Below are 72,089 nucleotides of genomic sequence, written 5' to 3' on the forward strand. Positions count from 1 at the left end.
AGCAGTTTGATAAAGCATGGTTTTATGTAATTGATTGATTTGTGGCAGGTATTGATTCACGATTAATATTTTTATGGGGGGTGAAAATTGAGCAAATGACCAGCATTGTGAGTTGCTGATGTATGATTGATTAGAACATTTAAGAACATAAGAATTAGGAACAGGAGTAGGCCATCTAGCCCCTCGAGCCTGCTCCACCATTCAATACGATCATGGCTGATCTGGTCGTGGACTCAGCTCCACTTACCCGCCCTCTCCCCGTAACCCTTAATTCCCTTATTGGTTAAAAATCTATCTATCTTTGACTTGAAAACATTCAATGAGCTAGCCTCAATTGCTTCCTTGGGCAGAGAATTCCACAGATTCACAACCCTCTGGGAGAAGAAATTCTTTCTCAACTCGGTTTTAAATTGGCTCCCCCGTATTTTGAGGCTGTGCCCCCTAGTTCTAGTCTCCCTTACCAGTGGAAACAACCTCTCTGCCTCTATCTTGTCTATCCCTTTCATGATTTAAAATGTTTCTATAAGATCACCCCTCATCCTTCTGAACTCCAAGGAGTAAAGACCCAGTCTACTCAATCTATCATCATAAGGTAACCCCCTCATTTCTGGAATCAGCCTAGTGAATCGTCTCTGTACCCCTTCCAAAGCTAGTATATCCTTCCTTAAGTAAGGTGACCAAAACTGCACGCAGTACTCCAGGTGCGGCCTTACCAATACCTTATACAGTTGCAGCAAGACCTCCCTGCTTTTGTACTCCATCCCTTTCGCAATGAAGGCAAATATTCCATTTGCCTTCCTGATTACCTGCTGCACCTGCAAACTAACCTTTTGGGATTTCATGCACAAGGACCCCCAGGTCCCTCTGCACCACAGCATGTTGTAATTTCTCCCCATTCAAATAATATTCCCTTTTACTGTTTTTTTTCTCCAAGGTGGATGACCTCACATTTTCCGACATTGTATTCCATCTGCCAAACCTTAGCCCATTCGCTTAACCTATCCAAATCTCTTTGCAGCCTCTGAGTCCTCTACCCAACCTGCTTTCCCACTAATCTTAGTGTCATCTGCAAATTTTGTTGCACTACACTCTGTCCCCTCTTCAAGGTCATCTCTGTATATTGTAAACAGTTGTGGTCCCAGCACTGATCCCTGTGGCACACCACTAACCACTGATTTCCAACCGGAAAAGGACCCATTTATCCCGACTCTCTGCTTTCTGTTCGCCAGCCAATTCTCTATCCAGTCTAATACATTTCCTCTGACTCCGCGTACCTTTATCTTCTGCAGTAATCTGGTGTGGCACCTTATCGAATGCCTTTTGGAAATCTAAATACACCACATCCATCGGTACACCTCTATCCACCATGCTCGTTATATCCTCAAAGAATTCCAGTAAGTAAGTTAGTTAAACATGATTTCCCTTTCATGAATCCATGCTGCGTCTGCTTGATTGCACGATTCCTATCTAGGTGTCCCGCTATTTCTTCCTTAATAGTTTCAAGCATTTTCCCCACTACAGATGTTAAACTAACCGGCCTTTTGCCTGCCCCCTTTTTAAAACAGAGACGTTACATTAGCTGCTTTCCAATCCGCTGGTACCTCCCCAGAGTCCAGAGAATTTTGGTAGATTATAACGAATGCATCTGCTATAACTTCCACCATCTCTTTTAATACCCTGGGATGCATTTCATCAGGACCAGGGGACTTGTCTACCTTCAGTCCCATTAGCCTGTCCAGCACTACCCCCTTAGTGATAGTGATTATCTCAAAGTCCTCCCTTCCCACATTCCTGTGGCCTGCAAATTTTGGCATGGTTTTTGTGTCTTCCACTGTGAAGACGGAAGCAAAATAATTGTTTAAGGTCTCAGCCATTTCCACATTTCCCATTATTAAATCCCCCTTCTCATCTTCTAAGGGACCAACATTTACTTTAGTCACTCTTTTCCATTTTATATATCTGTAAAAGCTTTTACTATCTGTTTTTATGTTTTGCGCAAGTTTACCTTCGTAATCTATCTTCCTTTTCTTTATTGCTTTTTTAGTCATTCTTTGCTGTTGCTTAAAATTTTCCCAATCCTCTAGTTGCCCACTAACCTTGGCCACCTTATACGAATTGGTCTTTGATTTGATACTTTCCTTTATTTCATTGGTTATCCACGGCTGGTTATCTCTTCTTTTTCACTGGAATATATTTTTGTTGCACTCAAAGAGCTCGTTAAAAGTCCTCCACTGTTCCTCAATTGTGCCACCGTTTAGTCCTTGTTTCCAGTCTACTTTAGCCAACTCTGCCCTCATCCCACTATAGTCCCCTTTGTTTAAGCATTGTACGCTCGTTTCTGACACAACTTCCTCATCCTCAATCTGTATTACAAATTCAACCATATTGTGATCACTCATTCCGAGAGGATCTTTTACGAGATCGTTTATTTTTCCTGTCTCATTACACAGGACCAGATCCAAGATGGCTTGCTCCCTTGTAGGTTCTGTTACATACTGTTCTAAGAAACAATCCCGTATGCATTCTATGAATTCCTCCTCCAGTCGATATTCAAGAGAACTAGCAGTTATTCAAATAAGTGACAGACACTTTGAAATGTGATGTACACTTTCCCCAGACTACTGATGCACACCCGAAGCAAGACTTTTGATTATATAATTTGGTATGCTAATGAAAAGTTACTTCAAATGCCATGTAATTCACTTCTTTGATCAAAAAAAGGTAAGAAGCCACTAGCAAAGGAGGACATTATTTTTTATTTAAAGGAAAAAAATACGTGCATTTCATATACAATGATGCTCACAAGGGCTGTGTATACATTGTATACATTTTAATTAGTACAGCAAAATTTTATTCCACCTTTACACATTTTACAAAATACACAATAGTTATCAAAACATTATGTTCTTGCAAGAACTGGCTGGTGAGAGTACGCACACAGAACATCACAGCTATCAAAAATATTTAATACAAACAATAAGTTATGGGATCCACGATGTTTAGCAAAGTTGAATGCAGCAGTGTGCAGAATTTAATTCTTGCGTGCTGCAAAAAGAGCTAGCCAATAACAAATACTACAGAGCAAATGTTCAAGTAAATCCTGGTGTTAATAACGTAAAGTAAAAGTCTAATAGGTCTATCGGAGAGTTTAATAGTTCAAAATCTATTCTACTGGATGTGGCGTTGAAAAAACAATGGTGTCAATAAGAAAGTCCATTGAAAGAGGGAGAACAATTCAAGATGAAGCTGAAGGTAGTCAACATTTTAAATCTCTGAACACAAGTTTAAGAAGAAATCCATCACTTGCTGTTTAAAATTTTTCTTCAGGATTCACTTTTCTTTAAATATTCCTGTCCTTGGCCACCCTTGGTTCAATTTTAAAGCTTTCGTGAATGAAAATATTAGTACAATACTTCCTTATCCAGAGTTTAGTTTGGTTTGAATTTAAGTAATCCTTCACCCAAAACATTAGATTCATTGTGTAGCTTTCATCAATTTGAAAAATGAACACTCAATTTGAAATATGTAAATTATAAGCAACATTTAACATCAAGAATATTTCATACAAGTCCAACCTTATGTCACGGCATCAGTTAACTGGTCTGAATAAACATTATGGAGAGGGGAAGGGTACTTTTGTAAAGCAAGAAAATCAAATTTGTACAACGATGTACAGTTACAGTAGAAATATAACTTTTGAAATAAAAGATTCCTGACAATGTATTTTTTTCTATATTATGAAGCAATGATTATAATTAGTTATAAAATTCAACCTATCTGGGTAACAGAAGAAGCATGGACTCCAAACATATCAATTCATTTGAAAAGGCCCACAAGTCATTATTTGAGGATTTCAATGCTTGTCTCACTGCATGCCAAACCACTGTTCTTGGTCTGCCCACTGTGCAGTCTCGCTGTCACTCCCCTCCAGGTCCCCCTCTTCTCCACTACCTTCCATGTCATCCACATCCTCCTCTTGTGCTGCCTCAGTCTGACTTTCCTCCTTCTCCATCTTCTGCATTCCTTCTAAAGACTTCTGATCATTAGGATCCATGCTGTAAAATGGAAAATAATTTACTAACTAATTGTGTCTAGAATTACTACTTTCTGGAAAAGAGCATGCTCCAATCCTACTGGTATTACCATCAGATACAGATCTCAACACAGATGTTTGGAGGAAGAGAGAAAACTAAGATATGTTGATTAACGTTGAAGGCTTCAAATGTCTGTCAGGGATAGCTTCAGAAACTACAATAAAAATAATGACCAAAAGCAACAAATTCAGCATTATTTCAAATAAAGTGTGCAGTTACCCTGTTGTAAAGGATCAAGCACACAGTAAAAGGCATGTGCTGGCTCATGAGCCAGTTGCAAAATTTGTAGTCCTGGTTTCTGAATACAAATAGCACTGATCAGAACAATGCAAACTCCTGAGATAAATATTGGTAAACCCCAATAGAACATTAATACAGGAATGAAGGTGGTAAATATAATTAATTCCTTTTCTGCCCTAAAAGGGAATCCCGCCCGCCCCCCCTCATTTGATTTTTTTTTTCTTTACCTTTCTTCTCAAGCTGGCAACTTATGCTGAGATATGGCTCTATGGGTGGCAATAACTCTCTGCTCTCTTAGATTAAGATTCACATTAGAGCCAAGGAAATGAATGCCAGTAGGCTATTAAGCTGTGGGAGTCATTATAGCCACGCCTGACATTGTCCTCATGACATAAAAAGACTTGCATTTATATAGTGCCTTTCACAACCACCGGATGATCCAAAGTGCTTTACAGACAATGAAGTACTTTTTTCAAAATGCAGTCACTGTTGCAATGTAGGATTTAACACAAACGCATTGCAACAGGGACCACTAGACAGTGATCAAGACGATAATATTCCCTACTTTAGTTTGTGGGCACTAAAGCCAGATGTGGCACTCACAGCTACCTTAGCTGACATCAACAAACTAAGAACTTCCAGAAAGGTTCAGATTAATTCTGGTTACATATGGCTCAGCACCCTCACACAGTGTATTTAGAACAAACAGAAAAATATAAATTTTCTGAAGAACAGGAAAAGAAATTACAAAATTTTAAAAGATCCAGATTCCTGAGATCTTGACGACTGAATAGAAATATTTAAAAAAAACTGTTGTTGTGGTACATCCCAGTGGACTGTGCCCCTCAGTGGTTAAGAACATAAGAAATAAGAGCAGGAGTAGGCCATCTGGCCCCTCGAGCCTGCTCTGCCATTTAATAAGATCATGGCTGATCAGATCCTGGGCTCAGCTCCGCTTCCCTGCCCTCTCCCCATAACCCTTCACACCCTTAAAATCGCTCAAAAATCTGTCTATCTCCACCTTAAATATATTCAATGACCCAGCCTCCACAGCTCTCTGGGGCAGAGAATTCCACAGATTTACAACCCTCAGAAGAAATTCCTCCTCATCTCAGTTCTAAATGGGCAACCCCTTATTCTGCAACTTATGCCCCCAAGTTCTAGATTCCCCCACGAGAGCATACATCCTCTCTGCATCTACCTTGTCGAGGCCCCCCCTCAGTAAGATCACCTTTCATTCTTCTAAATTCCAATTAGTATAGGCTCAACCTGTTCAACCTTCCTTCATAAGTCAACCCCTTTATCTCAGGAATCAACCTAATGAACCTTCTTTGAACTGCCTCCAAAGCAAGTATATCCCTCCTTAAAAGGTGACCAAAACTGGACACAATACTCCAGGTGTGGCCTCACCAATACCCTGTACAGTTGTAGCAGGACTTCCCCGCTTTTATACGCCATCCCCTTTGCAATAAAGACCAACATTCCATTTGCCTTCCCAATTACTTGCTGTACCTGCATACTAACTTTTTGTGTTTCATGCACACGGACCCCAAAGTCCCTCTATACTACAGCATTTTGTAACTTCTCTCCATTTAAATAATGTGCTTTTTTATTTTTCCTGCCAAAGTGGATAGATAACCTCACACTTTCCCGCATTATTTCAAAGTCTCTGCCATTTCCCTGTTCCTAATTATTAATTCCCCAGTCTCTTCTTTTAAGGGGCCAACATTTACTTTAGCTGCTCTTTTCTTTTTTTATATACCTGTAGAAGCTCTTACTATCCGTTTTTATATTTCTTACTAGCTTGCTCAATCTCTTATTTTTTAAAGTCATCCTCTGCTGGTTTAAAAAAAAATTCCCAATCCTCTGGCCTCCCACTAATCTTGGCCAGTTTGTATGCCATTGTTTTCAATTTGATATCATCCTTTACTTCCTTAGTTAACCACGGATGGTTCTCTCTTCTCAAAGTCTTTCCTTCTCATTGGAATATATTTTTGTTGAGAGTTATGAAATATTTCCTTAAATGTCTGCCTCTGCTTATCAACCATCTTACACTTTAATCTATTTTTCCAAAAAGCTTTCATACCTTTGTAATTGCCTTTATTTGAGATCTGACTTTCTCACCCTCCAACTGAATTTGAAATTCAACCATGCTATGATCACTCTTTCCTAGAGGATCCTTTACTATGAGATCATTTATTAATCCTCTCTCATTACACAGGACCAGATCTAAGATAGCCTACTTCCTGGTTGTTTCCGCAACATACTGTTCAAAGAAACCACCCCAGATACACTCTATGAACTCTTCCTCAAGGCTACCTTGGCCAATTTGATTTGTCCAATCAATATGAAGATTAAAATCGCTCATGATTATTGCCGTTGCGTTCTTACAAGCCTCCATTATTTCTGGATTTATACTCCGTGCAACTGTGTAGCTACTGTTAGGGGGCCTATAGATTATGCCCACCAGTGACTTCTTCCCCTTATTATTTCTTATCTCCACCCAAACTGATTCTACATCTTGATCTTCTGATATCATTTCTCACTACTGCACTGATCACATCCTTTATTAAGAGCTACCCCACCTCCTTTTCCTTTCTGTCTATCCTTCCGAATTAATACCCCTGAATATTCAGTTCCAAGCATTGGTCACCTTGCAATCTGTAATGGCTATCCGATCACACCCATTTGTATCTATTTGTGCCGTCAACTCATCTATTTTGTTACAAATGCTGCGTGCATTCAGATAAAGAGCTTTTAATTTTGTCTTTTTACCATTTTTCCCTGTTCTGACCCCATTTTCTGATACACTCTTATTTTTATACGTTCTGTCCCTTCCTGTCACACTCTGGTTATCATTTCCCCCACCGCTACTCTGCTCAATTGCCTTCTCCTTGCTCTTTGACTTTTAAAATTTACACTCGCCTGAACCCCATCCCCCCCCCCCCACAGCCCCACTATTTAGTTTAAAGCCCTATCTACAGACCTAGTTATTCAATTCGCCAGGACACTAGCACCAGACTGGTTCAAGTGAAGCCTGTCCCAAAGGATAGCTCCCTATTGCCCCAGTACTGGTGCTAGTGCCCCATGAATCGAAATGTTAAGACATAGGTTATGCCTTTCTCATACTGAGTTCCCTACTTACACCACTGCAGGGAGGTATATAGCACAGGCCACAGTCTCACTAGGAGATGGGATCATTCCAGGCAGTCCAAAATAGCAGAGCAGACACCCTCAAGAATATCATGAGCATCTAGCTCTTAGTAAGAACCTAATCAATTTGAGGTTATAGAGTTACTGAACAAATTGATTTGTTCCAAGAAATCCTACTTTACTCATACAACTGGGAACATAAAAGCTTCTATAAATATGTGAAGAGAAAAAGATTAGTGAAGACAATCTCTTGCAGTCAGATTCAGGTGAATTTATAATAGGCAACAAAGAAATGGCAGACCAACTGAGCAAATACTTTGGTTCTGTCTTCACGAAGGAAGACACATATAACCTTCCGGAAATACTAGGGAACCGAGGGTCTAGCGAGAAGGAGGAACTGAAGGAAATCCTTATTAGTCAGGAAATTGTGTTAGGGAAATTGATGGGATTGAAGGTCGATAAATCCTCTGGGCCTGATAGTCTGCACCCCAGAGTACTTAAGGAAGTGGCCCTAGAAATAGTGGATGCATTGGTGATCATTTTCCAACAGTCTATCGACTCTGGATCAGTTCCTATGGACTGGAGGGTAGCTAATGTAACATCACTTTTTAAAAAAGGAGGGAAAGAGAAAACGGGGAATTATAGACCGGTTAGCCTGACATCAGTAGTGGGAAAAATGTTGGAATCAATTATTAAAGATGAAATAGCAGCGCATTTGGAAAGGATCGGTCCAAGTCAGCATGGATTTATGAAAGGGAAATCATGCTTGACAAATCTGAGTTTTTTTGAGGATGTAACTAGTAGAGTGGACAAGGGAGAACCAGTGGATGTGGTGTATTTGGACTTTCAAAAGGCTTTTGACAAGGTCCCACACAAGAGATTGGTGTGCAAAATTAAAGCACATGTTATTAGGGGTAATGTATTGACGTGGATAGAGAACTGGTTGGCAGACAGGAAGCAGAGAGCAGGGATAAACAGGTCCTTCTCAGAATGGCAGGCAGTGACTAGTGGGATGCCGCAGGGTTCAGTGCTGGGACCTCAGTTATTTACAATATACATCAATAATTTAGATGAAGGAATTGAGTGTAATGCCTCCAAGTTGGCAGATGACACTAAGCTGGGTGGCGGTGTGAGCTGTGAGGAGGATGCTAAGAGGCTGCAGGGTGATTTGGACAGGTTAGGTGAGTGGGCAAATACATGGCAGATGCAGTACAATGTGAATAAATGTGAGGTTATTTACTTTGGTGGCAAAAACATGAAGGCAGATTATGTGAATGGCAGCAGATTAGGAAAAGAGGATGTGCAACAAGACCTGGGTATCATGGTACATCAGTCATTGAAAGTTGGCATGCAGGTACAGCAGGTGGTGAAGGCAGCAAATGGCATGTTGGCCTTCATTACGAGGGGATTTGAGTATAGGAGCAGGGAGGTCTTAATGTAGTTGTGAGGCCTCACCTGGAATATTGTGTTCAGTTTTGGTCTCCTAAATCGGAGGAAGGACATTCTTGCTATTGAGGGAGTGCAGCGAAGGTTCACCAGACTGATTCCTGGGATGGCAGGACTGACATATGAGGAGAGACTGGATCGACTGGGCCTGTATTCACTGGAGTTTAGAAGAATGAGAGGGGATCTCATAGAAACATATAAAATTCTGTCGGGACTAGACAGGGTCGATGCAGGAAGAATGTTCCCGATGTTGGGGAAGTCCAGAACCAGGGGTCACAGCCTAAGGATAAGGGGTAAGCCATTTAGGACCGAGATGAGGAGAAACTTCTTCACTCAGAGAGTTGTTAACCTGTGGAATTCTCTACCGCAGAGAGTTGTTGATACCAGTTCATTAGATATAGTCAAGAGGGAGTTAGATACGGCCCTGACTGCTAAAGGGATCAAAGAGTATGGAGAGAAAGCAGGAAAGGGGTCCTGAGGTGAATGATCAGCCATGATCTTATTGAATGGTGGTGCAGGCTCGAAGGGCCGAATGGCCTACGCCTGCACCTATTTTCTATGTTTTTATGTTTCTAAATATGAGCATTCACTACTCCATTTTTATAAACTGACATTTGATTGCAATCATTTCTGTCCAAAAACAGCAATTTTATTACCTTGCATAATATTAAAGGATTGTGAATGAGCTGGGAGGATGGGAACCCGGGTCCTCTGCAGCTTGTCCAGTTTCCCCTTACAATTGATTGACAAGTGCTATATTCCTATAGTCTTCCCAGAATTTCTCCCCCCGCAACATTTTGCTGCTCAATGACCAAGAACTGTCAAACCTCAACAATGGCAGATGAGCACAAATAACAATTAAAACAGATTTAAACTCATTGGATTGTGATTTTAGTTGATGAGGACACACAAGCTTGAGCTATACTTGTTTCAGAACCTGGTCAGTTGATTTGTGCTCAACTTCTCATGCAGTTTCTAAAAACCAATCAATAAGACAACCATTAAAAAGAAAAACAAGTATTATTCAATCACAGACAATAACAAACGTATCTGCTGTATGTACAACAACAACAACTTGTATTTATATAGCACCTTTAATGTATCAAAAAGTCCCAAGGTGCTTCACAGGAGTATTAGAAGACAAAAAATGTGTACCTTAATGCAATGCTGTACTGGTCCATTGCTTCCTGGTAATCACTTACAGCTACGAGAAAATCGCCAAGCATCCGATGTAGAACACAAACACTCTGATTTGCCAGTGCATTTCTCAGAAGAGCTATACCTTCTTCATACTTCTGTTCTCGACCTACAGTGAGGTAATGAGATTTTGGAAACCATAGCAGTAGACTTTAAATATTCAAAATGCAGAATATAAAGTTATTTTAATTATAGTAGGATCTTCATACCATCCCTTCAATTTCCCCAGGCACTAGGCGAGTCACTAATTTTCAGGCTTGCAGTTTTCAAACTGACCACTAGGAGGCATAATGGCTCATTTGCTCTAATTTTCCTTTCCCATCTTTGGAGAAGCATTTTGCTTTTGCTCCAGCCTCACCTAGATGGATTGACTGATATTAAGAATCAACCACTTTGTGAATTTAGTCATCTTGTACTATGAATTAGTACCTCAATATTTTATTATTTGAAAAACAGAGCACTAAACTCCCATCTAATTTTAAAAATACACTAACATTTAGACTATAAAATGCAGATTTTCTATTAACACAGTGGTAAATATTACCAGAATTGGGCAATTAAATCAGGCAATATTTCTAAATATATTTAGATATTCCAGAGGAGTTCAAGCACAAAAGAAAAAAATAATCAAGGTTCCATTTTGGTAAATACTTGTTTTAAATCTTATTGATTGAATATTTTGTGTGTCTTTACTGGCCATGTACCTTATCACAAAACTTTAGGAGTATACATTACATTTGATAATTTAAAAAAAAAATTGATATAAAGCAACACAAAGCTGGTTTGGAAATGTTTCTAAAAACACTTGTAAACCAACTTCCCAGAATACATTGTAAACACCTTTCTATTAGATGGTAGCACCAAACTGCCGTGGGATTAAAGTGGTCACAAAATAGTTTAAAAGAAAAATGGAAACAAGTTCTGGGCAGCTATTTCAAGCAAAATGAAAGTTGCATGCAAGGTTTCCTTTGTATATTCTCCACAATCTCTAGAGAAAAGAAAAACACAAAATTTAAATGGGGAGTACAGCATGTGGATTTGACAAAACTTATTTTAAATCAATTCGCCACACTCTTCCCCCATGTCTGTCAAAATGTATTGTTAGACAAGCTATGGAAATTTATGAATAGCAGGCAGAATGTTCAGGGTTTTTTTTTTTAAAAGTGTTCAGAAATGCAAGTTGCATTCTAAATGGACAAATTATATTAGATCTCGCATGCACTACCAGTCAACTTTTTCTACTATAATTCCTATTCCTACATTTATAATGGAAACTACCCAGGCTGTAATTACACCCCCGCACCCGGATGAGGTGCTGCAGCACATCCACTGCAGGAGAGTGTAATTACATCATGACAAGCTTTGCTAAGGCAGTTTCCATTATAAACAGAAACATAGGAATTTATAATGGAATTTAAAAATTATGACTTTAAAATGGGAACTGAATTACAGCTGTAATCCCTGATCCAATTACCCCCCCATCCATAACTCCACTTCACCTAAAGACCACATTTGCTCTCGACTCCCCACGTGCAACATCATGAGCGATTGATTAGTATATATAAAACGTTACAAAGTATTTACAGCACAGAAACCGGCCATTCAGCCCAACAGGTCCATGCCGGTGTTAATGCTCCACACGAACCTCCTCCCACCCAAACATATCCTATTTTTTTCTCCCTCATGTGCCTATCTAGCTTCCCCTTGAATGCATCTATGCTATTCACCTCAACTACTCCCTATGGTAGCGAGTTCCACATTCTCACCACTCTGTGGGTAGAGGTTTCTCCTGAATTCCCTACTGGATTTATTAGTGACTATCTTATATTTACCGCCCCTAGTTCTGGTCTCGCCCACAAGTCAAAATATAATCTCCACGTCTACCCTATGAAACCCTTTCATAATCTTGAAGACCTTCTTGTTATTTCTTTCGTTCTTGGGTCAGCTTTGGCTTAGTGGTAGCATTCCTTCCTGTGAGTCAGAAGCTCACCACAGGACTTGAGCACATAATCTAGGCCAACACTTCAGTGCAGTACTGAGTAAGTGCTGCATTATTGGAGGTACCATCTTTCCTATAAGGTGTTAAAATCGAGGGCATGTGCCATGCTCAGGTGGATGAAAAAGATCTCATGACACTATTCAAAGAAGAGTGGGGGAGTTTTCCCAGTTTCCTGGCCAATATTTATCCCTCAATCAACACCGGCAAAAACAGGTTAACTAGTCATTCATCTCGCCACTGAATGAGGGTGTTTATTGTGTGAAAATTGGCTGCTCCATTTGCCTACAAAGAAAAATCACCACACTTCAAAGGTAATTTATTAGCTGTAAAGCGCACTTTGGTACATCTAGAGGACGTGAAAAGGGCTATATAAACACAACTTCTTTCTTTCTATTAATCTCAATCTATGCTTGCTGGTTACTAATTTGCCAACTAACAGAAACTATCTTTCAAAAAGCTTTCATAATTTTGAAAACCTCTGATTCTCTCTTAACCTGTGTGTATAATAAAAGCCTCAGTTTCAAACTTTTCTTAACTATAAATCTCATTCTTGGTACCTTTGTGTTGAATCTTTGCAGTGCTTTTTCCATGGTTCTAATATCCTTCCTATAATGGGGTGCCCAGAAATATATTCTGACTGTGACCTAACTAATGTCTTGTACATATTCAAGATCACTTCATTATGGTTATAATGAATGCCGCAATGAAAAAAATAATTGCGATCGAGGGCAAAAAACTGATGTCCATAGATGGAGCACAAAATAAATGTATTTTCCCTTCTTCCCTAATTTCTATGACAACAGGGGATTAAAGCTATACTTGAAATATCAAACAAAAGTCGAAAAATGCCCCAGAAAATTAAGTTTTAGTATATTATCATTGTTTAAATCATTAACAGAATTTAATAATCAATGTTTCTAACACACATGTAACAATATAAATTATAGACAAATATAACTTACTCAAAAGCTCTGCTTTTTTGACCACTGCTTTCAAGTAATCAGATTTCTGTGCTAGAGCTTTATCCAACAGTGTTCTTGCTTTCTCTTGTGTCATTGGGTCTTCCAAGCAAACAGTGGCAAAAAGCGTCAAGGTCTGGGCATTTGGACCCAGTGTTTTGAAGACATTATTCGCCATCACCATTGCTTCACGTATGCTGTTTGAAGCTAAATAGCATTCAACTAGACCTGCAGATACAAAGTGAAACGATGATGTAGCTAAGACCTTGGGGAAAATAGTTAAAAGTTAAACTGGCAAGCAGCACAAGAAAGTGTTAAAGAAAATGTTTACCTTTGTAAAACTATGTTTTGAAGATACAACAGGTTATATATTTAAACTGGAACAAAAAGGCTCCCTGATGAGACATTTAAAAAAACGAGGGCAGTATTCACTGGGACAGAGAAGGTTAACAGAAGGGGAAGATCTACCAGGTATTCAAAATTATGAAAGGGTTTGAGAAGGTAAATACTGATCAGTGAAACCAGAAATAAGTCATTTCAACTTTGGATTAGTACTAGAAGCATAAAGGGAAGGTTAGAATTTATTTCCATGCGGAAGGTTATTAAGAATATGCAATACATATGGCTATTGCAGTCAAGTGAAGAGGGAATTAGTTAAACATTGGAAGAAAAATATTAAAGTTGCAGCGAAAGAGCAGGATTTAGGATTAGGGCAGGTAGCTCTAATGTGGAGATAGCACAACCAAAATGGGCTAAACAACCTCTCTTCTGTGCTGATATTCCTGAGTTTGTTTCTAATAGCAACACGTCCATTATTGTCACAACAACAATTTTTCCTGAAGCCTACAAAACAATGTCAATTTATTTTTTCCCCCATGTCTGCTTATTAAAAGAACTTTATTATATACTAGTCGATCTCATGCATCGTTGAACATCAGAAGCGGCGACTAAGTGAAATCGTCAAGTAAGGCAGGGTAAGAAGGTTGGGCTTAACAAGTCCAAGCTATCTCTGATCACTTCCTCGTATCCTTCGCCACTGTAATGGATGGGGAAAGTGGTTGCATTGCTTTAAGCAGTGAAAGCATTAAGGGGTGGGGTGGGGTGTGTGGAGGATGAGGAGAAAGCTGGGGGGGGGGGGGGGTGTTGGAGACCATGGGATGGGGGGGGGGGGGAAGAAAGAGGATTGAGAATCCTGAACACCATTTATTGAGGGGGGGAAAAGTATTCCAGGAAAAAGGTGTTTTAAAATAAATAATTTTAAAAGTCCTTTACTGATGGGGAAAAATATATATGAAAGGAAAACTGAACAGGGCCAAGTCCAGAGTGAGCAGGTATCGGGAGGGAACACACAGTGCAGAAGGTGTGGGAAGACCATCGCATTGGAGGGTGCTACCAAAGCAGCATCCAGCATGTATCGCCTGGGATAGAATGGAGTAGGTTGTCAACCCTGCAGGCAGCATCGGCAGCCAGCAGCTGAAATGGTTTTAAATTAGCTTCGGGGCACAGCCTGTGGCTGAGATGCTACACCAACTAGTGTGAAACTGGGACCAATGGATGGGAAAAACTGGTGGACGACTGTGGAAGAAACGGGTATAGGGAGGAGCGAGCAGATCGCCATGGGGGGGCTGTAGTAAAAGAATGAGAGGGCTGTGGGGGTGAGCTAAGCAGGTCAGAGACCAGCTCCTAGCTGGACGAGATAAGAGGGAGAGGCAGAGCGAGAAGCACAATATTCTACTAAAAACAATGGGGTGGGGTGGGGAAGAGGAGAAAAATCTGAAGAGAAAGAGCATTAATATTTAAATAAAATCCACAAACTCTAAAATGTAAACGTTTCAAATCCAGTTTATAATGAACTTAACTTGAGGGAGGGGGGGCGGAAAACACAACCTTGTGGAGGGAGATAAAGATGTATCAAAGCTGAGAAATGTTCTGAACATTTTGCTCTGTTGCCACCCAAAGGTCAGAGTCTGAAATTGCATGCAGGCGCAAAGCAATTCTTTACAAATATTTCAGTATCACTGGCACATTAATTGAAAAATTGTATTTAAAAAGCTACAGGCATCATGGGAAAGAGGTTACATACAAATGTTAACAGGTGTTTGTGGACAAATTTAAAAATGGGAACTCCCCAATAAGGAATGCTTACATAGGAGTTCTCATTAGAAGATCCAACTATATATATTTATTATTATAATATATAAAGGATCGAATAAATAGTGCCATTGTTTCTATCTGCCCAGGGCCACTGAATTTCTGATATCATTGTGCAACAGATCAAAACGGCTATTCATATGTGGATTTTATACAACTCCATTATCCTTAGTATAAAACTGCTACAGGATCTAGGAAATGCATTATGCTGCCGCAAGGCTTATGTTAATAAGTAACTTGCCTTCATAGCAATCCATTCTGCAAGGGGCGAGACGCATTGCTTCTCTGAAGTGTATGATAGCTTCCTGGATTCTGCCCAGGGCTCGCAAAGCAGCACCTTTTAATAGTAAGGCTTGCACGCTGTTGCTATTCAACTGAATTGCTTTTGCTCCCAGATACAGCGCACGTGAATATCGTTTGCTGTACAAACATTGATACCTACAGAGACAACAAGGCAAAGAAATGAATGAGATATAATGCTTCTAATATACTAAAATCCATCCAATTGTGAACTAGTAAATTCTTACTATTTTTTAATGCTTACTACAGGAAGTCCACAGCATGGGCTTATGATATTTCCTGTCAGTTATAGTCTGGGTGTTTGGTTAGGTCACATCAGTTTCACAGTACAATTGCATTCCAATGTGCGCTCACTACAACGTGGGCTGGGCTGCACACGAGAATTGCAGTGCCATAGTTTGGCGAAAATTGTACTTAGCAGAGTGGACTGGGCTATGAAGTTTTAGAGATCAGGAATGCTCACGAGGTCCTGCGGATGCATGAGCTCCACATACTGGCAGTGCGGGACAAAGGGAAGTTATTGGAACGATTGAATGATGGAGTGGGTATATTTATAGGCAAGTTTACAATTTTTTTCTTAATATTGTATCTTGTGTTTATTCGGTTATGTAAATTTTCTGCCCCTGCATTGTTACTTCTGGAGTCTTTCAAGGATCTATCCCATCTCTTCCTCATCTACATGCCATGTCTTGGCGACGTCATCTGCAGACATAGGATCAGCGTCCACATGCAAGCTGGCAAAACCCATCTTTACCTTTTCATTACTTCTTTTGACCCCTCCATTGTCTGTGTTGTCAGACTGCTTGTCTGACATCCAGTCTTGTCTGAGCAGCAACTGCCTCCATTGTAGGACTGAAGCTATCATCTGTGGCCCCCACAATGCTTCAATTCCCCTCCAGGGCCTCCACCTCCGGCTCAGGAACCCATATCTGCTTTACAAAAAGACCGACTACTTCCACCTCCATAACATTGCCGGTCTCCACCCCCTACCATCTATTGCTGAAACCCTCATCGATGCCTTGATCATCTCCAGACGCAACTATTCCAATGCTTTCCTAGCTGGCCAACATGCTCATCCAAACCATGTCCTATCCTGCACCGTCCTGCTCACCATCACCCTTATCCTCACTGACCTACATTGGCTCCTAGTCCCTCCAATTCTCATCCTTGTGTTTTAATCCCTTAGTTTCCTTGCTCCTCCCCATCTCTAACCTCCTCCAACCCTTCACTTCCACCCCATTCATCTGACTCTGGCCTCTTTCTCTTCACCCCACCATTTACAGCCATGTTGTCAGCCGCCTAGGCCCCATGCTTTGAAATTCCCTCAAGACTACTCTGCCTCTCCACCTCCCACTTTGCCTTTAAGAGCCTTCTTAAAAACCACTTCTTCCGCCAACCCTATGGTAACTTCTAATATCACGTTCTTTGCCTCAGAATTCATTTTTCTTTTAAGCATCTGAAGTGCCTTAGGCATTATTTCGATGTTAAAAGGTGCTATATAAATGCAAGTTGCTGTCATCAAATCACTGTTATTTTCAGCTACAATCACAAGGCACCATTTGTTCATTTATGATTTGCCATTTGTATTGTCAAGCCACAGTCCCTTTATCTGGAATATTTTCTGATTTTGCTTATTTTTCCCCCCAACTTCAATTGTTTTTTTAAATAAATTTTAAATTTGCGATCAAGAATAAAAGGGAACACAAATATGAACTAATTAAACTAGCCCAGTGCTCAGAATTGAAACACTGAGCACTATAATTAAAGTGCTTTGTCACACCACTGATTATAGACTTTATCCCATTGGATAGTAGGACTCAAGAAATATTGGGTCCCAAGTAGGTCCCTTAATGAGGTGACCCAATTTATAATCTCGAGCCATCTCTATGAGCAAAGCAATAAAATAGAATTGGTAAAGTCTAAATAATCATTCACCTGATCAAAGCACCAATATCTATACAGCATTCACATTCACTGTACCTTGCTACTTGTAGCACTGTAGAACTTGTATCTATTGTGCTGTGAACCATTTTCTTTCACATACACGTACCACTATAGCAGAGAAGCCAGTATGAGTAGACAGTTGATATTCAGCTATATAACATCTCATTTTGGTAAGGCACCAGTGAACAAGTAGCATAGGCCTCCTGTATAAATGTTTGACATCCTCCTTTGAATACATGCACCAACCTGCTGTACAAATAGTGTACATCTTCTGCATGATGCACAGCAAAATATGTTGTTCAAGTCTTGATAAAAATAGAATCTTGATAAAATTGCATGGCAAAAACAATTCAGTTATCAGTGTTTTACTGCTCAATTATGCTTTGTGAACACCACCAATTTCACATGGTCTCCAAATGAGTGGCTGTGTTGCTCCAGATAATACCAAACAGGTCAGTTCCTCCCTCCTCCCTTTCAGAAATCCTCACACAGTAAAAAAAAAAAAAATCGTGTTATGGTTTTAAGGAGTAAAAAGAACAAACTTGCATTTATATAGTGCATTTCACAATTTCAGTGATAAATGAAATGTTTTGGCCATGCAATTTATCAAGATTCTATTTTTAATCAAGACTTGAACACACTGTGCTGTGCATCATGTACAGCAGGTTGGTCTCAAAGTGCATTATAGCCAATGAAGTATTTTAGAAGTCACCATTATTGTAATGTAGGAAATGTGGCAGTCAATTTGCACACAGCAAGGCTCCCACAAATAGCAATGTGATAATAGCCAGATAATCTGTTTTACTGATGGTGATTGAGGGATAAATATTGGCCAGGACACCGGGGAGAATATCCCTGCTCTTCTTCAAATAGTGCCATGGAATCTTTTACGTTCACCCAAGTGGGCAGATAGGACCTCAGTTTAACGTCTCATCCAAAAGATGGATCCTCTGACAATGCAGCACTCCATTCATTACTGCACTGAAGTGTCAGCCTAGATTATGTGCTCAAGTCTCTGGCGTGTAACTTGAATCCACAACCTTCTGATTCAGAGGCAAGAGTGCTACCGCTGATCCAAGGCAGAAAGGTTCATTTTTGCAAGTAGGAAAAGGCCCTTCTCCCCAGTTGGCAACATCTATCCAGCACCAAAAGGTTTTGATAAAACTGATGTGTATGCATTAATATACTACACTCAGGATACTATGGATTTTAGTCTGTGCTGCAATTCCAAGTTCCTGATCTGGGTCAAGCAGCGAAGGGGGAGGGGGGGAGAAGGAAGGCATAAAAGCAAATAATTGTCAATACCTTATCTGGGGGTGGGAGAGGGCAAAAGATCATCTTGCATAGCTCTTGTACACCTCCCAGCATCTGGGTCAAAATCAGCACAGACTACACCTAGGAGTAGCTGGAAAATGCTCCCGATATCAGGTACCTACATGTCACCTATCAAGAAACCTGCGCAGCAATGTTGGCACCAACACTGCAGTCACAATTACCTGAATAGAAATCACCCATTGTACTATTAATCATGGTATGGTCATGAAAAAGGACTGTTGTTTCTTCCGGCAATAGTAAATTAAAAAATCCAATACCTACCCAGAGACAACCCATGGTTCTGCATGCTGATCAGAGATGTTGAATAAGCGCCCACCTAAATTTTCGACATCCTCTAGTCGACCCTCACCTGCCAAAAGGTACCCATAAACGTCCATTCCTAAAGAAGGAGAAAAGTTTGAAAGCAGAATTTACAAATGTTGTACTGAAACTTATACACATTGTGAACATTAACAGTCAATATTTTTATTTCTGCTTAAACAATGTTTATGTTTAGGACAAAACTGCTGCCGACGAACCAGAAGCATTCTGCACGTGTGCTCCCGGTTTGTCACATGAGCAGCCTCGTTAAAAAATTTTTTTTTAAAGCCTGGAAGGAAGCAGGCTGGTTAAAAAGCACAGAAGGGAATGGACTCGTGAGAAAAAGCCGGGACAGGAATGGGCTCGTTAACATATTAGTTTTTTAAAAAACAGGAACATCATGCTTCCGGTTGTTGGAATGCGCGGTATGCTTCTGAGCAGCTTTCAGTTAGTTGGCAACAGTCACTCATTATAGTTAAGAAATGTACTCAGTTGAAGAAGTCAATTTTACTCTCATCATGGCTTCAAACACTTTGAACAGCCCAAACCTTCAGGAGTCCTCTTTAAAGGAAAATTAGAATTAGAATTAGAATTATTGAGTGAATGGATAAGCATGCAGTATCTCAAACAACTGGAAATTACAAGTGTATTGGCATCTATTTGTATGTTACTTACCCTTAATTATATATGGATCCAGCATCTGAGCCTGCTCAAACTTTAAAATGGCATTTTTGTTGTCACCCACTCTAAAATACAAGTCTGCGAGGCTTCCCATTAAATCCACATTATCCCGCAATAATGACTTCTTCTCGAGGGAGCTGTGGACATAAAACAGGTGTAAATGTACTGACTATTAATTAATAGTGCAGGGATTGGAAAGCTACCACTTTAAAAAAAATTCTTGCCAACTTTCCTCCCCTGGTGTTGACTCCTTACTGAGATATGGTTCAATGGGTGCATTGCTCATGTGGCCACACACACACACACACAAAATCTGTTACGCCCTCCAAAAAAACTTGAACGATATACATGATTAAAAATAATAAAGCACAATTAAGCTTTATAGGAGAATATGGCTCATGGATTACAACTGTACTTGGGCTTAGGCACACTCAAGAGCACAAAATTAAATGGAATAAATTGGGACATTTCTCCAAAAGCTTATACCTTCATAATGAAACTTTTGTCCTTTTTCATCCAGTCCAGGACCTAATCTTAATTAATTACAAATAAAAACTGAAGGATCATGAAGCTTTAAAGAGGAATAATCAATCTCAAAGGAGGTGTAAATATCTTTTATTGAGATTGTTGAATAATGAACACATCCATATCAGTATTCAGGACTGAGGAGGATGCCAGTTAGCTCTTGCATGCAAGCAGATTGCCTGTTTTTCAGTTTACAAGCTGACACCACCTGGTCTCCAGAAATTATGCAGAAAAAAAAAACTTTAAATACTTTTTTTTTTAAAAAAGGAGGTACTGGACATTTCAAATAATTTCCCCTTTAAGTAGAGGCATACATGAAACACCAACCAAAAGAATAATGTTTTATTACACAAACACGGGGACAGTCATTCCCTCTCCCGCGCAGTATGCAACATCTCCTTACCAGATGGTGTTGATTGCTCTGGTATTGTCACCAGTGTGAACAAAAGCATATGCCTTGATCCAAACAGATAGCCAGTCCAGATTCGGAATACTCTGAATTACATTCATAGTCAGAGATGCTACCTCTGCACCCTTCACTGAAAGAGACAGCAGACCTGGAGAAAAGAACAGACATAAATAGTTGAATTATGGTTTGAAAAATTACAAACCAGTTGGATAGGGTATTCTTGCAGAATCATTTGAATACGGCACTCCTTGGTTTTCATCTTTTTGCATGTTTACATGCACGTTAGTGGATTTTTCTACACTGATCTTAAAGATGATCCTATATCTCTGCTAATATCAAGATGGAATATAGGCTTCGATTGGTATCGGTGTTGATGCTGAATTACACTTAAATCTCATTCAGCTTCCTCTTTAGGAGAAAAATATTCACCTCGATTAAACTAAGTATTTGTGCATCTTCAATGTAACAAGTCATATTTTACAGTTAAGTAAGTTACTTCTTTAGTGTGCTTCTATTGAGAGGGGGACTTGGACTTCAAACTAATCTTAAAGATCTGAAGGTTTCCTAAACTAATGTTAATTGAATGGCCTACTTTCCAGACCACATGGAAATTATATGGAGGAGAAAATAGTTCTCTTCAGTTAGATGTTAGCTCTTTGCCTTGGTAAATCAAATTGAATTTATTTTGGGACAAACAAGTAACAGAAGTGACTGAATAGATTAATGGGAATGAGAAGAAAGCTCAACTGTATTTGGACAGCAATTCTACAAAACCTTTATCTGCCCAGTCATGAAACAGTCTAGACCAATCTGCAGAGAAAACCATATATTCTACGGTCATGCAGACCAATAAAGTGGACTTGGATGGCCTACTTCATGCCAGAATGCATCCCTTAAAACAACAGCTGTCAATCATCTCCAAAGATCATAAACCAATCAATGGCATAAGATCTAGTGCCCAAAACACCCACCCACCCATGCTTCTGCGAGAAACAGAAGAGCTGCTAAAGCTGCACCTGAGCATTCAGCATTAGTCAGAATAAGAGAATTATCTAACCAAGTTTCCTTGCAGCAAAAAGATCAGCATTATAATCTTGAAAGAACCAATTGAAAACTCCCAATTTCTAGAAGATGGATTGCCATGGCAAGAGTCTATAAAGCTAGTGTGAACCTCATCATTACAGTGGATGTGCACTTCCCTCACTATTCCATCTCCATCACACTGGCTTCCATCCTAAACTCTCTTCTCCCACTAGTTCTCTGCCTCCAATTCTCTCTAGCTTGTCATTTGTACCAATAAACAAAAACTACAAAAATAACCTACCTAGTATTGCATCCAAAGCCAGAGGACACTGTCGTAATACTTCCTTATAGCTGGTTACTGCTGACCTTTCCTGCCCTGCTTTCTTATACAGGTTTGCCAACATCATATTAATCTATATTATGGAAACAAAAGAGAGTCAATAACACAAAAAAACCCAGCTAAAATCAAGCAAAGGAGGCATAGTAGCATATTTCTAGAGTGGGGAGGTAAGAGTTTACTCGTGTGGTCCACCACTGTGCTGAGCTGCCAAGGGCTGTGCAGACAGGCTGAGTGGAGGCCTGAAGCTTCACAAGAGGAAAGCTGCAGGACAGTTGTCACAAGGTTGCTCGTGTGCTCCTAGCACTCCACTCTAGAATACACCAGAAATTGCTGGCAAGTTGTCTGCCTGTGCTCTCAGTTGGTGTGTGGCCGGTGGAAATTAGAAAGGAGAATGAAGAAAAACAGAGAAAAAGGAAAAATATGTTTACCCTACAGAAAAGTGAAGACTCTCTTTAAATGATAAAAAAAAAGAGTACAAATGTTGTAAAAATTCTGTAACAACTTGTATTTATATAGCATCTTTAACATAGTAAAACATCCCAAGGACCTTCACAGGAATATTAGAAGAAAAAACATTGACACTGAACTACCCAAGGAGAAATTAGGGCAGGTGACCAAAAGCTTAGTCAAAGAGGTAGGTCTTAAGGAGCGTCATAAAGAAGGACAGAAAGGTATAAAGGCAGAGGAGGTTTAAGTAGGGAATTCCAGAGCTTGGGGCCAAGACAGCTGAAGGCACGGCCGCCATTGGAGGAGTGATTAAAATCAGGGGTGTTAAAGAGGCCAGAATTAGAGGAGCGCAGAGATCTCGGTGGGTTGTAGGGCTGGAGGAGATTAGAGATAGGGAGGGTGAGGCCAAGGAGGGATTTGAAAACACGGATGAGGATTTTGAAATTGAGGCGTTGCTTAACCAGGAGCCAATGTAGGTCAGTGAGCACAGGGATGATAGGTGAACAGGACTTGATGCGAGTTCGGACACTGGCAGTCAAGGTTTAGATGACCTCAAGTTTACGTAGAGTAGAACGTGGGAGGCCAGCATTGGAATAGTCAAGTCGAGAGGTAACAAATACATGGATGAGGGTTTCAGCAGCGAATGAGCTGAGGCAAGAGCGGAAACGGGCGATGTTACGGAGGTGGAAATAGGAGGTCCAAGTTATGCCGTGGATGTGTGGTCGGAAGCTCATTTGAGGGTCAAATATCACACCAAGGTTTCGAACTGTGTGGTTCAGCCTCAGACAATTGCTGGGGAGAGGGATGGAGTCAGTGGCTAGTGAACAATTTGTTCGGTTTTCCCAATATTTAATTGGAGAAAATTCATTGCTCATCCAGAACTGGAAGTCGGACAAGCAATTTGACAATTTAGAGACCATGGAGGGGTTGAGAGAAGTAGTAGCGAGGTAGAGCCGAGTGTCGTCAGTGTACATGAGGAAAATGACTCTGTGTTTTCGGATTATGTCGCCAAGGGTCAGCATGTAGATGAGAAATAGGATGGGACCAAGGATAGATCCTTAGAGATCACCAGAGATAACAATGTGGGAGAGGGAAGATAAGATAAATGAGTCAATATCAAATTCATGTTAAAATCTAATCAGGATGTCAAATCAACCTAGTTTCTGAGCTTTAACATTTTTTTTTAAATTGAAACCAAAAATAAAAAGATACAAAATCAATTTTTTTTTAAAATTGTTCACCAGCCACAGTAACTGCAGTTCAGAACTAATTATTTAAAGCTCTCTGAAATGTTTCAACATAAAGTATTACATAAACATCAGATCAGCCATGATTTTATTAAATTGGCGGAGCAGGCTCGAGGGGCCAAATGGTCTACACCTGCTCCTATTTCTTATAAACATTTCAATTTAGAAACCACATTTGAAGAAAGTTAAAGGCAGGTCAACAGCAAGTGGTGAATAAGGAAGGTTGTTATTTGCTTGAACAAAATCATAACATTCTACTCAATTCGTACAAAGTACTTAAAAAAAAAAGGTTGATCAACATTTACCTTTGGAGTGCGCTGCCTGGTGGGTATAGTGTCCAGTATTGCAACTGCATCCCTTTCTTGACGCAGCATTGTATAGCATTCAGCCATTTTATATTTAACTTCTATCTCTGATGGCAGACACTAGAACAAACAAAATAAATTGTTACAGTTCCACCCTGAATTTTACAATTTGCATGGTCACCTGCTGCTACATAGCTCAAGCCTCATGAGAATCACTCCGTTGCAACTCAATGTATAGTTTTTAAAACATTTCTTCGTACCTGGGATGTGGGTGTCGCTGGCAATGCCAACACTTATTGCCCATCCCCAATTGCTCTTGAGAAGGTGGTGGTGAGCCACCTTCTTGAACCGCTGCAGTCCATGTGGTGAAGGTACTCCCACAGTGCTGTTAGGTAGGGAGTTCCAGGATTTTGATCCAGCGACGATGAAGGAACGGCAATATATATTTCCAAGTCAGGATGGTGTGCGACTTGGAAGGGAACTTAGAGGTGGGGGTGTTCCCATGCACTTGCTGCCCTTGTCCTTCTAGGTGGTAGAGGTTGCGGGTTTGGGAGGTGCTGTTGAAGAAGCCTTGGTGAGTTGCTGCAGTGCATCTTGTAGATGGTACACACTGCAGCCACGGTGCACCAGTGGTGGAGGGAGTGAATGTTAAAGGTGGTGGATGGGTTGTCAATCAAGTGGGCTGCTTTGTCCTGGATGGTGTCAAGTGTTTTGAGTGTTGCTGGAGCTGCACTCATCCAGGCAAGTGGGGAGTATTCTATCACACTCCTGACAGTGCCTTGGAAAAGCTTACTTTTCCTTCATTGTGCTGCGTACTTTGCCTCTTTGACAATTTTCTCAATTAACAAGTTGGGAACAGCAGAGAACATTGTAGCTGCATTCAATACAAGTTCTCAAATCGATAAATATTTTACACATTCAGCGCAGTATGCATTGTCAGAACATGTTTCTGCACGTATTCGTATCCGACAACTTTGCAGCTGTATACTTATAAAAGGGCCAAGGATTTCTGCTTCTGTCTTAGCCAGCTTTCAACTTTCTGCCCAATAAAATGAATAAATGGAAAATTGAGAGTTGATGACCGAGAGCAGAAGTGGAAACCCCAGGCATCTTTACATTAAATTACATATCAAAACATAATCTTGCGTTTACAGAGTAGAGCAGCAGCATGCCCTTCTGTAGACCTTTGTACTCTATGGTGGCAATTGTGTAAAGGCATTTAAAGAGGAAAAGCTACTCCTGGTGATGATAGCCCAATTTAGCCTATATTGGCAAATTATTTCTTCACATCTACTGAAACTAACGTGCGCACACACGTAAAAGAAAACATTAATAAAACAAAGACTGTATTAAGTTACATGCTCATGGAAGTGGTGGAAAATATAAAATGAAATGTGAAACAAGCTGCTGAACTGAGGTGCAAATAAGTCAAAGTAAAATGTTTGGAAAAAAAAAAGCTACCAACTTCTGAAAGGTTTCTGGCTCTCTGTTGACATCCCTACAAAGTAAACAGAACAGACCCATTAGGATATGTCGCAGGATGTTTATAAAGACAGACAATCTAAATATGACAACTGCGCCGTTGAATCTTGCCAGCAATATCAATGAATAAATGACGATTCTACCAAAATGTTTTACACTTCATAAAATTAATCATAACTATTATTTTCTTTGCCTGTCCAACTGCATCCAAGTATTTCACCCTACTTCAAAAGATGAAATAGTTCTATTTAACAGTGATTCAACTCACTTGCTGCTTTAGTGGGCAACGGCACCATGTGGTGCATCATTAAACTATACAGACTGCAAAGTATCAGATTGGGTTACCCAATCTCAGCCAGGCTAATAACAGAGATGCTGCAGATGGCCTCAGCACATCTTAACCAAGAAGAAAAAACAAAATATTCAGCGGGGCTCCCACTCATGATAGCTATCCAGTGACCCCTGGTGGAAAGTGTGTGTACATCAACGTCAGGGTAGAACAAAATCAAGCTTGGCTGCAATACCCTGCAGTTAAATTGATACTTGCAGTATAGGCTCACAAATGAAGAATGGTCACTTGGATGAGGTAACGCAGGTCTTCTAGCAAAATTAAGCATCAACAAGAGAAATGGGCATTGGCAGGGGGGAGAGAGACCAAAAGAATGAAGCGGTTTTCTCTCATTACTGAATAGCACAGGAATCAAAGCAAGTGGGCATCCATTCTGGGCACCCAAATATGTAGGCAAATATATTTATGGGAACTCTCCTTAAAATTCATACATTATAAGTGACATAGTATGTTACTCCACTAATACATGGGCATGGTAGTGTAGTGGTTATGGTACTGTACTCAAAACCCAGCAAATTCAATAAATCGGGCAATTTGTGGGTTGCCACCAAAAACAGAAAATGACCATGAAAGCAGTCAGATAATTCTAAAAACCCAACCGGTTCACTAATGTGCTTTGGGGAAAGGAGCCTGCCACTCCTACTGGTCTGTCATGCATGGGTCTAGTCTCTCACTACGTGACTGACTCAATGCCCTCTGAGGAGGCAGTCCACGACCACCATGTCAGGACAACAAAGGATGAGGATAAATGCAGATTTACTCACCGGGAAAAAAAAGTGTTTAAAAACTGGACTGTACCATGGAGCAGAATGTGGTTTTGCACCTACAGTTCCCTACACAATTTACAGATTTCAGCCAGCAAGAAGGGAGATATCAAATCATCCTTGCCCACTCAAGCACTGCCTAGATTAAAGAGAAGCACTTCTCAATGCATTGATCAGGGTTTATTGACCTAACGAGGAAGGTTTTTTTTCATCCAAAGCTATCAAAATGTGCAAACTTTTAAAAGTTTGTCTCTGTAGTTTTCCCACACATCAATATTACTTACAATGGTTCATAAATAGGCCACATGTAGTCTAATAAATAGTAGAATGGTTAGGAACGCGCAGAATCCTCCAGATCAGCAATGTAAAACGTTAACATGCAAGTATGTGAATCACATATAGATTTATAGTTTCAGAATGTTATTAAATTTTCATTAAGAATCCAAAGCTCAATCAACTGAATTTCTCAGAGCAGCAATTAGTGTAATTTTGACAAGATAATGCAAATAAAAAGATGCACTAAACTCTTTTGATAAGCAATACTATAAAACTGTTAATGAATAAGAAGGCCTTCCTTTGATAAAAAGTCTCAAATGTTTTCTGTTAAACAGGACAGCTTGGTTGACTCGATTGGTCAGCTAGTTAAAGCAATGAGGAGCCAAGCCAAGCAGATCAACAAGGTACCAGATTAGATTCCTGGTCTATGATGAATTAGCTCATCTTAACTAGAACATTTATAGAGATATTACGGGCCCAAGTTTCGACCGACCCATAGAACAGCGCACCTCCGAGGGGTCCGCCAACTTTTTAGAATGAAAAGCACGCCTGATATTTATCTCGGTATTCTCCACCATGATCAGGCCTGCTTTAGACTCGGCGCAGCGCAGCACAAGCTGTGGGGGGCGGAGCCAGGTCCCGGCACTGAAAATAGTGCCGGGACTTCGGCACATGCGCGCTAGAGTCTTCGTCTTGAGCTTCAGCTCCGGCTCTCCCCCTCCGCCCTGGACACGCTCTCTCTCTCTCTCTCTCTCTCTCTCTCTCCCCCCCCCCGGTTCAGGTCCGCTCCAGCTCTCTCCTCCTCCTCCCCGCCCGAAGTCTTCAGCCTGGCTTCCTCTCGTCAGCCTGGCCCACTCAGCCTCCCACACACCCTCACCGCCCCCAGCTCTCTCCTCTCCTTTCTCCCCTCTCTCCTCTCTCCTCTCCTTTCTCCCCTCTCTCCTCTCTCCTCTCCTTTCTCCCCTCTCTCCTCTCTCCTCTCCTTTCTCCCCTCTCTCCTCTCTCCTCTCCTTTCTCCCCTCTCTCCTCTCTCCTCTCCTTTCTCCCCTCTCTCCTCTCTCCTCTCCTTTCTCCCCTCTCTCCTCTCTCCTCTCCTTTCTCCCCTCTCTCCTCTCCTTTCTCCCCTCTCTCCTCTCCTTTCTCCCCTCTCTCCTCTCCTTTCTCCCCTCTCTCCTCTCCTTTCTCCCCTCTCTCCTCTCCTTTCTCCCCTCTCTCCTCTCCTTTCTCCCCTCTCTCCTCTCCTTTCTCCCCTCTCTCCTCTCCTTTCTCCCCTCTCTCCTCTCCTTTCTCCCCTCTCTCCTCTCCTTTCTCCCCTCTCTCCTCTCCTTTCTCCCCTCTCTCCTCTCCTTTCTCCCCTCTCTCCTCTCCTTTCTCCCCTCTCTCCTCTCCTTTCTCCCCTCTCTCCTCTCCTTTCTCCCCTCTCTCCTCTCCTTTCTCCCCTCTCTCCTCTCCTTTCTCCCCTCTCTCCTCTCCTTTCTCCCCTCTCTCCTCTCCTTTCTCCCCTCTCTCCTCTCCTTTCTCCCCTCTCTCCTCTCCTTTCTCCCCTCTCTCCTCTCCTTTCTCCCCTCTCTCCTCTCCTTCTCCCTCTCTCCTCTCCTTTCTCCCCTCTCTCCTCTCCTTTCTCCCCTCTCTCCTCTCCTTTCTCCCCTCTCTCCTCTCCTTTCTCCCCTCCCTCCCCTCTCCTCCTTTCTCCCCTCTCTCCTCTCCTTTCTCCCCTCTCTCCTCTCCTTTCTCCCCTCTCTCCTCTCCTTTCTCCCCTCTCTCCTCTCCTTTCTCCCCTCTCTCCTCTCCTTTCTCCCCTCCTCTCTCCTCTCCTTTCTCCCCTCTCTCCTCTCCTTTCTCCCCTCTCTCCTCTCCTTTCTCCCCTCTCTCCTCTCCTTTCTCCCCTCTCTCCTCTCCTTTCTCCCCTCTCTCCTCTCCTTTCTCCCCTCTCTCCTCTCCTTTCTCCCCTCTCTCCTCTCCTTTCTCCCCTCTCTCCTCTCCTTTCTCCCCTCTCTCCTCTCCTTTCTCCCCTCTCTCCTCTCCTTTCTCCCCTCTCTCCTCTCCTTTCTCCCCTCTCTCCTCTCCTTTCTCCCCTCTCTCCTCTCCTTTCTCCCCTCTCTCCTCTCCTTTCTCCCCTCTCTCCTCTCCTTCTTTCTCCCCTCTCTCCTCTCCTTTCTCCCCTCTCTCCTCTCCTTTCTCCCCTCTCTCCTCTCCTTTCTCCCCTCTCTCCTCTCCTTTCTCCCCTCTCTCCTCTCCTTTCTCCCCTCTCTCCTCTCCTTTCTCCCCTCTCTCCTCTCCTTTCTCCCCTCTCTCCTCTCCTTTCTCCCCTCTCTCCTCTCCTTTCTCCCCTCTCTCCTCTCCTTTCTCCCCTCTCTCCTCTCCTTTCTCCCCTCTCTCCTCTCCTTTCTCCCCTCTCTCCTCTCCTTTCTCCCCTCTCTCCTCTCCTTTCTCCCCTCTCTCCTCTCCTTTCTCCCCTCTCTCCTCTCCTTTCTCCCCTCTCTCCTCTCCTTTCTCCCCTCTCTCCTCTCCTTTCTCCCCTCTCTCCTCTCCTTTCTCCCCTCTCTCCTCTCCTTTCTCCCCTCTCTCCTCTCCTTTCTCCCCTCTCTCCTCTCCTTTCTCCCCTCTCTCCTCTCCTTTCTCCCCTCTCTCCTCTCCTTTCTCCCCTCTCTCCTCTCCTTTCTCCCCTCTCTCCTCTCCTTTCTCCCCTCTCTCCTCTCCTTTCTCCCCTCTCTCCTCTCCTTTCTCCCCTCTCTCCTCTCCTTTCTCCCCTCTCTCCTCTCCTTTCTCCCCTCTCTCCTCTCCTTTCTCCCCTCTCTCCTCTCCTTTCTCCCCTCTCTCCTCTCCTTTCTCCCCTCTCTCCTCTCCTTTCTCCCCTCTCTCCTCTCCTTTCTCCCCTCTCTCCTCTCCTTTCTCCCCTCTCTCCTCTCCTTTCTCCCCTCTCTCCTCTCCTTTCTCCCCTCTCTCCTCTCCTTTCTCCCCTCTCTCCTCTCCTTTCTCCCCTCTCTCCTCTCCTTTCTCCCCTCTCTCCTCTCCTTTCTCCCCTCTCTCCTCTCCTTTCTCCCCTCTCTCCTCTCCTTTCTCCCCTCTCTCCTCTCCTTTCTCCCCTCTCTCCTCTCCTTTCTCCCCTCTCTCCTCTCCTTTCTCCCCTCTCTCCTCTCCTTTCTCCCCTCTCTCCTCTCCTTTCTCCCCTCTCTCCTCTCCTTTCTCCCCTCTCTCCTCTCCTTTCTCCCCTCTCTCCTCTCCTTTCTCCCCTCTCTCCTCTCCTTTCTCCCCTCTCTCCTCTCCTTTCTCCCCTCTCTCCTCTCCTTTCTCCCCTCTCTCCTCTCCTTTCTCCCCTCTCTCCTCTCCTTTCTCCCTCTCTCCTCTCCTTTCTCCCCTCTCTCCTCTCCTTTCTCCCCTCTCCTTTCTCCCCTCTCTCCTCTCCTTTCTCCCCTCTCTCCTCTCCTTTCTCCCCTCTCTCCTCTCCTTTCTCCCCTCTCTCCTCTCCTTTCTCCCCTCTCTCCTCTCTCCTCTCCTTTCTCCCCTCTCTCCTCTCCTTTCTCCCCTCTCTCCTCTCCTTTCTCCCCTCTCTCCTCTCCTTTCTCCCCTCTCTCCTCTCCTTTCTCCCCTCTCTCCTCTCCTTTCTCCCCTCTCTCCTCTCCTTTCTCCCCTCTCTCCTCTCCTTTCTCCCCTCTCTCCTCTCCTTTCTCCCCTCTCTCCTCTCCTTTCTCCCCTCTCTCCTCTCCTTTCTCCCCTCTCTCCTCTCCTTTCTCCCCTCTCTCCTCTCCTTTCTCCCCTCTCTCCTCTCCTTTCTCCCCTCTCTCCTCTCCTTTCTCCCCTCTCTCCTCTCCTTTCTCCCCTCTCTCCTCTCCTTTCCTCTCAGCGGATGAGCTGAGGCAGGGACAGAGCCAGATGATGTTACAGGGGTGGAAGTAGGTGGTCTTGTTGATGTGGTTGGATGCTCATCTCAGGGTCAAATATGACACCAAGGTGAGACTGAAGACAACGGATTTGTTCTTCCCAATATTTAGTTGGAGGAACTTTCGCTCAACCAGCATTGGATGTCGAGTAAGCCGTGTGACAAATCAGAGACAGTGGAGGGGCGAGAGAGGCGGTGGGGAGGTAGAACTGGGTGTTGTCAGCATGTGTGGAACTTGACATGTTTTCGGATGACGTTGCCGAGGGGCAGCATGTAGATGAGAAATAGGAGGGGGCTGTAGATGGATCCTTGAGGGACTCCAGAGGTACCCCTGAACTGGGCAAAGATTGGATGGGGGGTTGGGTGTGTTGTGACAGGGGAGGGAGGGAAGGAGGGAGAGAGTCAGGATTCCTGCTCTTAATCACAATCCGGTAACCGCTGCTAGAAATGTATCTGTGTGGATGTTAGGTGAGAAGATAGGCCTCAACGATGATGCAGCCTGCTGGCAAGTGGCATGCTGATAATTTCTATCTAGACTGACACAGGAACAAAAGTCATTGGGCTATTGCTGTCCATGGAGCTAAACTCCCCAGGTATTAGGAGAGTGAGAGGTTTGGAGAAGAGTGGAAAATGGCCTTGATGCTACATAACCTTGTGGTCCATATACTTGGGATCTAAACTCAAGCAGAATATAGCAAAAATCTCCAGTCTCTGCAAATACTCCCCTATAAACCATACTAGAGGGGACTGCAAATATGCAATAGCATATGAATATTGGGTATTAACAGTCAGTAAACTGGAAACAATATTAAGTTTACTGCTTACTGAATAAAAAGAACCACATAATGATGAGCTACTGAAATTTCTGCTAGGAAGTTGGAGTTATCTTAAAAATAAAGTCTCAATCCTCAAATGAGGCTCGGTCATCCTTAATGGTTTTAAAAATACTATGCTCTCCTCATACCATGAGCTATCCCTGACAATTAGTCAACAGGTTGGTACCAGTGTTCTGAAACCAGACAATAGAAGGCACCCAAATGGCCTTTAGTGACTCTCTCCAATTTCCCCTCCTCCCTCTTGGAGAAACACCAAATTTCCATCTTGCCCTCCCAACAGCAGCTAAGCTGAAACTGGAAGCTCACATGTAGAATTGTGGGCAAGCACTTATACTTATATACATTATCACCTCATAAGGCCTTAGCCTGCTGCACAACATGCTACCTCCCTGCCAATGCTTTTCTTATTTAAAAGTGTTGTCCAGTATGAAGAAAGCAATTTGATGCAATGGATCCACAGCAATGGTCAGCTTTAAACAAGCAAAACTATGCTCTATCTAGTACATATACACTATCTGACACTGGCAATGCCACCAATATAGCATTTTCAGCAGTTAAAACAAAATAATTATTGATTTTACATTTATGGCTTTTTCTTGCTTTTATGGTTGAGTTTTATTGTCAATAAGTTATTTGGATGAGGCAGGTCTCACAATCTAATGGAAACCTGATGCCAGGACATTCTAACTGTATTAACCATGCACTTTTTTTCTTTTTTTTTCTTCCCTTGTAATCCACTTGCCAATCACTGTACATCCTTTCTCAGCTGCAAAATTAGAACGATCTGGTTTTCTCATGACCATCAATACCACATTTTATCACCCAAAAAGGCACAGTTCAAGCAGAACCAGCTAGCCTCTGACCAGGGCCTCCAACAAATATGCATGGAGCTCATGGAGTGCTTCATCACTAAGATTGAAACCATCTCTGCAGCGGCCTCTGCTGCTTCTCCAACTTCCCGCTGCCCAAGCTAAACCTCGTCATGGCTGTCCCTTTGTTCCCATTCCCATTAAATTGCTAACCACTCAACTTCCCATCCTTGCCCCAATGCCAGCTGACATTGTAAATGATTCCCTCTCGTCAGGTATTGCACCCCTCCCTTTCAAAACTGCCTTCATCACCCCTTCAACTTTTCTGGCCTTGCGAAAAGCACCCTATCACCAATCTTCCTCTCCTTTCCAAAGTTCTTGAACGTGTTTTTGGCTTAGAAATCGGTACACATCTTTCCCACAACTCCATATTTGAATCTCTCCAATCAGGCTTCCAGCCCTGCCACAGCACTTAAACAGCCCTAACCAAAGTCACAAATTACATTCTCTGTGTCTATGACCATAGTGCATCATCCTCTTGTCAGCAGCCTCGTCAGCAAAAGCAGACATTGATGCGGAAATTCAACACCGCCTCCAGTGCAGCCTTTCGCCGCCTGAGGAAAAGAATGTTCGAAGACCAGGCCCTCAAATCTACCACCAAGCTCATGGTCTACAGGGCTGTAGTAATACCCGCCCTCCTGTATGGATCAAAGGCATGGACGATGTACAGAAGACACCTCACGTCGCTGGAGATATATCACCAACAATGTCTCCGCAAGATCCTGCAAATCCCCTGGGAGGACAGGCGTACCAACATCAGTGTCCTCGTCCAGGCTAAAATCCCCAGCATTGAAGCACTGACCACACTATCAGCTTCGCTGGGCAGGCCACATAGCTTGCATGCCAGACACAAGACTCCCCAAGCAAATGCTCTATGCGGAGCTCCTTCACAGCAAACGAACCAAAGGTGGGCAGCAGAAACGTTACAAGGACACCCTTAAAGCCTCCCTGGTAAAGTGCGACATCACCACTGACATTTGGAAGACCGCCCTAGGTGGAGAAAGTGCATCCAGGAGGGAGTTGAGCTCTTCGAATCTCAACGCCGAGAGTGTGAAGAGGTCAAGTGCAGGCAGCTGAAGGAGCGTGTGGCAAACCAGTCCTGCCCAACCCTTCCCTCGGCGAATGTCTGTCCCATCTGTGACAGTCTGTAGCTCTCGTATTGGACTGTTCAGCCACCAGAGAATTCACTTCAGGAGTGGAAGCAAGTCTTCCTCGATTCCGAGGGACTCCTATGATGATGATGCATTATCCAACCTTATCCTCCCTGCAGCCTTTGATACAGTTGACCAAATCTTCCTCTTCATTGCCACTCCTTCAATAAGTAGCTCAGTGAGACTGCCCTTGCTTGGATCCGCTCTTAGCTATCCAACTGTATCCAGAGCATCTCCAGAAATGGCTCGTCTACCTGTCTCTACACCATTACCTCCAGAGTCTCCCAAGGATCTATCCTTGGCCCTCTGCTCGTCCTCATCCACATGCTGCCCTTTGATGACAGTATATGACATGGAGTCAGCTTCTATATTTATGCTGATGACACCCAACTCTACCACCTCTCTCGACACCGATACCGGCACCGCCCACCCGCCCCCTTAGCCAACCTCTGTTGTCCAATCTTCAATGAGCTACAATTTCCGTCAGTTAAACATTGGGAAGACCAAAGTCATAGGGGTCAAAATTGGTTATGGCTGTTTGAGATGGTGTCGCCGGCCGAGTGCTGATTTTAACACCGGGCATTAGGTGAGGCCTCAATTTGCTAAATTCAGTTTTAACTCCCAAAGATGAGAGGGCAGTGCTAAAAAGTGGCGTTGCACACTCATCCTCGGCGCCAACAGGGCGGAAGCTCAGGAGGCCTACTCAATTTCATAATGGGAGACTGCCACCATGCTAGGAAAAAAAAAAACAGAATGGAAAAAAATAACTAAGACTTCTCCGATCCCCACACCCACTTCCCCACTCTTATAACTAATGAAATATGCAGAAATGAGAGCGAGAAAAACAAAGTTTCCTTTCTGGGCGATTGCACCCAAGAACCGCTCGTTAACCACCACTTTTTTCAGGCTGTACGGCAGCCGTACAAAGCAAATATTGCGACAGGGGCATTGTACGCTGGATGATGTCACCATGTAGGTGGTGTTAGTCGGCGCAGCGTTGCCTCTTGGCGCCTGTGCCAAAGAGCCGACTCAATTTCAGCCAGGGCATGGACGCCGCTTAACGGCAATGGTAGGCCTTTGCCGCCATCCACCAGGCGTCCACAACCCAATTTCGACCCCATAGTCTTTGGCTCCCACCACAAACACTGTACCTTTGCCACGGATTCTATCCTGTTCACTGCCAAAATCTAAAGATTAACCAGACTGTGTGGAATGGTGTGTCCCGGTGTGTCCCATCTGACCCCAGGCTGAGCTACTGGCCACATATTCACTCAATCACAAAAACCACCTACTTCCACCATTGTCGCCTTGCCCGCCTCTGGCACTACATTAGCTCATTTGCCACGGAAACCATCAACTATGCCTTTATCACCTCTAGACTCAACAATTCTCAAACTGTCATCAGCCTCCCATCTCCACTCTCCATAAACTCTACTGCCAATATCCTATCCCACGCCAAGTCCCATCATCCCTGTGCTTGCTGAACACCACTGGGTATCAGACCTCCAACGCCTCAAATTTAAATTTCTCATCCTCTAATTTAAATCCCTCTATGGTGTTTCTCCTCCTGATGTCTGTAACCAGCTCCAGCCCTACAAACCCCCTCCCCGTTACTATCTATTCCTCCGACTCTGGCCTCTTGTCCATCTTCACCTCACCATTGGCAGTCATGCCCTCTGCCACCTAGGTCTCAAACTCTGGAATTCTCCAGCTAAACCTGTCTGTCTCCTCACCTCCTCCTTCTCCTTTAAGACCCTCCTTAAAATCCACCTCTTTGACCAAGCTTTTGGTTACTCCTCCCAATGTCTCCTTCTTTGGTTGGCGCCCACTGTTTTGATATTGCCACTGTGATTACATTGGGACATTTTTCTACGCTAAAGGTACTGTATAAATGCAAGCTGTTGTCGCAAAGCAAAGATACAGTGTTACCTTTCTGCTACTAGATGCCTTCAAATGAGATATACAATTAACAGGGCTCCTTCTGGTGTTGAACAATACCATTACAAAATTTTCATTTGTTATATTGGCGCAAAAATTTATACCACCCCCCAATAAACAAATCCCAGATGGCAGACGTATGGAATATCACATGTGTTTCATTATATACCTTTCATGTTTAAATTAATTTTTCCAATAGGACAAATAATACTGGGTACTCATCGTATCAGTCCCTCGGAATCAAAGCAGAAAGGAGCAGTGCCCACAGAGCCTACACTGTACACTAATAGGCAGATAATGTAACAACTTTTATTCATATAGCACCTTTAGCGTAGTAAAACATCCCAAGGCGCTTCACAGCAGGGTTACACGACAAAACAGATAAATTGGACATCGAGCCACACAAGAAGTAATGACAGCAGATGACCAAAAGCTTGGTTAAAGAGGTAGGTTTTAAGGAGCGTCTTAAAGGAGGAAAGAGAGGTAAAGAGGTGGAAAGGTTTAGGGAGGGAGTTCCAGAGCTTAGGGCCCAAGAAGCTGAAGGCACAGCCACCAATGGTTGAGCAGTTATAATCAAGGATGTTCAAGAGGGCAGAATTTGAGGAGCGTCAACATCTCGTGGGGGTTGTGAGGCACAAAGAGATTACAGACATAGGGAGGGACGAGGCCATGGAGGGATTTGTAAACAAGGATTCGAATTTTGAAATCGAGGCGTTGCTTAACCAGGAGCCAATGTAGGTCAGCAAGTACAGGGGTGATGGGTGATCGGCACTTGGTTCCAAGTTAGGACACGGGCTGCTGAGTTTTGGATGACCCCAAGTTTACTTCGTGTAGAATGTGGGAAGCCAGCCAGGAATGCTTTGGAGCAGTCAAGTCTAGAGGTAACAAAGCCATGGATGAGGGTTTCAGCAGCAGAAGAGCTAAGGCAGGGGTGGAGGCGGGCAATGTTACGGAGGTGGAACTATACGGTTTTAGTTATGCCGGGGATATGTGGCCAGAAGCCGATTTCAGGGTCAAATATGATGCCTAGGTTGGGAAAAGTCTGGTTTAGCCTCAGATAGATGCTAGGGAGAGGGATGGATTCAGTAGCTCTGAAACACAGTTTGTGGCGGGGGACCAAAGACAATGGCTTCAATCGTCACAATATTTAATTGGGAGAACATTTCTGATCATTCAGTACTGGATGTCAGACAAACAGTCTGACAATTTAGAGAAGTGGTGGAGAGGTAGAGCTGGGTGTCATCAGCGTACATGTGGAAACTTACTCCGTGTTTTCAGATGATATCGTCAAGGGGCAGCATATAGATGAGAAATAGGAGGAGATCAAGGATAGATCCGTGGGGGACACCAGAGGTAACGATGTGGGGGGGGGGGGGGGGGGGGGAGGGGGAAAGAGAAGCCATTGCAGAAGATTTTCTGGCTACGATTAGATAGATAAGAATGGAACCAGGGAAGTGCAGTCCCACCCAGTTGGACGATGGAGAGGCGTTGGAGGAGGATGGAGTGGTCAACCTCGTCAAAGGCTGTAGACAGGTCCAGGAGGACAAGGAGTGATAATTTACCTTTGTCACGGTCATAAAGGATGTAATTTGTGACTTTGACGAGAGCCGCTTCAGTGCTGTGGCAGGGGCAGAAACCATATTGAAGGGATTCAAACATGGAGTTCCGGGAAAGATGGTCACGTATTTGGGAGGCGACAACACATTCAAGGGCTTTGGACAGGAAAGGGAGGTTGGAGATGGGGCAGTAGCTAGCAAGCACAGTGGGGTTCAAAAGTTGTTTTTTTGAGGAGAGGGCTAATATCCGCAAATTTTTGAAAGAGAGGGGGACAGTACCCGAGGAGAGAAAACCGTCAACAATGTCGGCTAACATGGTAGCCAAAAAAGGAAGTTGGATGGTCAGCAGTTTAGTGGGAATAGGGTCAAGGGAGCAGGACGTGGGTCTCATGGACAAGATGAGCACGGAAAGTCAAGAGGGGAGATCAGAGAGAAACTAGAGAAAGATGCAAGTTTAGGGCTGGTGCAGGAGGGAGCTTTTGAGGAAGTTTGGCCCAGTGGGCTAGGGGAAGGAAAGGAACTCGCAGAAGCAGTTGATCGGATAGTCTCAATCTTTGAGACAAAGAAGTCCATGAGCTCCTCACACATGTTGTTGGAGGAGAGTGTGGTGGAGACAGGGGATAGGGGTTTAAGAAGACCATTAGCAATAGAGAATAGTAGCTGGGTTTTATCTTTGCATTCCAGAAAGATCCTGGAATAGTGAGCAGTTTTTACAGACAAGAGTAGGACTCGATAATGCTTTATGTGGTCGAGCCAGATCTGGCGGTGAATGGCTAAACGAGTTGTCTGTCACGTCCATTCAAGTCTGCGTCTCTTGAACTTGAGGAAGCAAAGATGAAGGCTATACCAGGGAGAATGACCAGGGTAAGAGAAAGTAATGGTTTTAATAGGGATTAAGGCATCAAAGATGGTGGTGAGGGTGTGCTTGAGCAGATCGATAGCTGCAGAAATGTCATGGTGAAGAGGGCCAACAGTTGAACAGTTTGGAGTTGATAAATGCAATTGCAAGAGCTTTTCCCCTGGGAGGATGCAGAAGGAAGTAGGGTTGGATGGGGAAGGGGGATGTGAGTGGAGAGCGGTATATAGAAAAATAGAAATTTACAGCGCAGAAGGAGGCCATTTTGGCCCACCGTGTCCGCGCTGGCCGACAGAGCCACACGGCCCTCGGTCAGCAGCCCTGAAGGCTACATAGAAACCTATGAACAAGGAACAATGGCGGAAAGACAAAGAGCACCCAGCCCAACCAGTCCGCCCCACATAACTGCGACACCCCTTACACCGAAACATTCTACACTCCGCCCCGACGGGAGCCATGTGATCTCCTGGGAGGCAAAAACCAGATTTAAAATCCAGGCTAATTGGGGGGGGTGGAAAAAATCTGGGAAAATTCCTCTCTGACCCATCCAGGCGATCAACCACACAGCCAATTTTAGTATCATCTGCAAACCTTAATCATACAAGGAAATGGCCTTATCTGTAATTGACACGGTAGGAATAGCGAGGCCTCGAGAGATGGCAAGGTCAAGGGGGTGGCCGTGAATATGAGCTGAGGAATTCACATTAAGGGAGGACAGGATGGTAATGAATTCAGAGGAGAGAGAGAGAATGATGAATTGAGATGGAGGTTGAAATCACTGAGGATGAGAGTCACTTGGTGCAGATGCTGAGGAAGGAAAGCAGTGAGGATATAACTGTGATAAAATATAAAATATAACCAGTAAGGCAAAAGTTGTCACACCTCTTAACTATGCTCTTGCTTTAACATTCAAAATAATTCAACAAATGGTTAGGCAACATTAACTCCTAGAATCTGTAACAACTAAATGTTATATTGGCAAAACAGTATACAATGTTACACCCTTAAAAGCCAGTAAGAGACTGCACAATTGGTTATAAACTGTGGTAACATACAAACTACCATATATTAAACTATGCAACAAGACAGAGTGCAGAATTCATCCCACAAGGGAGCAGTTATAAATAAACCAAGTGTTACAAATATAAGCTAGTTGTACAAAACCATATTTGTGAACGTATTAAGTTTCAAGTATTTTAATTCAATAAGTATTGTACATTATATTTTACTGGGCTAGTATAAAATCTGGACTCCACTTCATTACCTCCCACGTCTGTGAGGTAGCTTTTCTGACACTGAAATTCCAGGAATTGGATTCAAATTTAGCAGTTATGGACAGGTCCAACAGAATATTTGGTCACTAAGCTCATTAAAGAACACAAGAACAGAAGAATTAGGAGCAGTAGTAGGCCATACGGCCCCTCAAGTCTGCTCCGCCATTCAGTAAGATCATGGCTGATCTTCGACCTCAACTCCACTTTCCTGCACTATTCCCAAATCCCTGGATTCGTCTGGAGTCCAAAAACCTAACTATCTCAGTCTTGAATATATTCAAATTTCTGAGCATCCACAGCATTTGGGGCAAAGAATTTCAAAGACTCACAACCCTCAGAGTAAAGAAATTCTTCCTCATCTCCATCTTAAAAAGCAGCCACTTATCCTGAAACTATGCCTAGTTCTAGACTCTCCCACCAGGGGAAAACAAGCTCTCAGCATCTACCCTGTCAATCTACTCAGAATCATGTATGTTTCAATGAGATCACTTCTCATTCTGCTAAACTCCAGAGACTATGGGCCCAAGTTTCCACACGATAAAAAACGGGCGCCCCTCCAAGCTGGGCGCCCGTTTTTCGCGCCTAAAAATAACTCGCGATTCTGGAGAGCCCTGCAGCTCTTTGTCTGTTTGGCGCGGCGCCCAGGGGGGCGGAGCCTACACTCGCGACGATTTTGTAAGTGGGAGGGGGCGGGTACTAATTAAATTAGTTTTTTTCCTGCCTGCAACCCTGCGCATGCGCGTTGGAGCGTTCGCGCACGCGCAGTGTGAAGGAAAACATTGGCACTCGCCCATTTTTGTAGTTCTTTGTAGCTGTTTAATTTTTGAAATTTTTTTAATAAAAGCACATTGCCATCAGCACATCAGCACTGAGGCTTCCTGCAGCCTTCTCACTGTCTCTCCCCCCCCCCCCCCCCCCCGCTGCGTTCGGGCGGGCCCGCACTCCCTCCCTCCCGCCGTCGGGAACGGCTTCCTCCTCCCCCCCCGCCGTCGGGAACGAACGAACGAACTTGCGAGGCTGGCTGAAGCACTTTCACACAGGTAGGAAGATGGTTTATTTAATCTTTTCTTTGCTTATAAATGTTTATTCAGGTTGGATTTATTTGTATAATATTTGTATAAGTATAAATAAGGATTTATTGTAGAATTTAATGACTTCCCTTCCCCCCCCACCTCCCCCCCACCTCGTTCTGGACACCTAATTTGTAACCTGAGCCTGATTTTTTAATGTGTAGAACAGGTTTTTTCAGTTCTACAAAATCTTCACTTGCTCCATTCTAAGTTAGTTTGGAGTACGTTTTCACTGTGGAAACTTTGAAATCAGGCGTCAGTGGCCGGACACGCCCCCTTTTGAAGAAAAAATTCTGTTCCAAAGTAGAACTGTTCTACCTGACTAGAACTACAGAAAAAAAAGTGGAGAATTGCAATTTCTAAGATAGTCCATTCTCCACCAGTTGCTCCTAAAAATCAGGCGCAAATCATGTGGAAACTTGGGCCCTATAGGCCCAATCTACTCAATCTCTCCTCATAAGACAACTCTCATCCCAAGGACAACCCTTTCATCCCAGGATCAATCTAGTGAACCTTTGTTGCACCACCTCTAAAGGCAATTATATCCTTCCTTAAATAAGGAGACCAAAACTGTGCACAGCACTCCAGGTGTGATCTTACCAGAGCCCTGTACAATTGCAGTAAGACTTCCTTACTCTTGTACTCCAACCCTCTAGCAGTAAAGGCCAACATACCATTTGCCTTCCTAATTGCTTGTTGTACCTGCATGCTAACTCTGTTTCTTGTACTAGGACACCCAAATCTCTCTGAACACCAACATTTAATAATTTCTCATCATTTAAAAGTTATTCTGTTTTTCTATTCTTCCTACCAAAGTGAATAGCCTCACATTTCCCCACATTATACTCCATCTGCCACCTTATTGTTCACTCACTTAACCTGTCTATCCTTTTACAGGCTCTTTGTGTCCTCCTCACTTCTTAGAAAGCTAGGTGGGAAAGTATCAGCAAACTTGGATACATTGCAATCAGTCCCTTCATCCAAGTCTTAATATAGATTGTAAATAGCTGAGGCCCAAGCACTGATCCTTGTGGCACCCCACTAGTTACAGCCTGCCAATCTGAAAATAACCTGTTTATCCCCTACTTTGTTTTCTGTCTGTTAACTAATCCTTAATCCTTGCTAATACCTTACCCCCAACCCCATGTGCCCTTATCTTCCTTAACAACCTTTTATGTGGCACCTTTTGGAAATCCAAATATATTACATCAACTGGTTCCCTTTTATCCACCCTGCAAGTTACATCCTCAAAAAATTCTAAGAAATTTGTCAAACATGATTTCCTTTTCATAAAACCATGTTGACTCTGCCTGATCACATTATGATTTTCTAAGTACCCAGTTACCACTTCCTTAATAAAGGATTCCAACATTTTCCCGACAACTGACGTCAGGCTAATTGGCCTGTAGTTCCCAGTTTTCTCTCTCCCTCCTTTCATGAATAGCGGGGTTGCATTTGCTACTTTCCAATCCGCTGGGACCTTTCCTGAATCTAGAGAATTTTGGAAGATCATAACCATGGCATCCACTATCTCTGCAGCCACCTCTTTTGGAACCCTAGGCCATCAGGTCATGGGGATTTGTCGGTTTTTAGTCCCATTATTTTCTCAAGTACTTTTTCTCTACTGATATTAATTACTTTAAGTTCCTCGCTCTCATTAGCCCCTTGGCTCCCCACTATTTTTGGTATACTTTGTGCCTTCTATTGTGAAGACAGATACAAAATATTTGTTTAAAGCCTCTGCCATTTTCTTGTTCCCAAATATAATTTCTCCTGTGTCAGCCTCTAAAGGGACAGTTACTTTTGCTACTCTCTTCCTTTTTACATATTTGTAGCTCTTATAATCTCGGTCTTATACTTCTTGCTAATTTACTCATTCTATTTTCTCTCTTTTTAATCAATTTTTTGGTCATCATCTACTGGTTTCTAAAGCTTACGATTATTCTTTGCAACATTATAATCCTCTTCTTAAAATCTAATACTTATTTAGTTAGTCACGGATGGATCACTTTTCTCGAAGTTTTTATTTCTCAATAGAATGTATATTTGTTGAGAATTTTGGAATATTGCTTTAAATGATTGCCACTGCTTATCTACCGTCATACCTTTTAATCTAATTTCCCAATCTACTATAGCCAACTCACCCCTCTTAACTATATAATTTGCTTTTAAGTACAAGTCTCTAGTGTCGGATTTAAGAATGTCACTTTCAAACTCTGTGAAATTCTATCATATTATGATTATTAGTTCCTAGAGGATCCTTTACTAATTAACCCTGTCTCATTACACAAAACAAGATCTAAAATAGCCTGTTCCCTTGTCGCTTCCATGACGTATTGTTCTAGGAAACGGTCTTGAATACATTCCATGAACTCGTCCTCCAGGCTACCCTTGGCAATTTGATTTGCCCAATCTATATGCAGATTAAAGTCCCCCACGATTATTGTATTACCTTTGTTACAAGCTCCTATTATTTCTTGATTAATACTCTGTCCAATGGTATAGCTACTAAGAGGGGACATATAAACTGCTCCCACCATTGTTTTCTGTCCCTTGTTATTTCTTATTTCCACCCATACAAATGTTACTTCCTCATCGTCTGAGTCAAGATCCTTTCTCACTATTGCCCTAATGTCACCCTTAGTTATCAAGGCTACCGCCCCTCCTGTTCCAGTCTGCCTGTCTTTTCGATAAGTCAAGAATCCTGGAATATTTAGCTCCTAACCCTTCACCTTGCAACCATGTCTCTGTAATGGCAATTATTAAATCATACCCGTTTATCACTATTCGTGCCACTAATTCGTCTACCTGGTTACGAATGCTTCATGCATTCAGGTAAAGCGCTTTTAGTTTTGACCTTTTACTATTATTCCATGCTTTCATCTTATTCGCTGATGCACGATTACCTTTAAACTTTCTCTCACTTCCTGTCACATTGCTTATCTTTACCCAAATTGCTCCATTGCCTTGACCTTTCTCTTTAGATTTCTAAATTTCCCCTCACCTGACCTTTCTCTCTCCTTTTTAGTTTAAAGCCCCATCTACAGCCCTAGTTATTCGATTCGCCAAGACACTGGTGCCAGCCCGATTTCATCATCAAAGGCAGTCCCTCGGAATCAAGGAAGACCTGCTTCCACTCCTAAAGCGAGTCCCTTGGTGGCTGAACAGTCCAATACGAGAGCCATAGCCCCGGTCACAGGTGGGACAGACATTTGTCAGGGGAAGGGGCGGGACTGATTTGTCACACACACCTTCTGCTGCCTGTGCCTGACCTCTTCACGCTCGCGGCATTGAGATTCGAAGAGCTCAATGCCCTCCCGGATGCACTTGCTCTACCTAGGGCGGTCTTCGGCCAGGGATTCCCAGGTGTCAGTGGTGATGTCGCACTTCACCAGGGAGGCTTTGAGGGTGTCCTTGTAATGTTTCTGCTGCCCACCTTTGGCTCGTTTGCCGTGACGGAGCTCCGCATAGAACAATTGCTTAGGGAGTCTCGTGTCTGACATGCGAACTATGTGGCCTGCCCAGTGAAGCTGATCGAGTGTGGTCAGTGCTTCAATACTGGGGATGTTAGCCTGGGCGAGGACACTGGTGTTGGTACGCCTGTCCTTCCAGGGGATTTGCAGGATCTTGCGGAGACATCGTTGGTGATAAATCTCCAGTGACTTGGTGTCTTCTGTACATTGTCCATGCCTTTGATCCATATAGGAGGGCAGGTATTACTACAGCCCTGTAGACCATGCTTGGTGGTAGATTTGAGAGCCTGGTCTTCGAACACTCTTTTCCTCAGGCGACCAAAGGCTGCTCTGGAGGCGATGTTGAATCTCCGCATCAATGTCTGCCTTTGTTGATAAGAGGCTCCCAAGGTATGGGAAGTGGTCCACGTTGTCGAGGGCCGCGCCTTGAATCTTGATGACTGGCAGTGCTGTGCAGTGAGGACAGGCTGGTGGAGGACCTTTGTCTTACGGATGTTAAGCGTAAAGCCCATGCTTTCATACGCTTTGACTATATCTTGAAGTTCAGCCTCAGAACGTGCGCAGACATCGTCCGCATACTGCAGCTCAACGACAGAGGTTGGGGTGATCTTGGACCTGGCCTGGAGGCAACGTAGGTTAAACAGCTTCCCACTGGTTCTGTAGTTTAGTTCCACTCCAGCAGGGAGCTTGTTGATTGTGAGGTGGAGCATGGCAGCAAGGAAGATTGAGAAGAAAGATGGAGCAATGACGCAGCCCTGTTTGACCCCGGTCCGGACGTGGATTGGGTCTGTAGTGGAACCGCTGGTAAGGATCATGGCCTGCATGTCATCATGGAGCAGGCGAAGGATGTTTACCAACTTTTGGGGGCATCCAAAACGAAGGAGGACGCTCCAAAACCCCTCACGGTTGACAGTGTCAAAGGCCTTTGTAAAATCAAAAAAGGCCATGTATAAGGGCTGCCGCTGCTCTCTGCATCTTTCCTGCAGCTGTCGCACTGCAAAGATGATGTCCGTTGTGCCCCGTAGGGGACAAAATCCGCACTGTGATTCCGGGAGGAGCTCCTTTGCCACAGGAAGACGATTGAGGAGAACTCTAGTGACAACCTTCCCAGTGGCTGATAGCAGGGAGATTCTCCTGTAGTTGCCGCAGTCGGACTTGTTCAAGATGGTCACAATCACTGCATCTTTGAGATCTCCCGGCATGCTCTCCTCCCTCCAAATGAGATGAGGTCACGTACCTGCGCCAACAGCGCCTCTCCGCCATACTTTAGCGCCTCAGCAGGAATTCCATCCGCACCCGTAGCCTTGTTATTCTTGAGCTGTTTATGGCTTTGCCTACCTCGTGCAGCGTTGGGGTTTCAATGAGGTGGTGGCGAGTCGCATGCTATGGGATGGAGTTGAGAACACTCAAGTCAAAGGCAGAGTCTTTATTGGGGCTATGTTTATATCGATGATGGATCGGATTAGGCGATGGTCCTTCCAGCAGTCGTCAGCTCCAGTCATGATGCGGGTGATGCGCACATCCTTGCGATCCCTGGCTCGGACAATGACATAGTCGAGCAGGTGCCAGTGTTTGGAGCGAGGGTGTTGCCACGATGCCTTGTATTTATCCTCTGGCGGAACAGGGTGTTGGTGATGAGGAGTTCATGTTCTAGACATTTTGTCAGGAGTAGGGTACCACTGGAGTTGGCTTTCCCTACCCATTCTCTGCCAATAACGCCTCCCCAGAGGGCTGTGTCTTTGCCGACCTTGGCATTAGTCACCTAGGAGGATCAATTTGTCGCCCGCGGGGACACGGGACAGGGGTGTCTCGAGGTCGGAATAAAAACCCTCTTTAGCCTCATCCGTTGCATAGAGTGCTGGGGCGTAGGCACTGATGACTGTGGCGCATTGGTTCTGGGATAGGGTACAGCAAAGAATCGTGAGGAGTTCGTTAACCCCGCAGGGCGAGTCTTTGAGGCGGTCGACCAGTTCATCTTTGACGGCGAAGCCGGTTCCATGAAGGCGGTGTTCTTCCTCTGGTTTTCCTTTCCAGAAAAAGGTGTAACCTCCACCATGTTCCTTGAGCTGGCCTTCCCCTGCCCACCGGGTCTCGCTTAGGGCGGTGATGTCAATGTCAAAACGTCCAAGTTCCCGGGCAACTATGGCAGTGCGGCGTTCCGGCCTGTTGCTATTGGAATTGTCCATGAGGATCCTGACGTTCCAGGAAGATGCCTGCGCGCGAGTTCTTTTAACGTGGGGTGGCCACTGCACACCGACAACCACACGGGCTTAGATGAGCACGGTCTTGGTCCAGTGGCAAGGGGGTCCAAGACGATTGGAGACCAGGCACTGCTGTATAAGCCTAATTGCCTACGGTGAGGTGTTGGCCGCAAGCTCGGCACCGAGTAGCGCCATTGATGGTAGATGGCCCGAGGCTTGGTTGGGGGGCAGGCATTAGGAAGGTCAGCTGTCCGCTGGGGTTCCGAGGGATGGTTTGGAAGGTTTCTTCCAAGGTTAAACATTTCCCCAAAGGTTTCCAGCCCGATTTAAGTGGAGACCGTCCCAACGGAACAGCTCCCACTTTCCCCAGTACTGGTGCTAGTGCCCCATGAATCGATACCCCTTTCTACCATACCACTCTTTAAGCCAGGCATTTATCACTCTAATCTGCTTGTCCATATTCCAAATAGCGCATGGCTCAAGTAACAAAACAGAGATCATTACCTTTGAGGCTCTGCTTTTTAATTTGGACCCTAGCTCCTCAAACTCTCTCCACAGAACCTCATTCCTAGTTCTACCCGTCATCGGTTCCTACGTGGACCACAACAACTGGATCCTCCCTCTCTAAATTCTTCTCCAGCCGCGAGGAGATATCCTTTGCACCAGGCAGTCAACACAGCCTTCGGAACTTCCAATCGTGGCTGCAGAGAACAGTATCTAAATCTCTGTCTATACTGTCTCCTACCGCTACGGCATTCCTTTTCACTCCCCCCACTTGAATGGCCTCCTGTACCATGGTCAGTTTGCTCATCCACCCTGCAAACATTGCCCTCATCCACACAGGCAGCAAGAACCTCATACCTGTTGGATAAGGGCAAGGTCCAAGGCTCCTCCAGCACTATTATTTCTTGATTAATACTCTGTCCAATGATATAGCTACTAAGAGGGGACATGTAAACTACTCCCACCAGTTTTCTGCCCCTTGTTATTTCTTATCTCCACCCACATAGATGTTACTTCCTGATCTGAGTCAAGATCCTTTCTCACTACTGCCCTTATGTTATCCTTAATTATCAAGGCTACCGGCCATCCTGTTCTCCAGTCTGCCTGTCTTTTCGATGTCAAGTATCCTGGAATATTTAACTCCTAACCCATGTCACCTTGCAACCATGTCTCTGGGGACCCCTTATCTGCCTGAGTTGCAGTCACACACTCCTGTCCCTGATCACTAACCAGACCTCCAATGTCTGTACCTTGGACTCCAGCTCAACAACTTTTTTAATTTGTTTGTTCACGGAATGTGGGCATCGTTGCTAAAGCCAGCATTTATTGCCCATCCTGAATTGCCCTTGGGAAGGTGGTGGTGAAAATGGCCTTCTTGAACCACTGCTGTCTGTGTGATGAAGGTACTCCCACAGTGCTGACTTTGTTGTTGCAGTTTGGTACAACTGCCATTTCAGAAGGCAGTTAAAAGTCAACCACATTGCTGAGGGTCTGGAATCACATATAGGCAGACCAGGCAAGGATGGCAGATTTCTTTCCCTAAAAGGACACTAGTGAACAATTTGGGTTTTTAACGACAATTGGGCAGTTTTATGGTCACCATTACTGATACTAGCTTTTTTTAAATTCCAGATTTATTTAATTGAATTTAAATTCCCCCAGCTGCCGTGGTGGGATTTGAACTTGTGTCTCCAGATTATTAGTCCAGGCCTCTGGATTACTAAATCCTGCAACATAACCACTATGCTACCATACCCCTACCTCTGTGCTGAAGTTCCTCAAGTTACAAACACTTACTGCAAACTTGGTCATTGACTATTCCAATTCCCCATCCCAGACAGTCGACATATTACAACAACATAATTAAACCGCAGAGCACAACAGAAGATACTGGTTCAAAACCCCTGTACGTACTACAATGGGGCCAGGCACCTTCCCACCCAGAAGAGGGAAACAAAGAAAGAGCCTTCATTCCTCTTGAGTGCTTAAGAGGATTTCCAGATGCCCGAGAAATAGTTTCCTGCATTGCCAGATATGTACTGTCAATCCACAGCACGAAGCAACCCATAATTCAACTGTCTCAGTCAAAAGGACACTTGGACAGTTGCTATAAGAAATAGCAAAATATCACACTGGCACAGTATGGGTTGGTTTTTTAATGTTGACATGATTCCATATTGGTGGGCTAAAGTACAGGGTGCTCTGTGTCAAGCCATGCTTGAAGCCAAAACTGGGTGCAAAAAGTGGAAGTGTTCCAGTCTACACTATTATTGCTCCTTAACTCAAGAACAAACTCTCACCAAACAATGCAAATTTAAAATTGGCAATCGATATCCATTTAAAAAGAGGCAACCCTGATAAGTACAAATTTCAGCCTAACACAATTTGCATGGTTTGTACTACAACGTGAAGGAAGCTCCTCACACTGCAGCACACTCACACAAGAACTGGAATGTTTTCACACCCACTAGCTTAGTCACATTCCCATTACTGCTGGCCAGTTTACAATAATAGTTCGTATTATAATAGTAAAACTACAATTCTGTACAAAATTTAAAATTCAGCTTTTGAAAGTCTGAGTTAGTTTGTTTAGAGGAATGTTTTTCATTCTTTTGAGGGTCACAATCCCAACAAACATGTCGATTAAGCGACACGCTCAGGAATGTTTAAACACCTTGCACCATGGGGGACTTGTGCTTCCCACTGCTGTTAAATATCCAGATCTCAAATGTTCATTGAGGACAGTTGTCTTTGATTTGTGGAATAGCTATTTAGTATAACTTTTGAGAATCGGAAAACCGCTTTAGATTTCGAGATGCGAGCAATCTTTCTCTTCTTTTCCTACTGGAACTAGGAAAGCAAGGATTTTGCTGATTCATTGTTCAGCAATCCTCACCTGCGGCTACTGAGGGGAGGCCGGGGGGGGGTTGAAATAGACAAGTGTAATCCCGGGCTTTTGTATAACTTATGCGCATTGTAGCATTTTAATTTGGACTCCTTTACCCAATCACATATCTTTGGAAGCCTGTTGAGGCAGGCTGACTGCAAATCTAGGCAATAGTACTTTCAGGCAAGCAAGTATGCCTGATCGGAAAAGTGACTCCGGCATGGCACGTGGCTTTTATTCTGATCAATTACCTGCTTTCTGTGACTTAATAAACTGCTTTTGTTTTATCAAATATTCAAAAAAAGGTGGTCCTGACCATGCTCTGAGGAAGTCTAGCTGCTAGATAGAGTCTTTATTTTGCTTTCCACCCCCACCATGAGCTACAGCTGCACAAAACAACCCACAAGGGTTGCCACAAGCTGTTTTTTTTTTTTAAATGAATATCTATTGCCAATTTTAATTGGAAATACCATGGCCACTGTATTTTCCCTGCCTGTGGATGTGAAGCGTTAGTTTTTGAGGTTCCTTTTATGTTGCCTGGCCTATAAATAGATATCACCTGAGGGGTTGTTTATAACTTTCATACAATTGCTGATTATGTTAGATCACTTGTCTGTGTTTTCCATACACCCAAGTGCACAATTTCCTTTTGTACTCTGCATGTAGGGAGGACCAAATGCATTAATGTTGACCATAATACCCTAAAGTCACTAGAGGTTGTTTATATAGGTTGAACCTCCTGTATCTGGGACTCCCTTATCCGGCACCATTCCCAGCCGCGCCGACATGAACAAATTGAAGTCCTTCCTCGTTGCCGACTCAGACTCCTGCAATCGCTGGCCTGACCCTATGATCCACCACCTCCCCTCCCCCCACAGTCTCTCTGTCGCACTCCCAGCCACAAGCCAGCCAGTCCCGATAATCCCCTTGCTCAGTACCTGTACCATCCAATTTAACATGGCCTCCCCTCGTCCGGCAAAATCTTTTATCCGGCACAGGCCAGGTCCCAGATAAGAGAGGTTCAACCTGTACAAGTGTTTTTTCAATAGTTTTTTTTGCCAAGGACCACAGTGACAAACAATATGTTGCTTGAAGGACACACTCAAAAGTGCTACCACATACTGATCCACAGTGACAGGGTTTGAATCCGTGCTTGCAATTCCACACACAGTAACCAATCTCAAACTGGACAGTAGCAATTCTCATGGAACATTATGACGAATGTCTTCCAGTTCAAACTCCTTGAATCTGACCTCCCATTACTTAGCTTATTATGAATATTTACCCATCAAAGTACTTGTCCTTTGGATGAGCTTTATTTATATACAAAATCATGCTGTTAGGAGGGTGGAGTTGGTGAGGGCAGGGGGTGATAATTCAATAACTTTTGTCAGCAACAAGCTACATGCCATTGAACAGCTTTGAAGGGGTGAGTAAAACACATCTTGTTCTCTACACTACAGGTACCTGTGTTTGTGGGTTTGAGGGAGTGCCCCCACCAGCCGGTCTCACTTTTGTGGTCTTACTCAGGGCCTTCTTCTGCTGTAAAGCGATTTTATATTTAGATTCAGCATTCCGATATTCTTTATCGTGAAAGAGAGAATCTGCATGGTAGACAAGTAGCTGATACTTCTGCACTGGGGAGAATAATTCTCTAAGAGCAAAGAACAAACAAAGCAGAATTAGTGCATCTGTGAAACAACTTGCAATCTTTATTTGATTGATATTTTGAGCCTTATTTTTGCATGAAGATCACAACTACTTACATCACATACATTTTCTAAGATAATCTTATTTTAACCATAAACCTGTTCATTTTCCTTTAGAATTTAACCAAATTTAGAATTGTACACATTCCTTCCAAATACTTCCCCACTTTCCATCTAATCTCCACTAATGCACACAGTTGGAGGAAGTCCAAGGAGCAGGTTCCCCAGAAAATGTAGAATTTTGACGAAATACCTGTAGTGCATTCTGACTTGTTTCCCCAATCAATAGATTTGATAGGTTTCTATGGCAACAAGGTAGAGCAAGGCAGTGAATGCCAATCAAGTTACAAAAGTAGAACAGTGTAGTGCTGTTTTAATGGGGGTTTTAACTATCTGTTTATTAACTGGTCCGATAATGGGCAGGCAAGTTCAGAGGGAGACAAGACTGAATTATTTGTTGATTGTCAATTATTGCTTCCCTATTCAATATATTTGGGAGAGTACTAGAGAACATTTATTAGAGTATTAGATTTAGTACTTAACAGTAATCCTGAGACGATATCCATCTGGGCAACAGTGCGTATTGTATTGATAGATTTCAGTTAAATTAATGCTGCTGATAACTTAGTGCTGTATCCAAGTGCTAAATTTTCACTTATGAAGTTGCATTTTATAGTGCCTTTCATATCCATGTGTTCCAACGCACTTCACAGTCAATTAATGACTTTTGACATGTAGTCACTGCAGTTATGTAGGCAAATGGAGCAGCCAATTTGTATACAGTGCAAAGACCCACAAACAACAAAGAGAGAATGATCAGAATTTCTGCTTTAGTGATGTTGATTGGGAGATAAATATTGGTAAGGACACCAAGATATCCCCTTGCTGTTTCTTCAAAAAAGTGTTACGGGGTCTTATGCCCACCCGAATAGGCAGCCTTGATTTAACATCTCATCTAATAGATACACTTCTGATAATGTTACACTCCCTCAGTACTTCATGAAATTTCAGCATAAATTGATGTGCTCAAGTCCTAGAGTGGGGTTTGAACCCAAAATCTTCAGATTCATTGAAGTTACATTGGAGTATGGTGTTAATGCGAAAATTACTACCCTATAGAAGACAAATTTAATTTATTTTATATATACTGTTAGACAAGCAGGTTTCATAGTATAGTGAAGTCTAAATGGCTAAATAGAGAGGTTGGTAGGGAAAGTAATCTAAAAATTTATTTCAAATCTTAATAAAAGGTAAAATTGTCTAGAGAGGAAGGACAGTTATTGAAAAAGGGAGAATAACTGAAGTTGAAGTTGCATTTATTGCTAGTTGTCCCAAGTGTATTTTCAATCATGGAGTGCGGACTAGAGTCAAGTGTAGGCCAGACTGGGTAGGAGTGGCAGGTTCCTTTCTCTGAAAGACATTTGTGAACCAGCTTTAATGGTAATTTTACTGCCGCTAGCCCACAAATGACCAGATTTACTGACTTCAATTTCCCAACTTGCCATGATGAGATTTGAATTCATAACCTCTATATTGTGAATTTAGTATGATACCATCATATTTATGTATTAGGAAAGATAAAGGATATTAGAAAAAAAGAGATACTGGACAATTATTTGTGAGGCTTTGCTGTGCACAAATTGCCTGTTGCATTTGCCCATAAATAAAACTGAGTGCACTTCAAAAGTAATCCATTGATTGGAAAGCACTTTGAGACATCCTATATAATAAAGTTACATTAAATGCAAGTACCTGCTACATTTCTGTTAGAAGTCAGAAAACAATTAAAGGCGGCATTGGTGCTTTGAGGGATTTATCAGGATGGGTTAAATATGAAGATTAAAAATATGCCGAGAGTTAAATAAATTAGAGAGCTTGTATCAGTTTTCACTTCTCAATAAATGCCACAATGCCAGTAGGATGGGTGTGCAGCTAAAAACTGCTTCAATAAAAAGTGCAGAAATGGTCTCAGCTCAGATTAATGAACTTAAAGCAGTTACTGCTGCTAGACCCCCAAAATGCTTACAGCAAGCAAAGGATTGTGCATTTTAGCCACTGGCTTATGCATTCAATTGGTCATTGCGGTTCAGGCTGGTTCAATGGATTGGAGGGAGGCTCAGGTGATCCCATTACTTATGGGGATGAAATCTGACCTTGGAAACTATAAGTTTGTGATTGTGGTGTTAATTGCAGGGAAGCTGTTGTAAAACATGATATGGAATTTTATTTATGGGAAGTTTGGCCATTATTAGGGATTTCTCACCATGGCATCAGAACACATAGGTCCTACTTCACTAACCTGATTGTGTTCTTTCAGGTGGTGACCAGAATGGTGGATGATGGCAGTCCTGTGGATAATGTATATCTTGATTTCCAAAAAGTGCTCCGATAAAGTACCACATAGACAGCTATTGGAAAGAATTAGATCATATGGGATGATAGGACATATGCTATGCTAGGACATATACTATGCTAGATAGGTAACTAATTGAAATTTTGTAAGCAGAGGGCTATTAAGTAATAGAACCGAATGGCTCGTGATCAAGAGTGGAGTTATACAAAGCACTGTGCTGGGACCATTGCGATTTAGATGAGGTCATTAATGGAACTAATCCTAAATTTGCTGATATGATGTTAGTAATTTAGACCAAATCAAAAGGTTGCAGTCTGATTTGGACTAGCTCCAGTGTTGGACCCATGTGTAGCAAATGTCCTTTAATATGGACAAATGCAGGGTCATGCATTTGGGGTTGGGAAACTAAAGGCATGTTTAAACCATGCAAGTGTATCTGCTAAAGGTAACAGATCAAGAAAGGGGCCTGGAGGCAATAGCTGAACACTCATTAAAAGGTTCACAAACAAAATATTTGAGGTAGCTATAGGGAAAACAAATAGTATTTTAAGTTGTATTGCTAGAACCATCGAGTATAAATTAAGGAGTACTATATTTAGGGTATAGAAGGCTTTGGTAAATCCATTCTCGGCATAGAATCCAGTTTTGATTCCCGCATGTGGTGAAAGTTAGAGGATCTGTAGGGGAGTGCAACCAAAATGATATTTTTCTCTAGTTTCCTACATTACAAAAGTGACTACATTTCAAAAGTACTTCATTGGCTGTAAAGCGCTTTGAGACGTTCAGTGGTCGTGAAAGGCGCTATATAAAGCAAGTCTTTCTTTAGAGTTCTTAGGTTATGAGGACAGGTTCCAAGAGATAGAGCTGTTTGCTTTGGGGAACACAGACTTAGAGCAGTTTATGATTGAGGTTTGAAAAAATGAAAGGAATGGACTCAGTCATGATGAATGAGTTATTTGAGATTGATAAGCATAGGAGCAATAGAGGCGTGCATATAAAATCCACAGGCAGAGAGTAGGTTAAAGTGCCAGGAAAAACTTTTTTCCCCCCCGCAATCATCGCCTTCTGGAACAGATTACTGAAACATGTGAGGGGTATAGATTCACTCGAATGCTTTAAAAAGAAACTTGACAACTTCTCAGGAGAAAAGGACATGTATAGTTTTGGCCTTAAGTTGTTATTTGCAATTATGGGTTACCACGGTCTCCTGGACCTTTATTTGATTACCTTAGAATCAGAGAGGAATTTCCCTGACTTCTTCCTGAATTTTCTGCAGGATTTTTGCAACTCTTAGCGGATTGCATGATTAGGGGATGAGCCAATGATGTATGTGGTTGCATCTTTGGATGACATAGGCTTGATGGACCTGATGGTCTTTTCTCACTCCTCTTTTTATATGTATGAAAAATAAGTGACATTTAAGTTCATCCATATTGAGCATACCAGCCTGACCATCACTTCTCTACCTGAACAATTACTTTCTTCCCTTTCACAATGGTACCCCATTTCCTCTAATCCTCCACCTCCCAAGTTCACAAAGGTATGCTCGCTCCCTGATCTCACTGCCGGTCCCAACTGCAGCTCCCACCTGACGCTGCTGCTTCATTGCAGGAGCTGATTCTGCTGTGGACAGGAATTTCTGATCTATTGCAAAACCAGGAATTCCCATTTAGTCCCCACAAGACAGAATACACTGATAAAGAAAACCAGCATCAGGTAAAAGCTGCAGGAAGCAGCAAAAACAGCATCAGAAATAAAGCAACAATGATCCATTCCCATCCACATCCCTTGGGGCACCAAATCAACTGTGGCAGCACAAATTGTGCCACAATAGCCGATTTCCCATCTCAGCATGTGTCAAGTAGGATGATTTTCAGAACTTAATGAATAAATCTGGAGAAAAAAATTGACAATAGCGATCAATGTGAATTTTTCAGGTAAAACTTACACTTTGTATAACACCATATCACATCTCTCAGAACTTCTTAAAAAGTGCTTTGTATACAATGACAAAGAGTTGCACTGGTCTCTTCTCTTTACAGATGAGTATTGATCAATCTGTTTGTTTCAGAATTCTAATATTTGCAGTTTTTTTTCCCCACATACAATGAAATACATTGAAGTGCAGTAACTATCATGCAAATGCAGTAGCCAGTTTGCAGAAATCAAGACCCCACAAACAGCAATGAGATAAATGTTTAGTTTTTGGGTGCTGCTGGTTGAGGAAGGCATGTTGGCCAGGACACCAGAACTTCTTGTGTTCTTTGAACAAAATCACAGGATTTTTAACATCTCCATGACTTGATGTCTTTATTTTATTTTCCTCTCCCTGCCCCACATAAAGCACCTTGGAATGTTTTCCATGTTAAAAAGGTACTTTCTTAATGCAGGTGGGACCCTAGGTTTAACACTTTATCTGAAGGATAATCCCTCCAATAATGTACCCCTCCATCAGGCGGCCTGGGAGCAGCGTGGCAGCATACCACTACAGGGTACAGCGCGAGCAGGAGGGCAACGGCTATGAAGAGGGTGACTGGATTGGACATCACCATAACCCAGGTTGGTGATTGGAGCGTGGGCAGGTACAGCAGGAGCGGCGAGGTCAAGGCGAAGGAGCGGTGAGAGATTGCAGAGCGATGTGATCAGGGCCCAGGAGAGGCATGAGTTCAGGGCTCTTAAGAGGTGAGGGCGCAGGGGCAGCACGGGTCAGCCCACACTGCGATATGTGTGCGCACTAGGTCCGTGCAACAGAGCTGGTCTCCAGTCGTCTTGGTTAATCCTTGCCACTGGACCAAGACCTAGCTCTGTCAAGCCTGTGTGGTGACTGGTGTGCAACGGCCACCACACGTCAAAAAAATCCACGCACAGGCATCTTCCACCCTTCAATATGCAGTTCGGGACCTGGAATATTAGGTCCTTCATTGAAACACCTGTGAACTCATTGAACTCATCCCCTTTTGGCGTGGAAGCAAGTCATCCTCGATGTGAGGGACTGCCCAAGAAGAACGCCATCAGTGTTAAAGTGTCAACAAACTTGCATTAAGAAAGTACCTTTAACATAGAAAACATTCCAAGGTGCTTTACATGGGGCAGGGAGAGGCAAATCAAATAAAGAGAGATCAAGTTATGGAGAGAGTTAAAAAAAGGTGACTTAAAGGTTGGCCAAAAAAAGTGAACAGGCACACATGTCTAGAGAGGGAATTCTAGAGAGGGAATGCCAGAGTGAGGCCAAGGCAGCTGAAAGCTCTGCCACCAATGGTGAAGCAAAGCAAGGGTAGGCTGCAGAAAAGGGCAGAATCAGAGGCAGTTGTAGAGATAGGCAGGCAAAGCCAGGGAGAGATTTGAAGACAGCAAGTTTAAATTCAAGCAGCAAGTTTAAATTCATTGTGCTGGGGACAAGGAGCCAATCGATACAGCCTAGATTACATGTTCAAGTCTTGGAGGCCATTTCAGCCATTGCGAGCTTCACATCAAAGCTATCTAGTTCAATTTTCTGGTCTTTCCTCAAACTTTCAATATTTATAGCATCACAGAAACATGAACCCATTCTAATTCAGAGGTGACAATAGTATATCCATAGTCCTGAACACTTAAATACAATCAAAGAATTGTATTGTGACATCCCCAATTCACAGCTCAGGCAGTGATACTGGCAATTCTTGTAAACCTGAACCGCGTTCATCTTCCCAAGAGGGAACTAGTTAAACAATAACTATAACACACTTATATTTAACCCGAATACCCGAATAGTGTTAGTGTGGGAGCAAAGTGGGGGGGGTCACATTTTTTAAAAAAACAGGTTGCACTTTAAAACCAGACCGTCTTAGTACTGATGGGAATCTCGGATACACAGAAGCAATCGGAACCCAAACATGTCATTCACGAGGCAAGAAACCTCGCCAGCAGCCACTTACGGGTTGTTGTCGCTCATGGTCAGTAACAAGCTGCTGAGTAGCCTCACGTTGGAGTACAGGCCAGCGGCCACCATATCCCGGACGTGATCGATAACGTTCATCTTCTGCTGCCAGCGAAGTTCTCGGTGTGAACCCGACACCAAACTAGCACATCAAAAATGGCGCTGCGGGCCTCCGCATCCGGAGCTGCCCGATTACTGCCTGAAGAATAATAATAACCGCCCGTCCTGGTTTATGTACTGTAAATATATAATTTAACTCAGATTGCTTGTAACTTCGTTGAAAGGGAAAATAAATCATAATGTACAAAGTTTTTAGTAATATATAATTAATATAATTAACTATATAATGTATTAAATTTTAGTAATATATAATTAACTATATAATGTACTAAATTGTAGTAATATAATTAATGATCATTTACTACATTTTAATAATATAATTAATAATTAACTATATAATGTACAAAATTTTAGTAAAATATAATTAATCATTCATGATATAATGTACTAACTTTTAGTAATATAATTAAAATATTAACTATATAATGTATTAAATTGAGTAAAATGTAATTAATGTAATGAACCATATAATGTACTATATTTTAGTAATATATAAAGTTAACATAATGAACTATATAATGTACTAAATTTTAGTAAAATATAATATAACGAACTATAGGAGGGGCAGTACTGAAGACACTGCACTGTCCATCTTTCGGATGAGACGTTAAAACGAGGCCCCGTTTGCCCTCTCAGGTGGACGTAAAAGATCCCATTGTCATGTATTCTGCAATCATTGTGACCCATGTATAAGCTGACCTAAGTTGGACACCTTGAGAACATTGACCACAAGGGGGTGAACTTGTGGGAGACACTCCTAACCTGGACCTTCAGGTATAAAAGGAGAAACTCCACCCACCTTCATCACTTGAGGTCCACTTGAGGACCAATAAAGGTAACTGGTCACAGAGTGACCTTCTATCAAGTATGGGCCTCGTGTGCATTTATACTGTATAGTAAAGACATATCATTGGCGACGAGAAACTGGGATTTAAACCACGCGAACATAGCCGCTAGCAGCACAGAAGAGAGGTACTGTGTTGGTGATGATTGGGACGACTTTATTGAGAGACTACAGCAAAGTTTTGTCACTAAGGAATGGTAGGGACAGGATTCGGCAGACAAACGCAGGGCTCATCTCCTGACAGTTTGTGGATCCAGAACGTACTCACTGATGAAGGACCTTCTAGTGCAAGAGAAGCCAGCGGACAAGACGTTCGAAGAGCTCCGTAAGTTGATCGGGGAACACCTTAAACCAGCGAGCAGCATGCACATGGCGAGAAACCGGTTTTACACGCACCGGCGGAGAGAAGGGCAAAGTGTTCCTGACTTCGTGGCAGATCTCCTGTGACTGGCAAGCCTATGTAAGTTCACAGATGCATGCAGAATGGAGATGCTGCGAGACTTTTTTATTGAGGGCATCGGGCACGCTGGGGTTTTCAGGAAACTGATTGAGACCAAAGACTTGACCTTGGAAGCGCCGGCTCTGATAGCCCAGTCATTTATCTCAGGGGAGGAAGAGACCAGAATGATGTATGACAAAAATCTTGACTCAAATGCGGCAAACGACCAGGGAGTCAACATTGTTAATGCGGCACACAGTTCTCTAGGCAGACAAGGGCAATCTGACATGCCCCAGCATGTAGTTGAACCCAAAGAGGGAATTCAACAGAGACAATGGCTAGCTGAACGGCGATTCATGCCATCGCAATGGACAATGCGGCCAGTAATGGGGCCATCAACACCTGTTAATGGTGCACTTAAGGACAGTTACAGAGATAGTCAGAGATAATCGACTGGTAATGGACCTTTTGTTTCCAACAACGTGGCCTCCAGCTCATGCTGGAGGTGTGGAGACAAACACCCAACCAGAGCTTGCAGGTATCGCAATATACCTGCAGAAACTGTAACGTCAGCGGTCACTTGGTGCGTATGTGCAGGAAACCTGCAGCCAGGTTAATGTACGAGGAGGACGGGTCCGATGTAAGCCCTACGAGGCCAAATGAATACTGGGGGAAATTGCTGGAAGCTGAAGTTCAGCGAGTTCATGTGGAGTACATATACAGTACCACCGATAATGATGAAAGTGCTCCTCAATCGCATCCCAGTATTAATGGAGCTAGACATCGGGGCCAGCCAGTCCCTGATGGGTATCAAACAGTTTGAAAGGTTGTGGGTGTCCAAGGCGAGGAGGCCAAAATTATTGCCAATTGACGCACAGCTACGGACATATACAAAGGAGATCATTCCAGTGCTAGGCAGCGCCACGGTAGTCGTGACCCACAAAGATTTGGAGAACAGATTGCCACTCTGGATTGTCCCGGGGGACGGTCCCGCACTACTGCGGAGGAGTTGGCTTGCTGTCATGAACTGGAAATGGGGCGATGTCAATGCAATTTCTTCTGTGAAGCGAGTATCAAGCTCACAGGTCCTGGACAAATTTGACTCATTATTTCAACCTGGCATCGGCACTTTCATGGGGGCCAAGGTAGTGATTCACATAAACCCGGACGCCAGGCCAGTACACCACAAGGCCAGAGCGGTGCCGTACGTGATGCGGGAAAAGATAGAATGCAAATTGGACCGCCTGCTGAGGGAAGGTATCATCTCGCCAGTTGAATTCAGTGACTGGGCGAGCCCGATCGTGCGCTCGCGGCGGATGGGTCGGTCAGGATATGTGGGGATTACAAGGCTACCATCAATCGGGTGTCACTCCAAGACCAGTACCCGCTACCGAAAGCGGAAGATCTCTTTGCAACGCTATCCAGTGGCAAACTTTTTTTCAAAATTGGACCTGACCTCAGCTTTCATGACCCAGGAACAGGCGAGTGAGTCGAAGAAGCTGACCACCATCACGACACACAAGGGGTTGTTTGAGTATAACAGATGTCCGTTCGGGATTCGTTCGGCCACCGCGATCTTTCAGCGAAATATGGAAAGCCTCCTCAAGTCGATTCCAAGGACGGTGGTTTTTCAAGACGACATCCTCATCACGGGTCGCGATACTGAAGAACACCTCCACAACCTGGAGGAGGTGCTAAGCAGACTGGACCGGGTAGGGCTGCGACTGAAAAAGGCGAAGTGCGTCTTCTTAGCTCCAGAGGTAGAATTCATGGGGAGGAGGGTAGCAGCAGACGGGATCAGACCCACTGCGTCCAAAATGGAAGCGATCCAGAGAGCACCCAGACCCCGTAACACGACGGAGCTGCGTTCGTTCCTGGGGCTCCTGAACTATTTTGGTAACTTTCTTCCCAAATTGAGAATGCTGTTAGAGCCGCTACACGTGCTCCTACGAAAAGGTCGCGATTGGGTCTGGTGGGACAGCCAGGAAAGGGTTTTTGATGGAGCATAATAAGTTGCGTGCTCTAACAAACTGTTAACGTTATACGACCCATGTAAGAAATTTGTTCTAACGTGCGATGCGTCGTCCTATGGGGTCGGGTGTGTGTTGCAGCATGTGAATGCCAATGGTCAGTTACAGTCGGTAGCTTATGTTAGATCTCTTAATTTCCAATGAAATACGGACTCTGATGGTAGTTTTAACTTTTTAATCTTGGCAGAGAGCAACAAACTGCTGGCTGATTGCCAGTTTCTTTGTCTTACTGAGACACATGGTCAAAATGGCTGTATTTTATACCTGGATCAATTTACAGAAAAGAACTCGCCTTTTTTGACCTTATTGGCTCAATTGAAAGTCTTTTAACGTTTTATTGGCTCGCTACCCAAGGTCCGAAAATGTCAAGTTGATTGATGAGTTAATGCAACATGCCGAACTCCATGTAGCAGCCTTGACTTGGGGGTCTGTGAATTTTCACAGTCTGTCTAAATGAGCCTGTTTGAATACTCTATCACTTATGCCGCCAGAAGTCTGTCCCAGGCAGAAAGGGGCTACGAGATGATAGAAAAGGAAGCGCTAGCATGTGTATATGCAGTAAAAAAAATGCACCAGTACCTGTTTGGCAGGAAATTTGAGCTGGAGACAGATCACAAACCCCTATCGTCCCTTTTGGCCGACATAAATGCGAATGCATCGGCCCGCATACAGAGGTGGGCACTTACGTTAGCCGCCTATGACTACACAATTCGGCACAGACCGGGCACTGAAAACTGCGCCGATGCTCTCAGCAAGCTCCCAATAGCCAGCACTGAGGGGGCAACTGAGCATGACGATGAGATGGTCATGGCTGTTGAAGCTTTCGAAAGCGAAGGCTCACCTGTGACAGCCCATCAGATTAAAGTCTGGACAAATAAAGACCCGTTACTGTCTTTAGTTAAGAAATGTGTCCTGAATGGAATTTAAACCGTTTCATAGGCAACAAGGATGAACTCTAGATTCAGGACGATTGGCTACTGTGGGGAAACTGAGTAGTCATGCCCCAGAGGGGCAGAGAAGTATTTATCAGAGAACTTCACAATGAGCACACGGGCATTGTCATGATGAAGGCAATTGCCAGGTCACACATTTGGTGGCCAGGGATAGATGCAGACCTGGAACTTTGTGTTCGCAGGTGTAACACGTGTGTTCAGCTGGGCAACGCACCCAGGGAAGCCCCCCTTAGCCCCTGGTCCTGGCCCGCCAAGCCATGATCACGCATCCATGTGGAATACGCAGGTCGTTTCATGGGAAAAATGTTTTTGGTTATAGTAGATGCCTACTCCAAATGGATTGAGTGTGCCATTTTAAATTCAAGCACATCCTCTGCCACGGCAGAAAGTCTACGGGCAATGTTCGCTGCCCATGGTCTACCAGATGTCTTGGTCAGCGACACTGGCCCGTGCTTCACAAGCACTGAATTCCAGGACTTCATGGCAGGCAATGGAATCAACCATGTCAGAACGGCACCATTCAAGCCGGCCTCAAACGGCCAGGTGGAACGAGCAGTGCAGATAATCAAACAGGGGATGCTCAGAATCCAAGGGGGTTCCCTAAAAAGCCGCTTATCACGCCACCTGTTGGCCAATAAATCCCGACCACGCTCGCTCACAGGGGTTCCACCCGCAGAGCTGCTAATGAAAGGGACGCTCAAAACCAGGTTATTCCTTATACACCCTACTATGAAAGAAATTGTTGAGAGCAGGTGTCAGTTACAATGTGACTACCATGACAGGAATGTGAGGGCGTGATGTATTGATGTCAATTACCCTGTTTTTGTCCTTAATTATGCTGCAGGGCCCAAATAGCTTGCAGGCACTGTGATTGCCAAAGAGGGGAATAGGATTTTGGTAGTTAAACTTACCAATGGACAAATCTGCCGCAAACACGTGGATCAAACTAAAAGGAGGTTCAGCAACCCCATAGAAGAAGCAGAGGAAGAACACAACGTAGAGTTTACTCCACCACAGGTGACCGAACACCGGAACAAAGTGGAGGAGAGCCCAGTCACTGTGGGCAGTCCAAACAGGCCTGAGGCACCGCAAACAGCAGACACTCAGGCCAGTGCCCAACAACTGGAGCCCCAACTCAGGCACTCTACAAGGGAGCGTAAACCGCCAAAGAAACTTAACCTGTGATCCCAATAAGACTTTGGGGGGGGGGGAAGTGATGTCATGTATTCAACTATCATTGTAACCCATGTATAAGCCGACCTAAGTTGTACACCTTGAGAACATTGACCACAAGGGGGTGAACTTGTGGGAGACACTCCTAACCTGGACTTTCAGGTATAAAGGGGGAAACTCCACCCACCTTCATCACTTGAGGTCCAGGTAATAAAGGTAACTGGTCACAGAGTGACCTTCTCTCAAGTATGGGACTCGTGTGCATTTATACTATATAGTAAGGACATATCACCCATGGCACTATTTCGAAGAAGAGCAGGGAGGTTATCCCCAGTGTCCTGGGGCCAATATTTATTCCTCAATCAACATAACAAAAAATCAAATTATCTGGTCATTATCACATTGCTGTTTGTGGGAGCTTGCAATGCACAAGTTGGCTGCCACGTTTCCCACATTACAACAATGACTACACTCCAAAAGTACTTCATTGGCTGTAAAGCACTTGGAGACGTCCGGTGGTCGTGAAAGGTGCTATATAAATGCAAGTCTTTTTTTCTTATATACTGTACTAAATTTTTATAAATAATTAATATAGTAACATATATATTAATTTTAGTCAAATATAATATAATGAACTATATAATGTACTAAGTTTGAGTAAAATATAATTAATGCACCATATAATGTAAATTTTAGTAATATAATTAATATAATAAACTATATAATTTACTAAATTTTAGTAATATGTAATTTACTATATAATATACTAAATTTTAGAAATATATAACGAATATAATTAACTATATAATGTACTACATTTTAGTCATATAGAATGTACAAAATTTTGTAATATATAATTAGCTATAATGTACTTCATTTTAGTAATATAATTAATGATATAATTAATTAACTATATAATGTACTAAATTTTAATAAAATATAATTAATGATATAATGTACTAAATTTTAGTAATATAATTAAAATATTAACTATATAATGTGTTATGTATGCAACACCTTGTAACTAGCATTCTACCCCCACCAGAGGGTGCATCTGTTGGAGTCCCAAGGGATCCCAGCATCCCTTGAGATCACTGCATATAAGTAGGTCTCCCATGCTGTGCCAGCACTCTGGAGTCAGAATAAAGAGACTAAGGTCACACTTACTCAAGTCTACAGTACTCAGTCATATTGCTTTATTCGAGACATAACAACTGGTGATGAGTAATAACCTTCACGCGAAAATGCAGAGAACTGTTGGTATCCTGGAGAAATTATCAGAAGGTGACGATTGGGAAGCCTTTGTGGAGCGACTCGACTAATACTTCGTGGCCAACGAGCTTCAAGGGAATGAAAACGCTGCCAAACGAAGGGCGATCCTCCTCACTGTCTGCGGGGCAACAACCTATGGCCTCATGAAGAATCTTCTTGCTCCGGTGAAACCAACAACCAAATTGTATGAAGAACTGTGTACGCTGGTCCGGGAGCACCTAAATCCGAAGGAGAGCGATCTGATGGCAAGGTATCGATTTTACACATGTCAACGGTCTGAAGGCCAAGAAATGGCGAGCTACGTCGCCTTGCAGGACATTGCGAATTCGATGGATTCCTGGAACAAATACTAAGAGACTTTTTTGTGCTTGGCATTGGCCATGAGGTTATCCTTCGCAAACTATTGACTGTTGAAACACCGAACCTGAGCAAAGCCATAACGATAGCCCAGGCATTTATGTCCACCAGCAATAACACCAAACAAATTTTGCAGCATAAAGATGCATTGGCAAGTACTGTACCACAAAGTAACGTCATTTTCAGGCAGGAATGCATATGGCAGAATGTACACGCCTACAGCTGCACGACCTCAGATGACTCAGAGTCTGCCATTAAGTGTGAATGCGAGGCAATTAAGACCTTGTTGGCACTGCGGAGGTGATCATCAAGCCCATCAATGCTGCTTCAAACACTATGCGTGCAAAGGCTGTGGAACAATGGAACACCTCCAGCGAATGTGCAGACGAGCTGCAAACACTGAAAACCAACACGTTGCAGAGGAAGATCAATCCATGGTGGATCAAACTGAACTAGAGACTCGAACCGAGGAGGCAGAAGTATCCGGGGTACATACCTTCACCACGAAATCTCCACCAATCATGTTAAAAGTTGAACTGAACGGAATTCCAGTATCCATGGAATTGGACATGGGTGCGAATCAGTCTATCATGAGCAAGAAGGCCTTCAAGAGGCTGTGGTGCAACAAGGCACACAGGCCCAAGCTGAGCCCTATTCATACCAAGCTGAGAACTTACACTAAAGAGCTGATCCCTGGCAGTGCAGCAGTAAAACTCTCCTATGAAGGAGCGGAACTACCACTATGGATTGTACCAGGAGATGGTCCCACACTGTTTGGCAGAAGCTTGCCGGAAAAAATCGCTGGAATTGGGACGACATCCGAACGCATTCGTCCATCGACAATGTCTCATGTGCCCAGGTTTTGAGCAAGTTCCCGTTATTGTTTGAGCCAGGCATTGGAAATTTCTCTGGGGCGAAGATACAGATCTACTTGGTTCCGGTACACGACCCATCCACCACAAGGCATGTGCGGTGCCATACATGATGCGAGAGAAAGTGGAGATCGAGCTGGACAGGCTGCAAAGAGAGAGCATCATCGTGCCGGTTGAGTTCAACGAGTGGGCCAGTCCGATTGTTCCGGTTCTCAAGGGCGATGGCACGGTCAGAATTTTTGGGGACTATAAAATAACGATTAACCATTTTTCGCTGCAGGACCAGTACCCGATACCCAAGGCAGAAAACCTATTTGCGACGCTGGCAGGAGGGAAGATGTTCATCAAGTTGGACCTGACCTCGGCCTACATGACGTAGGAGCTGGCGAAATCTTCGAAAGGCCTCACCTGCATCAACATGCACAAAGGTCTGTTCATCTACAATAGATGCCCGTTTGGGATTTGATCGGCCACGGCTACTTTTCAAAGGAAAATGGAGAGTCTGCTAAAGGCGGTTCCGTGCACTGTGGTTTTCCAGGACGACATATTGGTCACAGGTCGGGACACCATCGAACACTTGCAGAACCTGGAAGAGGTTCTAAGTCAGCTAGATCATGTGGGACTCAGATTGAAACTCTCGAAGTGTGTTTTCCTGGCACCAGAGGTCGAGTTCTTAGGGAGAAAAATCACGGCAGACAGTATCAGACCCACCGACGCCAAGACGGAGGCCATCAAGAATGCGCCGAGACCACAGAACATGACGGAGCTGCGGTTGTTCCTGGGACTCAATTATTTCGGTAATTTCCTACCCAGGTTAAGCACCTTGCTAGAACCTCTACATGTGTTGCTATGCAAGGGAGTTGACTGGGTATGGGGGAAATCACAAGGGACTGCTTTTGAGAAAGCCAGAAATCTGTTATGTTCCAACAAACTGCTTGTTCTGTATGACCCATGTAAACGTTTAGTGCTAGCTTGCGATGCGTCTTCGTACGGGGTCGGGTATGTGTTACAACAAGCAAACGAATCGGGAACATTGCAACAGGTCGCTTATGCGTCCAGGAGTTTGTCCAAGGCCGAAAGGGCGTACATCATGATTGAAAAAGAAGCTCTGGCATGCGTTTACGGGGTGAAAAAAATGCACCAGTATCTGTTTGGGCTTAAGTTCAAGTTAGAAACTGACCATAAGCCGCTCATATCGCTAATCTCAGAGAGCAAAAGTATTAATACCAATGCCTCTGTTCGCATCCGAAGATGGGTGCTCACGCTGTCTGCATATAACTATGTAATTTGCCACAGGCCAGGCACAGAGAACTGCGCTGATGCTCTCAGTCAGCTACCTTTGCCCATCACCGGGCTGTAAATGGCACAGCCTGCAGACTTGCTCTTGGTGATGGATGCATTTGAAAACGAAAAGTGACCCGTTACGGCCCTCCAGATCAGGACCTGGACCAGCCAGGATCCTTCACTGCCCCTTGTAAAAAACTGTGTTCTCCATGGGAGCTGGTCCAGCATCCCAGTGGAGATGCATGAAGAAATCAAACTGTTCCAGTGGCGCAAAGACGAAATGTCCATACAGGCGGACTGTCTTTTGTGGGGTAATCACATGGTTTTGCCTAAGAAAGGCAGGGAAACGTTCATACGCGACCTACACAGTACCCACCCAGGCATAATAATGAAGAAAGCTATAGCCAGATTCCATGTGTGGTGGCCCGGCATCGATTCAGATTTGGAGTCTTGCGTGCGCCAATGCAACACTTGCTCTCAACTGAGCAATGTACCCAGGGGGGCACCACTAAGTTTGTGGTCATGACCCTCCAAACCGTGGTCTAGAATCAATGTTGACTTCGCTGGCCCGTTTCTAGGCAAAATGTTTTTGGTTGTTGTGGATGCTTATTCAAAATGGATTGCGTGTGTAATAATGTCTGTAAGCACATCCACTGCCACCATCGAAAGCCTACGAGCCATGTTTGCCACGCACGGCCTGCCTGATGTCCTTGTCAGCGACAATGGGCCGTGCTTCACCAGCGCTGATTTCAAGGAATTCATGACCCGCAATGGGATCAAGCACGTCACATCTGCCCCGTTCAAGCCCGCATCTAACAGCCAGGCAGAATGGGCAGTCCAAACCATCAAGCAAAGCTTGAAACGCATGTCGGAAGGCTCTCTGCAGACCCGCCTGCCCTGAGTCCTGCTCAGACACCGCACAAGACCCCACTCGCTCAACGGGGTTTCCCTTGCCGAACTGGTCATGAAAAGGGCACTCAAAACAAGGCTCTCTCTAGTCCACCCTGATCTCCGTGATCATGTCGAGGGCAGGCGGCATCAACAAAGCATGTACCATGATTGCACAAATTTGTCACGCGATAGTGAAGTCAATGACCCTGTATTTGTACTCAACTATGGACATGGTCGCAAATGGCTTGCTGGCGCTGTCATAGCCAAAGAAGGGAGTAGGGTCTTTGAGGTCAAACTTGCAAATGGACTAACTTGCAGAAAGCATTTGGACCAAACCAAACTGCGATTCAGACAGCCACGAGCAACCTGAAGAGGACACCACCAACTTCGACCCTCCGATACACACACAATTGGCAACCGACATCACGGTTGACCACGAAGCTGAACCCATCATCCCCAGTACCCAACAAGACCAGCTGCGCAGCAGTCTAGCGCAGGCCCAACCAACTCACCTGCACCTGTGTTTGTTCCGAGACGATCGACTAGGGAGCAGAAAGCTCCAGATCGTCTCACCCTGTAAATAAGTGTACTATTAACTTTGGGGGCGGGTGTTATGTATGCAACACCTTGTAACCAGCATTCTTCCGCCACCAGAGGGCGCATATGCAGTGCTCCCAAGAGATCCCAGCATCCCTTGGGAGCACTGCAGAAAAGCAGGCCTCCCATGTTGTGCCAGCACTCTGGAGTCAGAATAAAAAGACTAAGGTCACACTTACTCAAGTCTACAGTACTAGTCAAATTGCTTTATTCGAGACATAACATAATGTATTACATTTAGTAAAATAGAATATAATGTACTAAATTTTAGTAATATATAATTGATATAATATACATTGTAGTAATATATAATTAACATAATGAACTATATAATGTACTAAATTTTAGTAAAATATAATATAATGAACTATTGAAGGGGCAGTACTGAGGGAGCACTGCACTGTCGGAGGTACCGTCTTTTGGATGAGACGGTAAACCAAAGCCCCGTCATCTTTCTCAGGTGAACGTAAAAGATCCCATGGCACTATTTCGAAGAAGAGCAGGGGAGTTATCCCCGGTGTCCTGGGGCCAAGATTTATCCCTCAATCAACATAACAATGAGCAGATAATCAGTTTTTTTAATCATATTGCTGTTTGTGGGAACTTGCTGTGCGCAAGTAGGCTGCCGCGTTACCCACATTACAGCAGTGACTACACTCCAAAAATAGTTCATTGGTTGTAAAGCGCTTTTGAGACGTCTGGTGGTTGTGAAAGGTGCTATATAAATGCAAGTCTTTCTTATATAATATACTAAAGTTTAAAATATAGTAACTATATCATATACTCATTTTTAGTAAAATATAATATGAACTATATAATGTACTAAATTTTAGTAATATATAATGAACTATATAATGTACTCAATTTTAGAAATATATAGTTAATATAATTAACCATATAATGTACTAAATTGTTAGTAATATATAATTAAAATATTAACTATATAAGGTACTACATTTTAATGATATATAATGAACTATATATCAACTACATATTATATAATGTACTACATTTTAGTAATATATAAATAATATAATGAACTACATTTTAGTAATATATAATTAACTATATAATGTATTAAATTTTTAATAATATACTTAATAATTAAAAAGTACAGCTTCGTTTGTTTGCGGGTTACAAGATTGGAAATGGCCGTTGAAGTGAAGCGGCGGGCGCACCGCGGGCAGCCCTGCTGTTGCTAGGCTGAAGGCGCATGTGCGGCTTAGATGCCGGGCACAGAGGAGGCGAGCAGGCCGCAGCCTCAGCCTGAATGTGGGGGTAGCGAGGGCCTGCAGGACTCGGAGCGGATACTTTTGACTATCTATCTCACTCACTTGCTTTACATTTATTACTTGTTTTTCATATTTTACTTGTACTGAATTTCGATCCCGGTCATGACAGACCAGTCGGCTCTGCTGCTCAGGAAACAGCTGGCAGGTACGCGCCGCCCTTTTGGGGGGATCTCACCAAAGTTTGCTGCGGATGTGAGCAGCTCAGAGGTTGTTGCTGCTGAGCCTCGACCCACGTTCAGCCCCCATTCCTTCTGTCTGTAGTTTTATTTCGGCCATCGGTGACTGTTGATGTTGATTTTTTTTTTAAACATTTTAAACCTTGTTTATCTTATGTCATCGGTTGTTTGACTTTTTAAGTCATTGTTTCGTAACTTTTTTTTCGCTGAGATTTCTCTTCCCTGCCCCCCTCTCTTCCCAGCTCTGCATTATCATTGTGACAGACTGACTGTGTCTGCCTTTTAAAATATGTACAGTACGGGAGCCACAAAAACATTGGCAGTTTTTAACGAATGTAACTGGCGTCAAAGTTATTCTATAACGTAGCGATGTTGTCAGTCTGAAGTGATTGTAAAAGAGAAAAATAATTGTATATATGGCGCTTCATAATCGCGAACTGTGACTGGATTTTTTAATGTTATTTTTAACCAGAGAGCAGATTTTTATTTGTTTCCACTGTGCACGGTACAGCCGAATAGCTGAATTTAATAAATTTCCTTTTGGTGTTTTTACACCGTATTGTCAGAAGTATTGGCGTAAAATATAGTCGTCCTCTTGCAGTGAGATTTGATGGTAAGCATTTGGCCGGCATTAAAATGCTGCAATATACGCCAAGGCATGTTTTCTTTCCATTCCTACTATTACCATGAACTGCAGTGGGGAATATGTTGGAATGGTAAGTAGGAGAGGAAAAGTCATAGCATTTATTTAACATTTTAAATTAATAACAAATTATGTACTATGCACTGTTCATCCAGCAGAGCACATGGTTTGTAATCCTTATCAGATTATTTTACATTTGTCTCATAACTAAAGCAAGGATGAGGTTGCAATCCGATTAAATAATTTAATTATAAATTTAAAGTTGATCCTAGGAGAGACATTTTATCCTAGATGATATTTGGTACTTTTCTTTCTCATTTAGCCAAGTAAGATTGTTATTAACCTGTATTCTTCTAGCTAAACAGGTAACATTCTGTTCTCAGCCAGATGTTAGGAAGAGCAGCATATAAATTATTTTCTTTCCATCTCTGGCAAGGGGAAAAAAGTTATGGTAAAACAAATGCATTCAAATAGTTTATACGGCTGTAAAATAGCATGTGTTGTTAAAAACAGTAATAAACTGGTCTCTTTGACATGCAAATAATAATTGTACCTGCTGTGAATTTGTAAAAATATTCTGTGATTCGTCACTTTTTTTCTGTTCAGGGAGAATATTCTTGAAGGGGTGTGCTATCAATTTAAAGCACACCCCGTTCTCCTAATCAAACAATTGTTTAGAACTTCTCATACACAAGAGGAGACATTTTTGAAATATGAACAAACTCTGTTGGAGGCTTGCAATGTTGTGCCTCCTAACCAAAAACTTGCAGTCTTATCTTTAGCCAGATCTCATTATGCCAAATGAGGATCAGTCTCCTTCCCACTCTAATCCAATAAAAAGTTTGATACAGCCAATCATAGAATCATAGAATATTACAGCACAGAAGGAGGCCATTCGGCCCATCGAGTCTGCGCTGGCTCTGTCGAAGAGCAATCCAGTTAGTCCCAATCCCCCGGCTCTTTCTCCATATCCCTGCAATTTTTGTCTCCTTCAAGTACTTACCAATTCCTTTTTGAAGGCTACTATTGAATCTGCATCCACCACCCTATCAGGCGGTGCCTTCCAAACCCTAACCATTCGCTATGATTTTCCTCAGGTCACCCCTGGTTCTTTTGCCAACTACCTTAATCTGTGTCCTCTGGAGTCAGCAACCCTTCAGCCATTGGAAACGGTGAAGGCTAAAAAAAAAGGGCAAAACCGGCTTGGGCCCTTCCCCATACAGGAAAAATGCACCTGTGGGCGTCAGGCTCAGACTCGGCTGTGTGACGTCGCTCCTCCCCAAGTCAAATAGCTCCTAACACTCGCTGGCTGGGCTCATGTGAAGGATGGAAGTCTAGGTCAAGAGGTGCTCCTGTTTATCAAAGGGGCATTTAGCGCCCTCAATCAGGCCAACATCCCCAGCATCGAAGCACTGACCACACTCGACCAGCTCCACTGGGCGGGCCGCATTGTTCACATGCCTGACACAAGACTCCCACAGCAAATGCTCGACTTGTAACTCCTGCACGGCCAAAGATGGGCAGAGGACACCCTGAAAGCTTCCTTGATAAAATGCAACATCCCCATCGACACCTGGGGGTCCCTGGCCAAAGACCACCCTAAGTGGAGGAAGTGCATCCAGGAGGGTGCTGAGCACCTCGAGTCTCGTCGCCGAGAGCATGCAGAAAACAAGCGCAGGCAGCGGAAGGAGCGTGCGGCAAACTAGACTCCCCACCCACCCTTTCCTTCAACGACTGTCTGTCCCACCTGTGACAGAGACTGTAATTCCTGGATTGGACTCTTCCGAACTCACTTTTAGAGTGGAAGCAAGTCTTCCTCGATTGCGAGGGACTGCCTATGATGATGATTTGGAGAAAGAGAGGGTGGTGGAAATTGCAGGGGGGGGGGGGGGAAGATCCTGAGCTGGTGAACATTTTTCTGTTTCAGGTGAATTACATACAAAATTGACAGGTAGGAAAAGACCAGCTGATCGATCGAGCCTGCTCCACACCATGGTGGCCACAGCATCGTGACTAAACACTGTTCCCCTCTCCCTTGTGTCAGCCGTGGCTCAGTGTGTAGTACACTCGCCTCTTGAGTCAGAAGGTTGTGGGTTCAAGTCCCCACTCGAGGGACTCGAGCACAAAAATCTAGGGAGCACTGCACTGTCGGAGGTGCCGTCTTTCGGATGAAACGTCAAACCATCTGCTCGCTCAGGTGGACGTAAA

General features: G+C 43.5%; 2 protein-coding genes across 3 annotated transcripts in view; one reads left to right on the top strand and one right to left on the bottom strand.

The window, feature by feature from the left end:
- Positions 1 to 2,747: 2,747 nt before the first annotated feature.
- On the bottom strand, positions 2,748 to 57,699 carry anapc7 (anaphase promoting complex subunit 7). Of its 2 annotated transcripts, XM_070887838.1 has the most exons (13): positions 57,613 to 57,699; positions 56,937 to 57,137; positions 50,428 to 50,614; positions 25,561 to 25,593; positions 24,096 to 24,215; positions 22,058 to 22,169; positions 20,728 to 20,881; positions 19,794 to 19,936; positions 19,080 to 19,197; positions 15,481 to 15,677; positions 13,092 to 13,316; positions 10,089 to 10,239; positions 2,748 to 4,055 (listed from the first exon to the last, which is right to left on the bottom strand). In XM_070887838.1, the coding sequence occupies exons 2-13, from the start codon at positions 57,035 to 57,037 to the stop codon at positions 3,866 to 3,868; spliced, it is 1,731 nt and encodes a 576-aa protein (XP_070743939.1). In that variant the 5' UTR covers positions 57,038 to 57,137; positions 57,613 to 57,699; the 3' UTR covers positions 2,748 to 3,865. The 2 variants fall into 2 exon arrangements, with proteins under 2 accessions (XP_070743939.1, XP_070743940.1); XM_070887839.1 differs by lacking the exon at positions 25,561 to 25,593.
- An 11,167-nt stretch (positions 57,700 to 68,866) lies between these two features.
- Positions 68,867 to 72,089, top strand: part of ube2g1b (ubiquitin-conjugating enzyme E2G 1b (UBC7 homolog, yeast)) — an 11,761-nt gene continuing 8,538 nt past the window's right edge. The window contains exon 1 of the mRNA XM_070888334.1: positions 68,867 to 69,207. Within this exon, the coding sequence (XP_070744435.1) occupies positions 69,165 to 69,207 (43 nt within the window). The 5' untranslated portion in view covers positions 68,867 to 69,164. The remainder of the gene's footprint in view (positions 69,208 to 72,089) is intronic.

The sequence above is a fragment of the Pristiophorus japonicus genome, chromosome 8 (assembly GCF_044704955.1).
Source record: "Pristiophorus japonicus isolate sPriJap1 chromosome 8, sPriJap1.hap1, whole genome shotgun sequence".
In the NCBI taxonomy this organism is placed as follows: domain Eukaryota; kingdom Metazoa; phylum Chordata; class Chondrichthyes; family Pristiophoridae; genus Pristiophorus; species Pristiophorus japonicus.

Excerpts from the sequence above, each read along its gene's own strand:
- anapc7 (XM_070887838.1), bottom strand. The coding sequence starts at position 57,037 with ATGAACGTTATCGATCACGTCCGGGATATGGTGGCCGCTGGCCTGTAC. Across the intron at positions 25,594-50,427 it reads CCTCAAACCCACAAACACAG|GGATGTCAACAGAGAGCCAG; the intron begins GTACCTGTAGTG and ends TTTACTTTGTAG. Across the intron at positions 4,056-10,088 it reads CAGTACAGCATTGCATTAAG|CATGGATCCTAATGATCAGA; the intron begins GTACACATTTTT and ends TCCATTTTACAG.